Below are 67,500 nucleotides of genomic sequence, written 5' to 3' on the forward strand. Positions count from 1 at the left end.
ACATGAGATTATTTACAATAGGAAGAAGAGAGAACTAATGAAGGGGATTAGTGTATGCAAACACGCTAACCCTTATGCTAATCAAGGTTGCTAATCGTTGCATTCTCTACTAATCCTCGTGGTCACATCCTAATCACAAGCTCACCCAAGCTCATGGACTTATGATTAGAGAAATGCATGCACAAATCCTTAATCTACACACTAATCTAATCATGCACACACTACTAGAATCAAATGTTACCATATACATGTGGTAGTGATGTGTGTGAACATACTAGGACCGTCGGGGCATTTTTTTCCCTCTTTAGGGGGTTTTCCCCCCCATGCATTGTATATATGCCCATCACTCTAGGGCTATCTCTTTTTCCATTGCTCACTACTCTCATTTGTGTGCCTTGAGCTTTCTTCGTCTTCTCCAAGCTGTGTGCGTTTCTCTGCAACCCTAATTCCAATAATTGGTATCAGAGCAGGTTACGTCCTCCCAGGCTTAGTCGCCAGCAGCTCCAGCACATGCCTACTCATTTTCTCCAATTTTTGTGGGCTTTGGCGAGCGTTTGCAGGTTGACAAGAATTTTGGGAAAGCTCGTAGAGATCAGTATGCTCAGATTTCTGATTCGGGCTCATTTCGACCTCCGTTTCCACTACAGCCAGGTCTACGCATGCAATTTCGTCATTTTGTGTAGAATTTTTGTCAGTGCCCAATACTGCATAACAGGTCTCATATAGTCTACTGTGGGTTGTGCTATATAGCACGTGCTGGTCTCACTCAGTTTCTCCTCATTTCGGGCAATTTTTACATCTTGTACATGCATTTTCCATGGTTGACAACAACACATATGTGTTCAAGATGTTTGTTGCTGAGGACAGGTTGGATGGGGACAATTACCCTATGTGGGCTTATATGATGCAAGATGTTCTTGTGTCAAAGGGTCTGGAATATTGTGCAGGGCATTGATGTACGTTCTGGTTTTGAGGATGTAGGCGATGTTGAGGATGTTGCAGGTCTTGCTGCTATTAGAGTTGTTTTGCCTACGAGAGAACTAGCTCGTTAGGATGTAAAGGATGTGCAGGCTCATGCATTGATTGTGTTGTCTGTGAAACGCACCATTACTCCTCAGATTCGTTCAGCAAAATCTGCAAAACAAGCTTGGGATATTCTAGCATGCCTTTATGCAAGCAGCAATGAGGCTAAAATAGCTTTGCTACGTTAAGAGCCGGAATCGAAGATTATGCATGAGGAAGATGGTATGGACACTTTCCCTACTGGTGTCAAGGATATCAATGAGCAACTTATTTTTGCAGGTGAAGTCATTTTAGACAGTTCCCTTGTGCAGACTTTTCTTGATGCTTTACCAGATTCTTACCCGACTTTTGCTAGTACTTGGAGACTTATGACCCAAGGAAATCCTGAAGTTGTCAAATTTGATGCATTATGCACATTGCTGTTGCAAGAGTCACTTTCCAAAAAAAAACAGGACTAGGCAGCGTGCAGTTGAACAGGCTTTTATTGCTTCTCAAAGAAAGGGTGGTAACAACAATGTAGCCACTTCTTATGGTTCTGCTGCGAGTGGCAAAAATTATGTTCCTAATGGTTCTGCTGGTAGCAATTTGTCTGGAAACTCTGGTGATAAGGGCAAAAATAAGATGCGTTACCATTATTGTAAAGCTAATGATCACTTGATCAAGCAGTGTCCTAAGTTGAAGGCCAAATAGGCTAAGAAGAAAGAGGGTGGTTCCACTACAAATGCTGGTCCCACACAGATGCAGCCATTGTTGAGTCTTCTACGAAAGGAGACTATGATGCTGATGTTGATGCAGAATGGGCTTTTAGTGCAGAGTGCACTTACAATCCTGTGGTCCATGATGCATGCGTGTCAGTTGCTGCAGATTCACATGTGTGGTATTTCGACAATGGTGCTACAAAGCACATTACCTCACATCGTGAATTGTTCACCTCTCTCGAGTCTGCCCCTCATGGGAATTCAGTCACTTGTGCCAACAATGCCTCTTATCCGGTTTAGGGAGTTGGAAAGATTGTGCTTACTCTGCTGCAAATGGCAGTTCCTTCACACTTGTTGATGCACTTTATGTAACTTGGATCAAGAAGAATATTTTGTCTGTATCCGCACTTGCTAGACTTGGACTTGTAGTCAAATTTGTGGATGACAGACGTATAGTTCATGATCTCAATTTTGGTGATGAAATTATTGCATCTAGCCTTTTGTGCCGTGGGCTGTATATGCTCACTTTGTATGACAAGTGTGGACAAAATTTTGCAAATGCAGTTGCAGATTCAAGGGCTATTTCAGATGTAAAACTTTGGCATGCATGTTTTGGTCATCTGAATTTTGCCAGTTTGCTGTGTTTGCAAAAATCTGATATGGTTGCTTCTTTGCCGCCTCTTGAAGCACCTGTCAAACATGTTTGTGAAGGCTGTATTTTGGGTAAAATGCAGCGTTCTAAGTTTCCAAATGATGGTTCAATTAGGGCCACATGCAGGTTGCAGCTTGTGCATAGTGATGTTTCTGGGGCCATGCAAACTCCGTCCTTGGGAAATTATGTGTACTTCGTGACTTTCATTGATGATTACTCCAGGCATGCATGGGTATTTCCTCTTAAAGTGAAGTCTGACGTTTTTATGTGCTTCAAACAACTTCTGGCTATGGCTGAAAATGTCTCAAAATGTACTATGGGCACTCTCCATTCTGATCGAGGGGGGGAGTATATGTCTCTTGAATTTAATGCATTTATGGCTAGTCCTGGGATAAAACACCAACATACAGTGCCTTATACGCCTCAACAAAATGGTGTTGTTAAGAGGAAAAACAGGTCACTTACGGAAATGGCACAATGTATGGCCAAAAGTCAAGCTTTGCCGCATTCTTTTTGGCTTGAGGCCATCATGTGTGCCACTTATGTACTTAACAGGTGTCCTACAAAAGCTTTGCAGTCTATTACTCCATATGAAGCATGGCATGATAGAAAGACTTCTATTGAGCACATGCGTGTTTCTAGTTGTTTGGCATATGCTTTGGTGCCACAAACACAACGCAAAAAATTGGATGATAAGGTTGTCAAATGTATTTTTGTTGGTTATAGTGCTCAAAGCAAAGGTTACAGGTCGTATCATCCATAAACAAAGCATATTCTGGTTTCATGGGATGTAGTGTTTGTGGAAGATTTTGTTCAGCCCTTGCTGTCATGTACTAGAGACAGTAATGTAAGCTCACAGGACATTTATGACACTTTGTTGCCTCTTTTTAGTGGTGGAAGTTTGAATGTAGATTCCAATGAGGCAAATGTACAGCCTATGGGGGTTTCCAAAAATGTTACAGATCAGCCTATTACTAATGCAGATGTACATGATGTACTTGATGAGGAAAGGGCTGAAAATGAGCAGGCTAGAGGTATGCCAAAATGGCTGGTGCATACATTACGTGACAGTAAATTGGATACACCTTTGTCTAATCGTACTTGTTCATGCTCTTGCCATGCATCTTATGCATCAAATTGTTATGATTTGGCTGTGTCTAGCTTACATGATGTTGATGAACCTCTGTCTTTTGATGAAGCACAGAATTCAAAAAATTGGATGGCTGCCATGCAATTAAAATATGATGCACTTATAAAAAATGACACATAGACTTTATGTGATTTGCCTCCTGGTAAAAAGGCCATAGGTACAAAGTGGGTTTACAAGTTAAAATGCAAGCCAGATGGTGAGATCAATCGCCATAAGTCTCGACTTGTTGCAAAGGGTTATGCATAGCAAAAAGGCATAGATTATGAAGAGACTGTTGCTCCCACTTGTCGTATGACTATTGTGCCTTTTCTATGTGCATTGGCAGCTCATTTTGGTTGGGATGTACATCAATCCGACATTGTTACTGCTTTCTTGAATGGTGACATATTTGAGGGAGTTTATGTAACGCAGCCTCGCGATTTTATCAAGAAAGGACAAGAGGACAAAGTGTGCAGATGTAAGAAGGCTTTGTATTGGTTGAAGCAATCTCCTCGTGCCTGGTATGATAAAGCTAACACTCATTTGGTCAAAAGAGGCTTTCGTAACAGTCCAACATAAAGCACATCATATGTAAAGCGTGAGGGTGATGTACTTCTCATTGTGGTTCTTTATGTAGATGATTTTCTGATCATTAGACCAAATGAGAGACATATTGCTGAATTTAAGGGATTTGAATGCTACTTTCAAGATGAAAGATTTGGGGTTGCTGCATCATTACTTGGGCATACAGTTTAAGCAGTGTGATGGTGGTATTGCCTTGTGTCAAAAAAGTTACATAGAAACATTGCTATGTAAGTTTGGACTTGAGGATTGGAAACCTATTGCCACTTCCATGGAAACAGGTTTGAAGTTAAGCCTACATGATTCTGGTGATCCTGCTAATGTGACTCTTTACCAAACTGTTGTTGGCTGCCTCATTTATGTATGCAACACGAGGCCGGATATTCAGTTTGCAGTCTCACAGGTCAGCAGATTTATGCATAGCCCAGGGTCTAAGCATTGGCAGGTTGTCAAGAGGATTTTCCGCTACCTTAGTGGCACTTTATATCTTGGCTTGTTTTATCCCAAGGGGGGATCATTGCTGCCAAACTTACACGCTTTTTCGGACTTAGATTGGGCTGATTGTTTTGACACGCGAGTGTCCACAAGTGGTTTTTGTTTCATGCTTGGCAGTTCATGTATATCATGGTTGAGCAAGAAGCAACCTACCGTGGCCACTTCTAGTTGTGAGGCTAAGTATAGGGTAGTCTTCACAGATACGATTGAGTGTGTATGGCTCAGAAGCCTTATGGCTGATTTGGGTGTTAGATAGGACACTGCCAACACTATCTACACTGACAGTCATAGCGCATTGCCAGTCGCAAGGAACCCAAGTTTTCATGCTCGCACAAAGCACATTGAGGTGCATTACCACTATGTCAGGGAGAGGCTCTGTAGGAGAGATCAGCTTGGCTTATGTGCCAACAGAGGACAACCTTCAATATATTTTCACAAAGGAATTGTCTCGTGAGAAGCTCAAAGCTTTGGGCTTACTCCCCTTTGTGGAATGATCATGTCCTCAGGGCATGGCACTTCCCTTTACTCATGTGCCAGCCCTCATTCACCGCATCACTCCAGGGGGGCTTTGTTACCATATACATGTGGTAGTGATGTGTGTGAACACACTAGGACCGTCGGGGTATTTTTTTCCCTCTTTAGGAGGTTTTTTCCCCCGTGCATTGTATATATGCCCATCACTCTAGGGCTATATTATCTTTTCATTGCACACTAAGTAATGTACTCTGAGCTGTGTGACTTGAGCTTCCTTCGTCTTCTCCAAGCTGTGTGCATTTCTCTGCAACCCTAATTCCGAAATCAAACACACAATAGGCAGTCAAGAATTAGAGAGCAATTAGTTCTTAATCTACACCATCAAGACACTAATACACAACTTAATGAAAGCAAGAGAAAGGCAAAAGGACTCATCTTCATTGCGTGCATATAATCGGTCTATGAAGAGAGTACATGCGGCTCCATGCTTCCACCTCCATAGCCTCCTTCTTCTCCTTGTCTACTCTAGGTTTCTCTCAAAATGATATCTCCCCTTTCACATGAGCTACATTCACTTATATACCTAGGGTTTTAAAAGTTATGGCTGGCCACCCAAAGTGCATGAAGTGAATAAACAGATACAACTTGGAACTCAATGTGAGCCTATGAATATATACATAGCAAATGGGAAAATAATGTCCATGAGAAGGTGAAAACGGCTGCTGATGTTGGATGCATCCAACATCTCTTTGCCATAATCTATACTATAATATCTATACTCTAGTATAATGGCAAAGTGAGAATGTTGCCACATGTCGGAGTTCCCTCTCTCTGGCCCACCAAGGTTATCAACTCTTGGCAATGTTCTCTGAGGACCTCATCACTGTTATTAGCTTATCCTGATGTAGTCTCGACACACACGTGTGCACGCGCGCGCGTGCGCACACACACACACACACACACTGTTGGACTTAAGTTATAGGTTTTTTTTGGGTTTTTTTCACCGCCTCACCATGGGACTAAGCCCCTATCTATTATCTACACATAGGGTTTTTACCTAAAGGGGGTTTTACCCTATTGCCATCTACTTGCCGTGATGGCGCACTGGCTCTCTCTGTAAAATGTAGGCAGCCTCATCATCGCGTAATGCTGTCTGTTCACTCATGGAAATTGTACTCATAAACTAGGATCTGGCGGGCCGACTCCATCCTTCCTCTATATAAAGATGTGAGGGCACTTCTTAGGCCCTCACTTAGCTTTTCTTTGTTGTTACGTGCCTAGTGTAAACTCTATTGTGTCTTGACATTGAAGCATGGAACTCATCGCTTCTAATACACATGTTTTCTCTCTTGACCTTATTGACTTTCGTTGCAGGTTTTTTTTGTTAAAAAAAGGGGGTGGGGGGGGGGGGGGGAGCATTATTTTATGGTCACCACTATTGAGGAGGTTGTATTTGCTTTTTGAAAAAATTACTCTTGCTCTTTTACGAGTTTATGTTACTCCTTGCTGAGAACCATATAGGGCTAAAACATGCCATGCCATGATGACTATGGTCATTTACGGATCTGCTGAGTATACAATGGTCTACTAATAGCCTATTACCTGAGGCCATTCTGCTTTTTTCGTTGGGGGCTCCTTTCTGACGCTCTGCTGAACCAAGCATTACCGGTGCTTACTATTCATGAAAATGCTTGGAGGTTGGCTTGATACTGTTGTTTTTTAGTCATGCATAGCCTAGTAAGGCCTTGTGTGTTGAATAGATATGGGAACATGAAAAGGGGTGGTGTTTTCCCACACACTGCTCACTGTTATTGAATATTGTTAAGGATAGTTGGGCCCGGAGGCACACTCTTGCTATATCTGGTCATTTTTGCTGGGTTAAGGGCAATACATTGCAATATCTACTTACTCACTGGCAGCTATTTCTCCCTTTATCGCTTTTTAAAAGATTGGGTACACTGCCTACCATTGCTCAGGTTGGTTATGTAAATATAAAGGTGTTGAACTGGTTGCGTGTTATTTTTCTCATTGGTAAGAGAGGATGCCTTGACTGCATTCCATGGCATTACTGGTTTTCTTTCCCGACTTTGGATGTAATGCTGCAATTGAGTATTTTTTTGTATAAAGTGAAACAGGGCTTGGCCCAGCTGCATACGGTTGTTAGATGTTTTTTCCGGCTCGACTACTTACAGTTATTGGATATATTACTAAGTCGTCGCGTCAAAGTGCCACTAGGATCTTTTTTCATTAGGAATTGGTAACTTAGAAACATAATTCCTCTAAAAATTCATGGTTAGACTCGTGGTCTAGCTTGATACAGCAAGGGCTTCTTGCCACATGTTTGGCCAAAATGATGTGTAAGGTACAAACTGGTGGATTTGGATTCCATGGACCATGATGGAAGTAAACTATACCCAACTTTATATAATAAAAAAAACTAGCTTAAGGCTTGATTGGAACTATAAAAGGAATTTCTTCTTTCATAAGCTTCATATGATGGTGCTTTCATTAATCTAGGAAGGTAAACTGAGATAATTCAGACACGTGGATTATAAGGGGTAATGACCTTCTAGTCAGAATGATTAAATTTTTTCTGTTTAAAACTTTGGGTTTTTGTAAAAAAGAAAAAAAAACATTTTGTCTACATAAGTACTATGGGCTTAGCTTGTAAGGTTAAAAAAAAGTTTGTAAGATGGACATGGATAACAATTGGTATAGTCCATTGATACCTGTAAAACACATCCAAGGCTAACTGAATTGTTGTCTTGTTTGGATGGATGCAGGTAAGGACTCTATCTTATCTTGGAAGTTTTTTTTTTCACTTTGGCAAAGCTCACCTACACTAGACGGAATACTCACTTATGATTTGGGAAGTTCTTTTACTATCTGTATACTGGAAGGGGACCTCTTCCTTACAAAAATTGTACTTAAATAATAGTCCATTGATACCTGTAAAACACATCCAAGGCTAACTGAATTGTTGTCTTGTTTGGATGGATGCAAGTAAGGACTCTATCTTATCTTGGAAGTTTTTTTTTGACTTTGGCAATGCTGACCTACACTGGATGGAATACTCACTTATGATTTGGGAAGTTCTTTTACTATCTGTATACTGGAAGGGGACCTCTTCCTTACAAACATTGTACTTAAATAATTCTAATACTGAGTTGTTTATGTACTTATCTATTCTTTGTTCCATCGCCAACTGTCTTTTGAATGTAAAAGTTCAATTATGTCTATTTATCTAAGATTAAACATCTATACACACATTTTATACATAAGGTTTTTCTTTCTAGAGAAACCGGGATGCTGGCTTTGGAAATTTTCTTCGAAATAGAGTTCTAGGTTTGATCCATAGTTTGTAATTCCTTGACTGGTTGACTGGTGTTAGGTGGTCCCTCTTAGACTCTATTTTTGGTCCCCTGCTCACGGCTATTATAGTCTTTGACTTTGCCGGTTTAAGGTTTGTAGGCCCAAAAACTACAGTTACTGTTTCTACTTTTATTTATATTTTTATTGTTCCTTTATCAAGACTTCATACCCTATAGAAAGACAGCCCGGATGAGCACTAAACACAACCCTGAGAATCATGCAAAGATTCTTGAACATATTAAGCTATACCTAAGGACCATAAACCAAAGAATGCTTTGGCAGTTAGAACTAGACCCTTCCTTTCTAGGAAGCCAAAGATTGTATTACTTACTACGATAAGGGAAAGTAAACCTCACCACACTTTTTTGAAATATTGCAGACTCTTGCTCTCTCACAAGGATTGGAATTGACCTCGGAGCCCCTTTCAACGGCCATATCTCTTGTACTCAGATGTATTAACAGCTTGGATGCCTCTCGACTAATATATGACTCGGCTCTTATCTCTGACAAGAAATTTTCTGTCTTACATATGCTGCCTTTTAATGATTGGGTCAAGATTTTGGCTACTCTTGACAAAGACTCCATGGAAGGGGTGAATTTGATTTCCCAATACATAGCCCAGCCTCCCTTACTATCTTCACAATACCAACAAGAGCTCGCCCTATTTTCTTCCTCTGGTGTTGAGTTGTCTAACTTTCCAAGGAAATTGAGCGGTCTCAATCCATCCTTTGTCTGTACACCGGCTACTCCAACTATTCCACAAACTGGTGGTATTTTTTGTCAGGATAGTGCAGCCCTTGAAGTACTCAAGAAATTTTAGAGTAATCTTTGATCCCTCAATGACTCTAACCTCTTGGAGATGGTGCCTAAGATATCCAAAGTTTTTCCTGTCTTACCCGTTAGACAAATAGAAATTGAATCCCTTGGGGTTGACCATCAGCTTTGGGTCCTACCCACACAAAGCTTTCTTAGCACCCATTTTGAGTGAAACATGGGTTTACCTTGCCAACCTCCCTGCCTCTTCTGTGGAGGACTGCAGACTCAAGATTTAAAAGGAGGACAATTTTTGGACAAAGGGGAGCTTATCAAAGCACCCTTTAACCTCAATCTCATTGACCACTCCAAATGCCCCTCCAATACCGGCCTCTACATCTGTACCAAAGGAAATATGGAATTTGCCAAGAGTAACCCAGATTTCTACACTGAATCCATATGGAATGTCTTTCGACCTTCTGTAAAATGTGCCTGCAGATTTCTTGACCCTAAAGGCTCTTGTGAATCCAGCATCATGTGGTTCGATCATACCATTTGGTTTATTCTGGACCATCTGGACCTATTCTTCCCAGAAAAACCTGTGGATTTTCATCTCTCCCTCATTTGCTCTTGGTTAGGTGGCCAAGCTAAACAAATTGTAATTACACAGATTGCCTTTAACATCTTCCCTGGACTTATGCTAGATATACTGAAGGAGTTTAAATCTGATGAACCTGGGATCTACTTAACGACTAATGCTAACTTTATAGGTGTTAAGATCATCACTAGTTTACTTAAACCATGTATGGATGAAGATGACTCCCCTGCTCTTAAAAGAGCCAACTCTTCGACTAACCCTGACTCCTTCATTTCTTTTTCAACACCTAGCTCATCCTCTAACCGGGGAAAAGCTCGTAGCTACACTAGGGGTAGAGGGCAGGATTATCCCTATCAAAAATTTCCTTGAAATGTAATCCTTGGTGATATTGCAAGTTACTACAAGCCTTTGCGGAAGAAGAACTCTTGACAAAGTGGATCCAAACAAAGCATTTATCTACATACACTGTCTCTTTCTCAATGTACTTCTCGATTGGATTCAACCAAAAAATATTTTTTATGAGTGCTTTGATCTATTTTTTGGCAATCACAAATTACTTGATGATATACTCATAGGATGGAAGTATCAACATCCCGTAATGAATTTAGTCTAGAGTAATGACTTTCTTCGACCGGATTGTATTCCCAATTATACTTGCTTTCAATTTACCACCTTTTGCACGAACTTTGAGTCATATGGAAAACATGTTTGTACTTATGATCTTAGCATTATTAAAAATACTAAGGTACGTCTGGTGGTTTGTGCTTCAACCAATGCCTAGGCATCCCCATGGGATTCTCTTGTTCTCCACTTATGTGTAATATTTACCTTGCTTTCTTTGAATACAATTGGTTCCTCAAAGCCATGGAATCTTGCAATAATAATCTTTCACAGTTCAGACATACCTATAGATATATGGATGACTTACTAAGCGTCAACAATAGAGACTTCCTCAAAGAAATTTGTCTGATTTATCCTCACTGCCTTAAAATTGAACCCACATCTTTACATGAGATCATTACACCCAATGGGGCTTTTTGCACGTCAGTTTAATTCCTTAACCTTTCTATCTCTCTTCTGGTTCCATCTGTCGGTGGATACAATCTAAGATTTGTTTGGAAAAGAGGTCTCTTGAAACTACCACTAGTGGAATTCATAAAAAAGAATAGCAATAGGCCTCACAAGGCTACTATTAGCTCGTGTATCAGCCTGCTACATCTAATTTGCTATTCTTCCTTTGATCTTTTTCTTGTCTGGGAGGATGTTATGTTACTAATAAAAAATTATTGCATTAACGGGTTTAATAGGAACCAGGTATGCAACATTATTACACAATCTCTCACCCAACATAATTGGCCTGGGTTATACTTTAACTAGAATAAACTCATTTCTTTTATAAGGTAGTAGGCCCATACACAATGGGCCTACTACCAACCCATTGTGTATGGAGCCTGGGAAAGGGCGGGTACACACACACACACACACACACACACACACACACACACACACACACACACACACACACACATTGTTGGACTTAAGTTATAGTTTTTTTTTGGGTTTTTTTCACCCCCTCACCATGGGACTAAGCCCGTATCTATTATCTACACATAGGGTTTTTACCTAAAGGTTTCTTACCCTATTACCATCTACTTGCCGTGATGGCGCAGTGGCTCTCTCTGCAAAACGTAGGTGGCCTCATCATCGCGTAATGCTGTCTCTTCACTCATGGCAATTGTACTCATAAACCAGGATCTAGCGGGCCGACTCCATCCTTCCTCTATATAAAGAGGTGAGGGCACTTCTCAGGCCCTCACTCCCGGGGCGGTCACTTTTTAGAATGTGTATGATATCACATGAGTTAACCGGAGAGGATTATTAAAAGACCAAAATGTATACATACAGAGGGGGGTGGGGGTTTTTTAAATAGGCTCACAATGTAAGTATAGTATGTATATTGGGGTATTATTAATTACCTCTTGAACGCATGTGATATAGGGGTCTTTTGATAAGTGACTGCCCCGGGCCCTCACTTAGCTTTGCTTGGTTGTTACTCTGCCTAGTGTAAACTCTGTTGTGTCTTGACGTTGAAGCATGGAACTCACCGCTTCTAATACATAGTTTTCTCTCTTGACCTTCTTGGCTTTTGTTTTGCAGGTCTTTTTGTTAAAAAAAAGGGGGGGGGGGGGGAGCGTTATGTTATGGTCACTACTGTTGAGGAGGTTGTATTTGCTTTTTGAAAAAATTACTCTTGCTCTGTTTACGGGTTTATGTTACTCCTTGCTGAGAACCATATAGGGCTAAAACATGCCATGCCATGATGAATATGGTCATTTACAGATCTGCTGAGGATACAATGGTCTACTAATAGCCTATTACTAGAGGTTGTTCTGCTTTTTTTTGTTGGGGGTTCCTTTCTGATGCTTTACTGAACCAGGCATTAACGGTGCTTACTATTCATTAAAATGCTTGGAGGTTGGCTTGATACTGTTGTTTTTTAGTCATGCGTAGCGTGGTAAGGCCTTGTGTGTTGAATAGATATGGGAGCTTGAAAAGGGGTGGTGTTTTCCCACACACTGCTCACTGTTATTGAATACTGTTAAGGATAGTTGGGCCTGGAGGCACACTCTTGCTATATCTGGTCATTTTTGCTGGGTTAAGGGCAATACACTGCAATATATACTTAATCATTGGCAACTATTACTCCCTTTGTTGCTTGTTAAAAGATTGGGTACACTGCCTAGCACTGCTCATGTTGGTTATGTAAATATAAAGGCGTTGAATTGGTTGCACATTATTTTTCTCATTGGTAAGAGAGGATGCCTTGAATGCATTCCACGGCGTTATTGGTTTTGTTCCCCGACTTTGGATGTAATGCTGCAATTCGGTATTTTTTTGGTTTAAAGTGAAACAGGGCTTGGCCTAGCTGCATACGTTTGTTAGATGTTTTTTTCCGGCCTGACTACTTACAGTTATTGGATATATTACTAAGTCGTCACGTCAAAGTGCTACTAGGATCTTTTTTCATTAGGAATTGGTAACTTATAAACATAGTTCCTCTAAAAATTCATGGCTAGACTCATAGTCTAGCTTGATACAACAAGGGCTCCTTGCCACATGTTTGGCCAAAGTGATGTGTAAGGTAAGTAACATACAAACTGGTGGATTTGGATTCCATGGACCATGATGGAAGTAAACTATACCCGACTTTATAAAAAAACATTAACTAGCTTAAGGCTTGATTGGAACTATAAAAGGAATTTCTTCTTTCATAAGCTTCATATGATGGTGCTTTCATTACTCTAGGAAGATAAACTGAGATAATTCAGACACTTGGATTATAAGGGGTAATGGCCTTCCAGTCAGAATGATTGTTTAAAACTTTGGGTTCTTGTAAAAAAGAAATAAAAATTTGTCTACATAAATATTATGGGCTTAGCTTGTAAGGTTAAAAAAAAGTTTGTAAGATGGACTGGTAACAACTGGTATAGTCCATTGATACCTGTAAAACACATCCAAAGCTAACTTAATTGTTGTCTTGTTTGGATGGATGCAGGTAAGGACTCTATCTTATCTTGGAAGGTTTTTTTTTACTTTGGCAAAGCTGACCTACACTGGATGGAATACTCACTTATGTTTGGGAAGTTCTTTTACTATCTGTATATTGGAAGGGGACCTCTTTCTTACAAACATTGTACTTAAATAATTCTAATACTGAGTTGTTTATGTACTTATCTATTCTTTGTTCCATCGCTAGTTGTCTTTTGAATGTAAAAGTTCAATTATGTCTTATTATCTAAGATTAAACAGCTACAGACAAACACACACACACACAACCTACAATCGTACGAAATTTTTTCCATACGATTGTATGTTGTTCGTCTGTCTCTCTCTCTCTCTCTCTCTCTCTCTCTGACACACACACACACACACACACACACACACACACACACACACACACACACACACACACACACACACACACACACACACACACACACACACACACGGTACGATTGTAGGTTGTTTGTGTGTGTGTGTGCGTGCGTGTGAGTGAGTGTGTGTGTGTGTGTGTGTGTGTGTGTGTGAGAGAGAGAGAGAGAGAGAGAGAGAGAGAGAGTATGTACTTGTTTGCACCCCCCCCCCCCCCCACACACACACACACACATGCTGCAAGGCTGCACAGAGACGGACGTCTCTCTCTCTCTCTCACACACACACACACACACACACACACACACACACACACACACACACACACACACACACACACACACACACACACACACACTGTAGTACCTAAAACCCCTAGCTTATTGGGCACATACTTCCTAAGTTTCACTAGGTTGGGTCTCCACCATGGGACTTGACCCTTTTGAGGTACAAGCACGTTTTGATTAAAAAGAGGGGCGGTTTACTACCTTGGATAAATACTTGCCGTGATGGCGCTAGGTAATTCTCTGATATCGCTTCATAGGTGGCCTCACTGTTGTAGAAGGGGGTCTCTCCACTCATGGCGCTCTGCTCATTACACAGGACTAGAGGCCCTCCTCCTTCCTCTATTTAAAGAGGTGAGGGTGCAACTCTGCCCCTCACGTAGCTTTGGTTGTTGTTGTGCTTGCCGTAAGTAGAACCGTGTGTATTTTTTACACTGAAGAATGGAGCTCGCAACACAAGTTACTCATGTTTTCCACTCTGCCCATGCTTATTTCTTAGCGGACCTACTTGTTTAAGGGGCAATGAGAATGATGTTGTAGCTACTTTTGATTATGTCGTTCTTTTTATGAATTTCGCTCTGTATTAACAGAACCTGGTTGTGGCCCTTGTTGGTCGGTGGGTATATATGGTGTGGGTATTTTTTGGCATGGCTTTGACCCTTCCACTGGTTTTTCGGGTTGCTGTTAACACTGCGTAGTTATACTGATTCAAGGTGGTTTCGGGGTAAGTAATTGAACTTTTTACACTCAAAAGAACTGTTCTACATGCTGGTGGTTTAGCATGGCTTTGATCCTTCCAATGGGTGTTGGATGGCTATTAACACTGCGTAGTTACTGATTCGTGGTGGTTTTTGTAGCATAATATACCAGCTATTTCCGTTTAATATCTCTGTAAAAAACTGGTTGTTTTTTTGGGGCTGCTCTACGACAACTTTGGTTTTTTCTTTAGGGTTTTTCAATCGCTTTGCTTAGCATGATAATACTCTGACCGGACATAATATGGGGGCTTACTGAGCATAAAAAAGCCTTGTGATTTACTTGATACTGTCGCTTTTGCATATGTGTTTTCAACACTATCATAAGAAGCCGTGTACTCGCCCTGTATATTGGTTGGCTGGTGGTGGTGTTTTCTATCCGACTGCGCAATGATATAGAATGGTTTTTTAGGGGTGTTGGGCCCTGTTGCACACCGTTGCAATGCTTGGTCTTTACTTTATTCAGTTAGGATATACATTACATTCACTTGGGTGGATGTTGCTCCTTTTGTAGCCTTGAGTATTGAGGTGGTACTAGCACTTTAAAGCATGATATATTTTCCCTTAAACTTCATGGTTCAGCTCAAGGCCTGAATTTTATGAGGGCTCCTTGTTACTTGGTTTGCTAAAGAGAGATATATGGTTAGTGATAGTGGGATGATTTGGAGTCCATTTACCATACTGGACGTCTGACCTAAAAACTAACTTAAACAAAGCATGATACTTTATGAGAACTGTAAATGGATTTTAAAAAAAGAAAAAACTTCTTGTATAAACTTCATTTGGTGGAGCTTTTCATAATTGATAAAACTGATGAAAGTTTTAAAAAAGGGGGGTGGATTCAGACACCTGGATTAGAAGGGGTGACGGCCTTCTAATTAAAATGATATTCTTTTACTTGAAACTTTGGGATTTCTATAAGAAAGAGATAACATCTTTACATAAATACTATGGACTAAGCTTGTAAGTTAAAAAAAGTTTGTAAGGTGGACATGGATAACAACTGGTATAGTCCATTGATACATGTAAATCACATCCAAGGCTAACATATTTGTTGTCTTGTTTGGATGGATGCAGGTAAAGACTCTATCTTATCTTGAAAAAGTTTTTTTGGCTATATCAAGTTGTCCAACACTGGAATACACATTCACTTACTTCTTGGAAAGTTCTTCTGTTAATTGAATACTGGAATGAGGCTTCATTCCTACAATCATTGCACAAAGATAATTCTAAGACTGAGTTGTTTTTTGTACTTATCATTTTCCTTCTTCTAAAGCCATCTGTCTTTTGAATGTAAAAAAGTTCAATTATGTCGTATTATTTATGATAAAATAGCTACACACACATCCTAAACATAAGGTTTTTTCTTTTTTGAAAAGCCCGGGATGCTGGCTTTGGAAACTACAAACTTATCTCTAAGATGGACCCATAGTCTATAATCCCTTCAATGGTTGATTGGTGTTAGGTTCATAGACTATGTTTCTCGTCTCTTGCTCATGACTATTATAGTCTTTGACTTAGCCGGTTTAAGGTTTGCAGGCCCAATCTATAGTAACTGATCTTATTTATTTCCTTTCAGGACCACAAAACTTTTAGAATGACAGTCTGCATGAGTGTAAAACACAGCCCTGAGAATCATACAAAAGAGCATATTAAGTTGTACCTTAAAGACCGTAAACCAAAAAATGCTTTAACAGTTAGAACTAGACCCTTCCTTGCTAGAAAGGCCAAAGATTGTATTACTTACTACTGTAAGTAATCATAACCTCACTAAACGTTTTTGATATATTGCAGACCCTTGCTCTCTCACAAGGATTGGAATTGACCTCTGAGCCTCTTTCTGTGGCCATGTCTCTTCTCCTCAGATGTATTACAGCTTGGATGCATCTCAACTAATATATGACTCGGCTCTTACCTTAGACAAGAAAATGTCTATCTTGCACATGTTATCTTTCAATGATTGGTTTAAAGTGTTGGCTACCTTAGACAAGGACTCCAAGGAAGGAGTGAATTTAATTTCCCAGTACATAGCCCAACTTCCTATACTCTCTTTACAATACCAACAGGAGCTTGCCCTATTCTCTTCTTCTGGGGTTGAGCTGTCTAACTTGTTAAGAAAGCTATGCGGCCTCAATCCATCTTTTGTTAGTACCCCGGCTACCCCTACTATCCCTCAAACTGGTGGTATCTTTTGTAGGCATAGTGCAACTCTCGAAGATGTCAAAGAGTTTTAGAGTAATATTTGTTCCCTCAATGACTCTAACCTCTCTAAAGTTTTTCCTTTCTTACCTGTTAGATAGATTGAAATCGATTCTTTTGGGGTGGACCATCAACTTTGGGTCTTTCCCAACAAGGCTTTGTTAGCACCTATTTTAAGTGAAACCTGGGTTTATCTTGCCAACCTCCCTGCCTCTACTGTCGAAGACTGCTGACTCAAGATCTTAAAAGGTGGACAATTTCTTGACAAAGAAGAGCTCATCAAAGCACCCTTCAACCTCAATTTCATTGACCATTCTAAATGCCCCTCCAATACAGGCCTCTGTTGGAATTAGGGTTGCAGAGAAACGCACACAGCTTGGAGAAGACAAAGGAAGCTCAAGGCACACAATTGAGAGCGTGTTACTTAGTGTGTAATGGAAAGATAGATAGCCCCAGAGTGATGGGCGTATAAACAATGCATGGGGGAAAAAAACCTCCTAAAGAGGGGAAAAATGCCCCGGCGGTCCTAGTGTGTTCACATACATCACTACCACATGTATATGGTAGCAAATCCCCCTTGGAGTGATGCGGTGAACGAGAGCTGGCACATGAGTAAAGGGAAGTGCCATGCCCTAAAGACATGATCAATCCACAAAGGGGAGTAAGCCCAAAGCTTTGCGGAAAGCTTCAAGCTTCTCACGAGACAATGCCTTTGTGAAAAGATCTGCAAGATTGTCCTGTGTTGGCACATAAGCCAAGCTGATCTCTCCTGCTCAGAGCCTCTCCCTGACATAGTGCTAATGCACCTCAATGTGCTTTGTGCGAGCATGAAAAACTAGGTTCCTCACAACTGCCAATGCGCTCTGACTGTCAGTGTAGATAGTGTTGGCAGTGTCCTGTCCAACACCCAAATCAGCCATAAGGCGTCTTAGTCATACACACTCAACCATAGCTGTGAAGACTGCCCTGTACTCAGCCTCACAACTCGAAGTGGCCACAGTAGGTTGCTTCTTGCTCAACCATGATATACATGAACTGCCACGCATGAAACAAAAACCACTTGTGGACACTCGCATGTCAAAACAACCAGCCCAATCTGAGACCGAAAAAGCATATAAGTCTGGCGGCAATGATCCCCCGTTGGGATTGAGACCGAAAAATCATGTAAGTCTGGCGGCAATGATCCCCCCTTGGGATAAAACAAGCCAAGATGTAAAGTGCCACTAAGGTAGAGGAAAATCCTCTTGACAGCCTGCCAATGCTTAGACCCTAGGCTATGCATAAATCTACTGACCTGTGAGACTGCAAACTGAATATCTGGCCTCGTGTTGCATACATAAATGAGGCAGCCAACAGCAGTTTGGTAAAGAGTGACATCAGCAGGATCGCCAGCATCATGTAGACTCAACTTCAAACCTGTTTCCATTGGAGTGGCAATAGGTTTGCAATCCTCAAGTCCAAACTTACATAGCAATGTCTCTATGTAATTTTTCTGACACAAGGAAATACCACCATCACACTGCTTAAACTATATATCCAAGTAATGATGCAACAGCCCCAATCTTTCATCTTGAAAGTAGCATTTAAATCAGCCTTAAATTAAGCAATATGTCTCTCATTTGGTCCAGTGATCAGCAATCATCGACATAAAGAACCACAATGAGAAGTACATCACCCTCACGCTTTTCATACAATGTGCTTTCTATTGGACTGTTACAAAAGCCTCGTTTAACCAAATGAGTGTCAGATTTCTCATACCAAGCACGAGGAGATTGTTTCAACCCATACAAAGCCTTCTTACATCTGCACACTTTGTCCTCTTGTCCTTTTATGACAAAACCGCGAGGCTGCGTTACATAAACTTCCTCAAATATGTCACCATTCAAGAAAACAGTAACAATGTCTGATTGATGTACATCCCAACCAAAATGAGCTGCCAATGCACATAGAAAACGCACAGTAGTCATACGACAAGTGGGAGCAAAAGTCTCTTCATAATCTATGCCTTTTTGCTGTGCATAACCCTTTGCAACAAGTCGAGCCTTATGGCGATCAATCTCACCATCCAGTTTGCGTTTCAACTTGTAAACCCACTTTGTACCAATGGCCTTTTTGCCAGGAGGCAAATCACATAAAGTCCATGTGTCATTTTCTATAAGTGCATCATATTCTGATTGCATGGCAGCCATCCAATTTTTTGAATTCTGTGCTTCATCAAAAGACAGAGGCTCCTCAACATCATGTAAGCTAGACACAACCAAAGCATAACAATCTGATGCATAAGATGCATGGAAAGAGCCCGAACGAGTACGAGTAGACAAAGGTGCATCCAATTTACTGTCACGCAAAGTGTGCACCAGCCATTTTGGCATACCTCTAGCCTGCCCAGTTTCGGCATCATGTACATCTGCATCAGTAATAGGCTGATCTGTAACATTTTTAGAAACCCCCATAGGCTGTACATTTGCCTCATTGGAACTTACATTCGTATTTCCACCACTGAAAAGAGGCAACAAAGTGTCATAAATGTCCTGTGAGCTTACATTACTGTCTCTAGTACAGACAACAAGGTCTGAACAGAATCTTCCACAAACATCAATCAGAATCCTCTAGCCTGATCAGCACCTTGTTTATGGAAACGTGGAATTTCATGTGACCTTTGAGATTTTGTTGACAGATTTCGATCATTTTGATCACTTCGTCTTAATAGGAAGATCGGTGATTTCTTTAATCTAAAATCTTCTATGTGATTTTGTTGTTTGGCCGTGACACATTTTTGTGCTAGCATAACTATGGTATGTGTTCAGAGGCATATTTATGTTTGTACTTGTGCATTGTATGTGTGTGTGTGTGCGCGCGCGCGCATGCGTGTGTGTGTGTGTGTGTGTGTGTGTGTGAGAGAGAGAGAGAGAGAGAGAGAGAGAGAGAGAGAGAGAGAGAGAGAGAGAGAGAGAGAGAGAGAGAGAGAGAGAGAGAGAGAGAGAGAGAGAGAGAGAGAGAGAGAGAGAGAGAGAGAGAGAGAGAGACCTTGCACACGCGCGTCTCTGCCTCAGCACTTTGCCATCAGCCCCGCATGACACTTTCTGCCTGTTTTGCCTTATCCACCAACTCGGCACTCTTGCAACCAGCTAAAGCTGTCCACTGGGAAGTTGTGAAGTTCTACTAGAGGTCTAGCTATTACTACACTCTTGCCATTACCTTTTGCCACAGGTTTAGATACTGCTGCACCATTATCACTGCAGGTGAAAAGGGTTCACAGCATATAGAGTGTTACGTGGCTTCATTATCCATCGTCGTGCCCTTCGTCGTCATCTTCGCTCTCCTTGAGGTTATACAGCATGGCAGTTAATGTTCCGGTCTTGGGGACTTCTCAGACTGCCCCGTCACCTACTACCTGGACCTATGATCTCATTGCAAAGGATGACGCTCGGTATTATTCTGGACGTACTCATTGGTCGGATGGTTGGCCACTCTCCATCTTGCTCATTTGTTCACGAATGGATCCAGTGTGCTCTTGGGGGTTCCATGGCATCTTGGAGCTCACTATAATGGGTAAAGGCATTTTCTTACTGCAGCTGTTAGATGTGTCCAGTATGGACTCTCTTCTTGCTCGCTTCCCTATCCTCTTTGGGAGCATATTGCTGGTATTTGACTGTTGGACCCTGGGGTTTGACGTTGAGGAGTTTGATCGCAAGCAGCGGATTCCCAGATTTTCGGCTACCCTCTCGTTCCTGCATGTGGCCCTAATTGAACCATCCTTTGGAAACTTAGAACGCTGCATTTTATCTAGAATACAGCCTTCACAAACATGTTTGACAGGTGCTTCAAGAGGCGGCAAAGAAGCAACCATATCAGATTTTTGCAAACACAACAACATCAACATCAGATTTTTGCATCAACATCAGCATCACAGTCTCCTTTCACAGAAGACTCAACAATGGCTGCATTTGTAGTGGAACCAGCATTTGCAATGGAACCACCCTCTTTCTTCTTAGCCTCTTTAGCCTTCAACTTAGGACACGACTTGATCAAGTGATCATTAGCTTTACAATAATGGCAACGCATCTTCTTTTTGCCCTTATCACCAGAATTGCCAGACGAAGTGCTGCCATTAGAAGCACTAGGAACAGAAGTTTTGCCACTCGTAGCAAAACCATAAGAAGTGGCTGCATTACGGTTATCACCCTTTCTCTAAGAAGCAATAAAAGCCTGTTCAACTGCACGTTGTCTAGTCCTGTTTTTTCTGGAAAGTGACTCTTGCAACAGCAATGTGCATAATGCATCAAACTTGAAAACTTTTGGATTTCCTTGGGTCATAAGTCTCCAAGTACTAGCAAAAGTCTGGTAAGAATCTGGGAAGGCATCAAGAATAGTCTGCACAAGGGAATTGTCTAAAATGACTTCTCTTGCAGAAATAAGTTGCTCATTGATATCCTTGACACTAGCAAGGAAAGTGTCCATATCATCTTCCTCATGCATAATCTTCGACTCCAGTTCTTTACGCAACAAAGCAATTTTAGCCTCATTGCGACTTGCATAAAGACCAACCAAAATATCCCAAGCCTGTTTTGTAGATTTTACTGAACGGATGTGAGGAACAATGGCGCGCTTCAGAGACAACGCAATCAATGCATGAGACTAGGCATCCTTAACATCCCAACGAGCTTGTTGTGCCGTAGGCAAAACAACTCTAACAATAGCAATCCTTGAACCAAGACCTGCAACATCCTCAACATCGCTTGTATCCTCAGAACCAGGACGTACATCAATGCCCTGCACATTATTCCAGACGCCCTTTGACACAAGAACGTGTTGTATCATATAAGCCCACATAGGGTAATTATCCCCATCCAACCTGTCCTCATCAACAAACATCTTGAACACATCTATGTTGTTGTTGTCAGCCATGGTAAATGATGCACCTGATGTGAAAACTTCCCGAAAATAGGAGAAACAGAACGAGAACAACACGTGGTATATAGCACAAACCGTAGAAGACTATAAGGCACCTATTATGCAGAAAACGGCACTGACAGAATTTCTGCACAAAATGACGAAATTGCCTGTGCAGACCTACTTGTAGTGGAAACGCAGGCCGAAATGAGCCCGAATCAAAAATCTGAGCAGACCACACTCTACAAGCTTACCCGAATTATTTGTCGACCTGTGAACGCTCGCCAAAGCTCAGTGAAATCGGAGAAAGTGAGCAGGCGTGTACTGGAGCAGTTGGCGACTGAGCCCGGGAGGACGCAGCCTGCTCTGATACCAATTGTTGGAATTAGGGTTGCAGAGAAACGCACACAGCTTGGAGAAGATGAAGGAAGCTCAAGGCACACAATTGAGAGTGTGTTACTTAGTGTGTAATGGAAAGATAGATAGCCCTAGAGTGATGGGCGTATATACAATGCATGAGGGAAAAAGACCTCCTAAAGAGGGAAAAAATGCCCCGGCGGTCCTAGCGTGTTCACACACATCACTACCATATGTTTATGGTAACAGCCTCTACATTCGTATCAAAGGGAACATGGAATTTTCTAAAAGCAACCCGGACTTCTACACAGAATCCATTTGGAATGTTTTTTGGCCCTATGTTAAATGTGCCTGCAGATTTCTTGACCCTAAAGCCTCTTGCGAATCCAGCATCATGTGGTTTGATCATGCCATTTGGTTTATTCTCAACCATCTTGACCTACTCTTCCCTGAAAAACCAGTTGATTTTCACATCTCCCTTATTTACTCCTGGTTGGGGAGCCAAGCTAAGCAGATAGTAATTGCTCATAATGCCTTTAACATCTTTCGTGGATTAATGTTGGATATCTTGAGCGTGTTTGTACTTGTGATCTTAGCATCATTGAAAAGATCAAAATATGAAGAATCTTGGCCAATGGGCTCAATCACATACCTAACTGTCCCAAAAACCCTTACCTCGCTCTATTAGCTATACTTAGCTGCATAGCTGACCTTGTTAGTTCTCTCCAACTAGAGAAGAAAGTCCTACTGGTCTTAACAAAAGTTGTGGAAGAATGCTTCTTTCAGAGAATATCACAAATTCCTAGAAAATGGTTATCCACTGATAACTCCTGGATAACGCCGCAACTTGCTCTTGATTTTCAAAAAATATCTAATAATTGGTTCATAGTCGGGCTGGATAAAGTCTCTAATTGTCCCACTCTTATTTGCAAAAATCTTGCTTGGAATGCTGCCCGTGATCGGGTTTCCAGGAAGGAATTCATTATAATTAACTCTTTCTTACAAACAGTTATCTGTAACATCTCAAGACACTTAGGGAGTTTAGGCTATATTTTACAAGATACTAAACTACCAGTACTTTTTTCCACCTATAAGATACATAAACACAAATTCAGATGGATATCTGACGTTTCTAATGGTATCTTTACTGATATCACTAAGCAAATCACTCTATGCCTTGACCTAATTTTAGCTGAGTTTAAACTTATTTGTGCCTCTAATTAGAAAATCTGGAATGATTTTCTACAAATACAGTTTAACCCCTTCTAGATAACAAAAAACTCTAACAAGGTCTCTCTTAATCTCCCTAAACAAATCTTCCATATTTTTTCAGCAGATATCACACAATGCTATGAAAACATTCCCCTTGATGGGGATCTTGGCCTTAAGAAATTATTAAAATGGCTTTATCCAATGCAGGAAAAAGAAATTTTTTCCACAATCACTTTCCAAAAAACCAAGGTGGATAAAAAAAGACTTACTCCGTACACCCCGTACACTTCAATGAGCAGAAGCTTTGTCTTTACATCTCATGGTTGCTTGATAACTGTACTATCCTTTCTAGAGGACATTGTTTTAACCAATGCTTGGGCATCCCCATGGGATTCTCATGTTCTCCACTTATGTGTAATGTTTACTTGGCCTTCTTCAAATACAAATGGTTTCTCAAAACCATGGAATGTAGAAATAATAATCTTTCACTGTGCGGACATACTTACACATACATGGATGACATTTTGAGCATCAACAATAAAGCCTTCCTTGAGGAAATCTGCCTTATATATTCTCACTGCCTAAAGATTGAACCTACTTCTTTACACGAGTTCATGACACCCAATGGGCATTTTTGTACTTCGGTATAGTTCCTTAACCTTTCTATCTCCCTTCATATTCCTTGTGTTGGAGGGTACGACCTTAGATTTGTGTGGAAAAGAGATCTTCTTAAACTGCCACCTTTGGAGTTCATTAAAAGGAATAGTAATAGGCCTCACAAATCAGCACTTAGCACTTGTATCAGCCTACTTTATTTGATCATCTACTCTTCCTCCAACTATCTCCTTGCCTGGGAGGACATAAAATTACTAATAAGAAAATATTGCCATAACGGCTTCAATAGAAACCAAATAGTCAATAAAATTTTACAATCCCTTATAAACCATATCACTATCAAAAGAAGATTTATTGTGCCTTGGGTAGAAGATCTGTTTAACAACCTACAAGGATCTACCTACTTTAGTAGGATTGACCTTAAAAGTGGCTATCGATAGTGGATGAAGATAAATCACTGATTTACTTGACCGAGGCCTAATCCGCCCTAGTAGTTCACCATACGGAGCTCCAATACTTCTTGTCAAGAAGAAAAATGGAACCTTTCATATGTGTATTGACTACAGGGCTTTAAACAAGATCACCATTAAGAATAGGTTCCCTATTCCTAGAGTGGATGATCTACTAGACAAACTGAAAGGGGCACACACCTTTATCAAAATTGACCTTAAATCAGGGTATCACCAAGTCAAAATGTTTGAAGATGATATCTACAAAACTGCTTTCAGAACACAAACTGGACACTATGAATTTCTTGTCATGCCATTTGGTTTGACAAATGCACCAGCTACATTCACATGCATGATGAATCGAATTTTCATTGACCATCAAGATTTTGTGATTGTATTTTTTGATGACATTTTGGTATTCAATAAATCTGAAGAAGAGCATAAGCAACATTTAACACGTGTATTTGATTTGCTTGCACAAAATCACTTGTATTTGAATCCTGAAAACAGTTCATTTTTCCAATCTGAAATTGAATATTTGGGACACATTGTATCGGGTAAGGGAATACATGTCGATCCAAAGAAAATTCAAGCCATTCAATCATGTCCTATACCCAAAAACTTGCATGAGCTATGATCTTTTATTGGTCTTTGTAGCTATTACAAGAAATTTGTTCGTAACTTTGCTTACAAGTCACATTATTTGACTCTCTTGTTGAAGAAAAACACGCCTTATGCATGGACTGACTTACAAGAAATCTCATTTAATGCACTTAAACATGCTTTGACTAATGCACCTGTATTGCAACTACCTGATTTTAAAAGACCATTCTTTGTCGTAGTTACTGATGCTAGTGGAAAAGGTATCAGTGTAGTCCTCATGCAAGATAACCATCCACTTGCTTTTGAAAGTCGTAAATTCAAACCTTCTGAAACAAAGTTCAGTACTTATGATAAAGAATTGACTGCTGTGGTACATGCATTGAAAATCTGGAAACACTATGTAATGGGTACTGACTTGATCATTAAAACTGATCAACAAAGTATCAAATACTTGCTTTCTCAACCCTTAATAGATGATAGAAATTTTAAGTGGGCCGCTTTTATTCAAAGTTTTCAGCCCAACATTCAATACCAGCCTGGTAAAGAAAACGTTGTAGCTGATGCTTTGAGTAGAAGACCCTCACTTAATAATCTATCAACCATTACGAGAACTTCAATTGACACTATGCCTGACACTTATGCACATGATGATGAATTCAAAACGACATGGTTGCATATGCTTGATAATTCTGTACACACATTTCTCGAATACACTATTCAAGAAAACTTCCTTTATTTCAAACAAAAATTGTGTGTGACTAAACCTTTCCGTACATTAATTATTGAGGAATTGCACAAACCCCCTTACGCTGGACATAGAGGATTTTCTGCAACTTTTCAAAAGTGATTTCTATTGGCCTACTATGAGAATGGATGTTAAACAGTATGTGTCAACTTGTTTGATTTGTCAAAAAATCAAAGTAGCAGAAACTGGGACTTTTACACCCTCTCCCCATTCCTGAAAGACCTTGGGAACGTATTTCAATGGATTTTGTTACTGGTTTCCCACTCACAACGCACAAACATGACATGATATGGACTATTATTGATCGTTTCTCTAAACAAGCGTACTTTGTTCCGTGTAAGAAAAACACTCACATCACATCAAGCTGCACTTTTGTTCTTAAGACTGTTTTCCCACATCATGGTTTGCCTAAAGTGATTATTTCTGATCGAGATTCAAAATTTTGTAGTGATTTTTGGACTACTGTGTTTGAAAATCTTGGCACTACACTTGACTTCACTTTTGCATTTCATCCTGAATCTAGCGGTCAAACCGAAGTCACCAACCGCACTATTATTGACTTGTTAAAGGCTTATGTTTCTTCTCAACCTAAGAAATGGGATGATTACCTTCATATTTTGCAATTTGCCTACAACAATACCACTCACACTGCCACGGGTAAGTCTCCATTTAAAATTGTCTATGGTCACTCACTTCCTACTCCTGTTTCACGTCTTTCTAATGTTGTGCCTGCCGCTGATGATTTCACTACTCACTTTCATGAGATTTATGCAAGTGTGCATTCTGCCATTAAACACTCACAAGAACTTTACACCAAGCATGCTAACAAGCACCGCAAGGCACACCAATTCAAAGAAGGTGATCATGTTTTACTTCGCATCGAAAAACGCAGGATCAAAAGCGTTGATACTAATGTCTTTGTTAAGCTTGCTCCTCGTTTTTATGGACCTTTCAAAATTTCAGCTGTCATTAATGATGTTTCTTTTCATTTAGAACTACATGCACATTGGCACATTCACAATGCCTTTCACATTCGTCTTTTACGCCCATTCCGAGGACCCCTACCTACACACCACATTTATGAAGACCCACCTTCACTTGTAGACCAAGAAGAGAAACTCATCCCTGATAAAATAGTTGACCATGAGACCACCACTACACACACTGGAATGGTTTATAACCGTTACCTTTTGACTTTCAAGGGCCATCCTAGAGAGGATGCCAAATGGATGCCTGAAAAGTTTTTTCGCAACTTTCCCGACCTTCTCCACACTTTCCATCACTCACGGTCCATTTGATTTCTCTATTGAGCAACTGAGGACAATTGCTATCCCTGGTGGGAGTAATGTTACGAGACTGGGCACCCTCCTGTTGTAGTGGTTAGCTATGATTGGGATAGTTCGGCGTAATGGTTAATTATGTGCTGTCTATTTATTTTACTAATTAAGTTGATGATGATTTTGTAGAGTGAAATGCGGGGAGTTGATGAAGAGGCGACGGCAATTACTCTTGGCCATTTTATATTTGCACAGTATCTTAGAACATCATTTCAATAAGCCACTATGGCTCTGTAAATAGTTGTAGTGGGAACTCCCCTTATGGGTCATGCAAGAACTAATGAGCTTCACTCATTTGCAAAAGTAAAGTGGTTGTAAAAAGAGGGGCCTCAATTTTTGGCACCTTAAACTCAAAATAATATATTAAATACCAACTCCACAAGAGAGGTGCCGTGGAGTTTGGGGTTAGATTTAGGCCTTTCTCTTGCAGATTCTCTTCTCTACTCTCTTATGCTATGGTTATTTGCTGTGTACTCTCTAATCTAGTCTCCATCTCTTACACTCTCTTACAAGCTTGTCTATGTCAATTCTGTGTTTACTGTGTGTGTGTGTGTGTGTCATAGTCTAGGTGAGTGTGTGTGCTTGGAAATTGGGAAAAGAGGTTGACAGGTTGATGGCGATGTCTGTGAGCAAGGTAGAATGTTTTAAGCAACCGGTCTCCCCCTTTTCTCCCAACAAACATCCATCGTGTCAGATAGAGATCCTAGAATGATTAGTAATTTCTGGAAAGGTCTCTTTGAAAATCTAGGAACAAGATTGAATTTTTTTCGGCCTATCCGGATGGCCAAAGTGAGATAGCCAATCTTACAATACTCGATCTAATAAAGACTTATGTTTCCGAAGTAGATCAACGGCTCACAGAAAAGTACTTACCCCTTGTAGAGTATGCGTACAATAATACTGTACATACTTCTATGGGAAAAGCACCTTTTCAAATCATTGAGGGAAAATCTAAAAGTCCCTTATTACTCAAAGTACATGGGAAGAAGTTTGCTGCTGATGAGTATAGCCGTGACCTACAAGAATCTTTTCAAAAGATTAAGGAGGCTATATCCATCTGTGAACAAAGGAGAAAATCTGATGTTGACAAGCACGAAAGGGCCTTAACGTTCAAAGAAAATGATTGGGTCTTACTTAAGTTTCCTAAGGCTTGATTGAGACAAACAATGAGCGAAAATCCTATTGGCCATCAAAAGTATTATGCTAAATTAGAAAGAAGATACTATGGTCCTTTTCAAATCTTGAAGCCAATTAATGAGATGGCTTATCAACTCAAGTTGCACAACCATTGGTTCATACACAATGCTTTTCATGTTAGCCTACTAAATCCCTACAAAGGAGAGCCACCAAGTGAACCAATTATTGAAGACCCTCACGAAATTGAAAACCAAGAAGAGGTGCTACAACCGGAAGCTATTCTTTGGCATGAAGACAAGGTACTACGACATGGTAAGATTATCCGACGGTATCTTATTAAGTTCAAAAATTACCTTTTAAAGATGCTAGATGGATGTAAGAAATATATCTAAAGGATAGTATGAACCTTGTCAACGCTTACAATGCTACACTAGAGTAAGCAAATGTACAAATTTCTTTTAATGACCAATGTTTTTGTTTTAAGACTAGTTCTCTTTTCATTGTCCACAAATTTAAATAGTATGCATGCTTAAAATCATGTTTGTGATGACGACGTCTCTCAAACACCAAGTAGAATTTGTCACTCTACTTGGGAGAATGAAATGGACTAAAGAGCAGACATGCTTGCGGCAGCTATGTCTCCCAAGCACCAAATGGATTAGTCATCCATCTTGGAAAGATGTCATAGGGTAAAAAGGGATCCTCTACCTACTAAGAAAGGTTGACTAATGACTAAGACTTTATCTCTTCTATCTCATAGTCGAGGACAACTATGATTTCAAGAGAGAGGTAATGTCATAAAAACTAATATCTAACCAACCCAAATGGTTTTCTCATATTAAACTGGTCATTTAATGTGGGAGAATAAATGGGAACAACGGTTAGCATATAGGTATGTGCTTTAGATGCATTTGAGCACGAGACCAAAGGTAATGGGTCCAAAGGGGTGATGGTCTATCAAAGAGCAATGGTAATGGAGCTTAAAGACCCTATGGTTAGCTTCATTAAAGACCTCCAAAGGTTAGTGTTAAAAATTCCTTCGACCTTAGGTAAGCTAAGGCTGAGTTTGAGGTGGGAACCTGGCCCAAGCTTGAGGTGCTTGTCGTGCTTGATAACTAAGATGCTTGAGGTGATTGTTGTGCTTGCCGACTAGGGAGCTTGAGGTGCTTGTGGGAACACTACGCATGATTGAGGTGCTTTGTTATGCTTGTTGACAAAGGTGCTTGGAGGTAAGGTGTCCAGAAAGTCAAATCCCATCCCTACAAGAGAGGGGGCGAACCCTAAAGCTATGGGGATGAGAGAGAACACATACACCCTTACACAAGGCAAGCTTGGAACAAAGAAAGCAAAAGGGACACTTGTCAAGCTCCTCCTCATGTTGCCCTCATGGTGTGCCTAAAGCCTATTGGTTGGCCTTCCAAGGGGTCCAATGATAATTTAGTGTATTTAATTAATTTTTTTCACATTTATCAAGTCCTCTCTCTCAAAGGGGAAAGGGGAACACTTGTCCCAAGGCTATCCTTGGTGCTTGATATGCCCTTGCATGTGATTGGCTAGGTCTGGAGAGGTCCAATGATCTTCAATCATGAGCTACAAGGGGGGCGTCGACCAAAGCAAGCTAGGGGGTTGCTTGAGGGGTATACTTTCCCACACACCCTCACACACACTCTCATTGTGTGAAGTGCAAAGTGCAAGAGCTCTATCTCCTTCTCCAAGTTAGTAGAGAAGTTGAGAGCCTACACCAATACTCTTGGCTATGGAATGCAAATCCAACCAAGAGCCATGCTTCAATGCTTAAGCTTGCTATCTTCTCCATCTTCATTACTATCCTATTATGTATGCGAGCAAGAAGAGTGATGTAAGTGAGGAACTACTTCTTTCTCCTATGCAATGTTTCTTCGTCCTCTTCCCTACTCTCATTCCCGCTAGCTCTCTCCACCTTCGAAGGTGTTTGAGGCCTTGGGAGTGAGGCTTGGGATAGTTAATTCTTTCCAGAAGGTTTACGTTATGCCCATGATGCATGAAGCTTTCTATCTTCATTGCATCACCTAGGTCACAAGGAACACAAAGATTGTATTGTACCAAGTCTCTCTTGATGGGAGAAACTATAATACAATTGCCTATTGGAGTGGGGACCAGCTCCACATAAATTCGGTCATCAACTGTTGTCACGTTCTCTAAACTCTCTCTCTTGCAAAAGTATTCTTCATGCCAAGTTAACTAAATGTTGTGTTCATGTTGCTACCATCAATTAAGTTCACCCTCTATGCTCACAAAGTAATTTCACAAAAGTACTTTCTCTAATTTTTGCTACTCTCAAAGTTGATATGCCATTTCCATTACACGTGATTACATTGAAAAGTGCTAGGAATTGAGTTTATTGGGCTGCATAATTTTCACCAAAAAGGCTAACTTTTTGGCTAATTTTTGTAAAATTCTAGCATTTGTTTTCTAATTTATTGCCTAAAATTGCTAACTTTTATCCAAAAAAATGATAAAATAAAAATTTTAATGAAAAATGTTGATCCAGAATGGGTTTGCAACTCTGTGAATTACCCCTACTGTTTTTGGTATTTTTTGGACATTTTTAGTGTATTTTTTGCGCCTCAAGCAAAAAATAAAAATAAAAATTGCACTGTTTGGAATTTTGTTTTAAAACACACACTATTTTGTAAATTAAGAAAAACACACACACACACACACACACACACACACACCCAAAACACTCCACCACTTCCTCTCTCTTTTCCCAAATTTTTTTGCATCCACCCCCTACAACACTCCACCACTTCCTCTTTCTTTTCCCATTCTTTTGGCTTATTTTTGCCTATTTTTTTTCTTGGAAGTTTAATTTTAGCTTTTTCCTTTTTTTTTCTTTTTTTAATTCTATTTATATAAAAAAAAGATTAACCTCTCCCCTCAAAAGAATTTTCAAACCCAAATTTTTTTAAAAGTATAAAAAAATACAAAGCAAAAAAAAGAATAAACAAAAAATAAAAGAATAAAAGGGGTTTTAAAATAAAGAAACAAAACAAACAAAAAGACTCTCTCTCTCTCTCTCTCTCTCTCTCTCTCTTCTCTCTCTCTCTCTCTCTCTCTCTCTCTCTCTCTCTCTCTCTCTCTCTCTGTAGGGCAGTTAGCCCAAAAAGAGAGAGAGAAAGAGAAACACCAGGTAGATCTTGTTGCCTCCTACTTCCCACGTGATGGGGAAAGGGCAAAATATGCGTCGCAAGGTGAACTACAACTGGTTGCCTCCTTTGTGCCCGAGAACGGGGATGTGGAGATCATTGGCGTTATGCCTCGGGCATGGGAGGAGTTGAGGTTGTGGGCAGCCCGTCAAGTCAGGATGAGACGGTGAACCTAGAGCGTTGCATGGATGTCGTGATGCTAGGACGAGACCTGAACGTAAGGGATGCGGGCCAGGAAGGGCCAGTTGATACGCGTATAACCAATCGTATGTCGCTGAGGTGGGGGACGTGCTTGATGTCGAACCCATCCACTGATGGTAGTTATAGTACAGGTACGAGTAGTCTTGACCCGAGGATGGTCAGGGATGCAGGAATGCCAGCTATGAGCAAACTGGCTTGGGGCACGTGTGGTAAAGAGAGTTGTGGGGATGCTTGGAAATGGTGGTCAGATTCCCCGCATTCGGGTGGAATGAGCAGTGAGTTTCCAGAGGTGATGGGTGTGATTTTGATGCGAACGGACATTGATGTGCAAGAAACAGCAGGACAAGATTGGGGGCATGACCTAGCAGTAATGCACAGTGATCGGACCTCAGTTGGGGTTATGGAGATTCGACGGAGAATGTTTTCGAAGCGGTCTTGTGGGTTGTTTGCGGGACCTAAGCTATGTGGGGCGGATCCACAGAGGTTAGTTTCCATAAGGATACAACTCGGTTGGAAGAAGCAGGTCCTATCGGGGACGAACCTGTATGGAACTGAAGAGGACACGAATAGCCAGTTCTCGACTATGGTACCCTCGACGAGGGACCCGTTGGCTAGAGATGCGCGAAGCTTGGTTGAGTGCAAATGGAGTCTCCGAGCCTGGTCGGATGGGCCAGACATGATGCTTTTAGAGGGCTGGATGCCCACTCTCTCGAGTTGTCCTGCGAGACAGCGCGTGACATTATTACTGGCCCAAATAGCATTGACTACCATAGTCCGGGTTAGAGAGTCAAGCGAGATACAAGAACATAACAGAATTTGGGCCGATTTTTTTCTCAAAAATGTAAGGGCGTGGGGGTTTTGGAATATCGAACTTGGAACGATTACTATGCTCGTTTTCTTGTACTGGGTACTAATGCTCAGTGGTGGGTGTAGGGCAGCATTGAGGCTGGCATGGAAAGATGGGGGTCTCAGACCCGCCTGACTAGGGATGCAGACGGTCGGGAAACTGTTTGTTGCACCCTGAACGGAGGCACTGTGGTGCTGATTGAAATGGGCGCCGATCGAAGTCACGGAAGGTGGCCAGGGCAGCCTGATTGCTAGACTAATGAGTCCCCTAACTGGTTAGTCAATGGAGCCAAAAAGGGCCCGCTGATGGTGAAGACATGCAAAGCCGTTGGCGGGCATGAAGGGAAGGACAACAGAGGTCTCATCGTCATGATGACTGACCATCGAACTCAATTGATAGGGAAGGTGAATGCGCACAGTGACTTCATATGGGACCCCGTAGAAGGTGCCCAATCCTGGGATGCGTTCAATTATGGAACAGCATGCATGCGTGGAGGTGCAGAGATAATAGCACGAGGGAATGCACTTGGCCGGTGCAAGGCTAAGCCAAAAGGATTAGGGTCGTTTGCCCGTCTTGATAGATAGGAGGTAAAAAGACCAGTATTGCTCCTAATGGATCAAAAGGTAATGACTCGAATGCAGGCCACAGATGGCCGATGGATTCCCCTTAGGGAAAAACATGATGGACGAACAGGAGATGAGCAGGATAAACACGAATCGAGGGGCCTGGTAATCACATGGACTGGTATATATCAGCTGGCGGGCACAACCAGGCAGCAGGTTATGCTGAACCAGAATGAGACTAGACAGAGGACAGCGAGTAGACTGTCTGGGGCAGGAAGACGCATGAACAATCAGAGTAATCAACTTTGAAAGATGCGTAACAGGGCATGGGACCCCCAATTAGGTAGAGTGGGCACACTGATGATTGTAGCTTTCTTGATACTGTTGGTGCTCGAAGGGCTTGGTAGTCACTTACGCAGGTGATAAGCAGCGTAAGGAATGCGACACGGCCAAACGATAAAAACAGGGCTGATTCATACGCAGGTACAGGTCTCGGGGCAGCCTACAGTGGGGTTGTGTCCTTGTCGTCACAGGTTGCGAGTGCAGACATTGAGCAGTCCCACATTGGGGGCTGTGTGCAGGTGGCAGTCAGAGCCCTGAGCGGGCCAGTTGGAGCTGCAAGCCATCCCAGTTGGGGGCTGCACCCAGCCCTAGTTTGCTCTTGGGCTCTTGTGGAGCCCGTGTTCAGTGTATTGTGCCTCCTTATGCTATGTATGCACCTGGGGCTTACATAGCATAAGGAGGCACTTATGGTGACAGTTTTTGCATGCCATGCTTGGAAGCAACTACTCTGCTATTGGAGTGTGCAAATGGTGCAAAAAGTTGAGATCAGTCAAACTATTTTTGAAAGTGGTTTGGGTCAAATTAGAGGATGTCTTCTTTCCCAAACTGCTCATTGCCAGCTACTTTCTTATTTTGTCTCCAGTATCTTTTTGGAATGGTCATAGATTCATGTTCTGAAATCTCTCGGGAAGGGTGTCCCTTGCAACACACTAATCATGCGATATGCCCAATCCAGGCAGGAGCCAAGAAGCTCTTGATTGTTTTTTGCAGATGCAAAGTGACGGTCTCTCTCCATATAGTTTGCTAGGGATTGTTGGTCATAAATTCATGTTCTGAAATCTCTCGGGAAGGGTGTCCCTTGCAACACACTAATCATGCGATATGTCCAATCCACGCAGGAGCCAAGAAGCTCTTGATTGTTTTTGGCAGATGCAAAGTGACAATCTCTCTCCATATAGTTTGCTAGGGATTGTTGGAAAAAGAGACCGTGTTTGGGAATTCCTTGGTCTACACTGGTGTACTTCTCTCAGAATGCACAAAAAGTGCTTGAGGAGCTTTGTATCCAAGAGGTCATTCTTGCAATGCACTGATTGCAAGATTTTTCTGATAGGAGAAGGGCCAGCTAGCACTGGGCTGTTTTTAGTGAATATAAAGCGAAGGATCTCTCTAGATGCAATCACCTATGCTTGTAGTTTGCAAGGCACATGGCACTACACAAATGATGAAATGTAGTGTACTTCAGAAGGAACCACATGATTGCTTGAAGCACTTCGTGTCTGGGATGTCCTGTATTGGAATGCACACTGATTGTGCGATTTTCCCAACAGGGGCAGGGCCAACAAACTCTAAGCATTTTTAGTCCATTGCATTGATTGCGCTATTTTCCCAATAGGTACAACGCTAAGGTGCTGGGATGTTTTCATGGATGCAAAATGAGGGTGTCTCTCCAGATGTAATCATCTGAGTTACGCAAGATGCTCATACAGAAAAGTCTCGGATGTCCTATATTGGAATGCACACTGATTGTGGGATTTTCCCAACAGAGGCAGGGCCAGCAAACTGTAAGCATTTTTAGCAATTGCACTGATTGCGCTATTTGCTTGATAAGCGCAAGGCTAAGGTGCCGGGCTTTTTTGGTGGATGCGAAATGAGGGTGTCTCTCCAGATGTAATCTTCTGTGTTACGCAAGATTCTTTGGGATCGCAAAGCAAGGTCAACACTACAGATGCAATCACTTGCAATTGCATCTTGAAGGCATGTGGTACTAGGCAAAATGTTGATCTATAGGCCTTCACTCCAAATCTGTCAGCATAGCCAACAAACAAATGATTGCCTTCCCCCTAGGCTTCATGCATGAGTGTGAAAGCTCTCCATTGGTTCTGACGACTTAGGATGTCAGGCCAAGCTTTTGCATCAAATGGAGATTTTTGAGTATGTTCTCTTCTCACTGCCTCTCATAATCTGTTAAAGGAGCTTCTAGTAGCTCCTCAAGAGCAGATATCATGTGTCCAGAACCTCTTTTAAGCTGAACAAGCCTGACTTTGTTTCTGAGCGGAAGGTCATGAGAGAAAGAGACGTGTTACCTTCATCAAGGACATTACCATCAGCATGAGTATTTTGTTGTTTTGACGTTATGAGATCACATAATCCAAGCTTATATTCATTGTCAAGACGTTCTGTAACTATAGCTTTGCCAATGTCTTTGATAGCAACAGTGGCCATGCTTCTTAGGTTATGATTGTGATTGCTGGCATCTAGGTGAACATAATTGACGGATGTTGCTTCCAAAACTTCACCTACAATGTCGCACAATATACTAATCTTCTTATCTCCACCCAAATCCAAAGCTGAATTTCCTTCTGCTGCAAAGAAATCAACACTGAAACTTTGTAGAGCATAGAACCATTGCATTGGGAAATAGGTGGAATCATCATAACATCCAGCCGAGTTCGAGCAGGTAGAGGTTTTTGAGTGCTGAGGAAGAGCAGGTTGTTGGCAGACTGAGGGGTATCTATTTGCGTACCATCGCCTTGATTCATATCGCCCACAAGGGGATGTGTTGTGGATGCTGCCTGGTCTCAGCTGAACGAGCGCTGGCTTTTGTTTCTTGGATTCTGAATGTATGCAGCAGGCTTTTTGATCGGGGTTGACACTGCCCATGGTATGTATGTCGTTGAGGGGTCCACGAGCTAAAGGCTCCTGAATGCATCTCCGTCTGATTGTGGAATCATATACCCAGCAGGGTTTTTGGGTAAGGCCACCTGGTCTCAGCCAAGCCAGAGTGAGCTAGTGCTTCTCATTGCGTTTGTGGCTGGGTACTGGCTTGCAGGCTGGACTACGCCCCTATTCTCATCGTACTTGGTTTATGTGCGAGCCGAAGTGCTCCTATCTTATATCTTGCGGTTCTTATAGCCGTGTTGGCTCATCGAGTCGAGGAGGATATACCCTCGCTCGCTTATCAGTGTTTTTGGATTGGTTTCTAGTGTGCCAGCCACTATAGATCCGCACATAGATTCTCTCTCGGGCTTAGTCGAGCCTCGTGTTCATTGTCTTAATCTCCCATCGAGCAGTGTTGATGACTTTTGTAGATACAACACAATGTACTTCTGGAATCAAAAGTCTCAAGTGTTCGCCTGCTTCAAAGATTATTGTATCCTTGCCTTCCGTCAACTTGATCTTCCCGTCTAATTTCTCCGCTTTGGAAATGGAAGAGAGTACATCTCTAAGGAGTTTCAAGGTTTCTGCAAAACTGAGGGGATTCAACAGTATACAGTCCCCTACTCTCCTCAACAGAATATACTAATCTTCTTATCTCCGTGGCGGTACATTGCTGACCATCCAAATGTGTCCCTTGCTGCCTGGTATGCCTGGTCTTGTGTCGAGCACACCTAACCCATCTCGCATCCTCTTGTAATTCGCCTCATCGTGGGGGAATCCAACGGCCATCTGAGGCCTGCATTCGGATCAGCCCCTGCTGATCCATTAGGTGTAATCTATGTCTCCCTGCAATGCGTCTACTAAGACCAGAACACAGCTCTAATCCGGCTGGCTTCGCCTTGCATCGACCAAGCGAGTTCCACTGTGCTGTTATCTCTGCACTTCCGCACATGTGGGTCATTCCATATTCGAATGCATCCCAGCATTGGGTACCTTCTCCTGGGTCCCATATGAGGCCACCTTGCCCTTTGTCCTTCCCACATAACCGTCCTCGAGGAGTTACCGTTCCAACCCCGAGACTTCCTTTGTCAAACGTCAGTACATCCTCGCGTACATCGATTCTTAACAGGGCTGTCTCTGCCCCAATACTCACCCGTCCGCTATCTTGACTCTATTTGTGACCACTTGCATCGATGCCCTCAATACCGTGTTTGTCAATCCCACACATACTCTATCTGGTAGCGCTTTACCTCGAACTGAACTCCCAACGTTTCCCGAAACAAGCGTCACCTGACTCGATGGGTCCGCACCAAACGGCTCGCCTTCGCAATACATCACCCGAACTGCCTCTTCCGGCATGTGTAATCCCCTTTTAACGACCATCAGCTGTTTGATCTCGTAGCCCTCCATGTAGTACAAAAAAAATTCGCGGTTCCTCTGCTGTTCCTTCCTCAACTCTAGGGCTGAACAGGGCTCAGCCTCATGCTCATTCCGAGTACCATAATCGTCTGGCATCTTGCCTAGTGGTTCCAAATGCTCTTTCTTGCTTCGATTAGGATCAGGTAACTTGACCCAGATCCCCACTTGTAAGTTGCAGCGGAATGAATGTTGTTTTTCTTAAGATGAGTGATCCATATTTGCTCAAGGTTCCTTTCAGTTCTTATGGAAGGGAGATCCTTCTGTTCTTCATGGAGAATGTTGTGGTTACGAACAAAGTGAGTGGACACTGTGCGTGCAAGTGTATGAGACTGAGAGAAAGAGAGAAGAGAGATACGACACCCGAGAGGTTGTAAAACCCTCCTCCAAAGGCCCCCACTCTCGTCGGCGAGAGTGGTCTATTTACGATTGCACAAAGTAGTACAATGATGATGCAATGGTTTGATGCGATTTGGGACTATGTCAATGAGGACGATGGTGACGACGATGACGACTTTAGGGCTGAAATCTGCAGTCTTCTAACTGCTGAAATTCGGGGCTGTTTCGGTGGCTGAAAATGACTGTTTGGGCTGCGTTTTCGAGGGCTGAAATGGCTATCTTCTGCAACCAACTAGGGCTGAATCTGCTACTGTCTTGACTGCTGAAAACGCTGCTTCTTCTGCTGCTGCAGAATGGGCTGAAAACCAAAACGCTGGCAGATTTGGATGGTACTAGCAAAAACACTAGGCAACTGGAAGTGCTGGCGATGGTAGCAATGGCAAACGCCAGGCTAGGGGAGACTGTAGGCGATGCCAACACTAGAAACACCAGAGGCTGTGGGTGGTGGAGGGAACTGAAAACGCTAGGCTAAATGTTGATGGCGATCAAGTAAGGCTGAAAAAGCCAAGTGAGGGGAGGTACTGCGGGTTCTTGCTGAGAAGACGCCTGTTGAGCGAGAAGCTCCTGCTTCTTCTTCTGCCATTGAGTGCTAACTTGGGTTTGCTTATATATTAACTTACCCAATTTGCCCTACTCCATTCCCAACAAAAGTCACTTAATAAATAAGTGAAAATTGTCAAAAAATAGGGAAATTAGGCTAAAGTCACTTGAAAAATTCTCAAACTGACTCTGATGGAATCTGATGTAAATGCTTATGCTTATGCTGTGTGCAACCAGAGGATATGCATCTACACAAAGTGACTGGGCATGCACGGTCTACGAATAGACTCACAAAAGTGCCAGATCACTTCTAAATCTAGACTGACGGAACTGACTGAACCCTATTATGCTGTAGCTTGTCCACGGACACATAGAGTTGGATGTGTCACGTGACATCCCCTCCTTTTCAAAGTGAGGTACTGGTACCGAACTCTATGGCGTTGAGGGAGATCGCCAATAGCATCCGAAATCCTGGAAGGGACTCTTCGCCGGCCCACTCTGATGTGTGGATCGTGCGGTACTTGAACTTCATAAATGTCTGCAAAGTCTTCTTCTTTGGGCCGCGTCGAAAGCGACACAAAGTCTGTTGTGGCTCCTTCGATGCTTCATCTTCGTCAAGTTCTATGCTTCGTTCTTCTTCAAGAATCTCCATGGCTGAAAATTCCTGAAACCACTTCCAACACAAAAACGTGAACATACCCATTTCATGTAAAGTGAGTGGAAAAAATTGTATCTTCCTCAAAGACTGTGCATGCAATGTAGATGAACAAATAGACAGAGTGCCAAACCGTTCATCCCATACACGCAAACAATGAGATCCAACCTTTCTTTCCTGATCTAAATCAATCAAATGTGGCGATTCACAATGGAAATTCCTATGCTTGGTGCTCATACTTTCATGTGCTCTGTCGACAACTGTGTCGTGCCAAGGAAGAGACATGGAATGTGACTTCCTGACATGCATACTTTTCAACTTTTCATGAAAAATCCGCATACATTCGTGCTCATTCATGATGGAAACGTGCTCAACGTACAATATGTCGTGCCTAGGAAAAGGGATCACATAAAGACGTCGACTAAAATACAGGAAACGATCACGAATGAAACACTCGATCACTCCGTACGAATCAATCATGCGAACACATAATACTTCCTGTAAGTGGTCTTGAGACCTAGGCTCGAGAGTCGGTTCTTCCTGAGGAGGTTCTTTGGACCTAGGCTCAAGAGCCAAGATCGATCCTTCGGGATCTATCGAATCTTCTTGTGGGGATTCTGTGGACCTCGACTCGAAAGCCAAGATCGATTCGTCGTGATTGATCGAATCTACAACGAGGTTAGCTTCGCTAGAAAAAGCATCAACTAACTCATCATCCTTGTGAACAATCACTTCATTTTCATGCAACTCATCATGCTTGTGAGAAATCACATCTTGATCATGCAAATCATCATGCTTGTGAGAAATCACATCTTGATCATGCAAATCATCATGCTTGTCAGTGTCATCCAAATCATCATGCTTATCATTGTCATTCAAATCATCATGCAAATCATTATCAGTCAATTCATCATGCTTCTCATAATCATGCAAATCCTGTGTATCAAGCTTTGGAGAAGAAGAGACCGAGAGAGTCTCCGTTTCTTGAATCTCTTGCATCTGTGCCGGCACTTGAGACAAGAGTCGCAAGAACTCTTGCATGTGTCGGTCGCGCTGTTCTTGTCTTGCTTTTCTTTCGGCTTCTCTTTCTGCTTTGTCTTCTGCGTGTCTGCGTTTCATTTCTGCCATTCTTGCTGCATTTCTTGCTTTGCGTTGTAAATTCTATTCCATAAACAACAGCTCCAACTCCTTCATTGGAGTTAGTGCAATCTTTGTCGTAGATGGGGAAGGGTCAGAAAAACCTCCTGGTGGGGAAAATTCTTCTTCGCCTCTCTCATGCTCATCACCTCCAAGCGAAGTATCCATTCTGCTTCGAGTGATGACAATTCCGAAGTCATGGATTCTTGTGGTCTTGGGTTCTTAAGTTCACGAGGACCTTGGGTTCTTGAGGGTCTTGGGTTCTTGAGGTTCTTGAGTTCTTGAGGTTCTTGAGGTTTTCTTTCGCTTGCAAACCGTGTTTGAGAAGAATCTTCTTTTCACCCGAGTTCTACTCTTTTCCGCGGGTGCACCCCTTGGCAGCCTTGCGCTCACACCAAGGTTTCTTTTTCCCACCTCACGTCGATTGGCCGGCCGCTAAGTGCACGTCCGCTCTCAATGAGTGAAAAGAGACACAAGGGGAGGCTGGACAAGCCCTTCTTTTCTGGGATTCCTGTCACTCTTCAAAAACACGATTAGGAATCGACACGCCCAAGCGAACTTGGGTTCGTGCGACCGCAACAAGCAAAAAAAATTCTTGTGATTCTTGTGGTTCTTTCCTTGAGTGATACAGAACACTGCCAAAGCTCCAATACCAATGTAAGGTGCAGCGGAATGAATGTTGTTTTTCTCAAGATGAGTAATCCATATTTGCTCAAGGTTCCTTTTAGTTCTTATGGAAGGGAGAGCCTTCCGTTCTTAATGGAGAATGCTGTGGTCACGAACAAAGTGAGTGGACACTGTGCATGCAAGTGTATGAGACCGAGAGAAAGAGAGAAGAGAGATACGACACCCAAGAGGTTGTAAAACCCTCCTCCGAAGGCCCCACTCTCGTCGGTGAGAGTGGTGTACTTACGATTGCACAAAGTGGTACAATGACGATGCAATAGATTGATGCGATTTGGGACTATATCGATGACGACGATGTTGACGACGACGACGACTTTAGGGCTGAAATCTGTAGTCTTCTAACTGCTGAAATTCGGGGCTGTTTCGGTGGCTGAAAATGACTATTTTGGCTACGTTTTCGAGGGCTGAAAATGGCTATCTTCTGTAACCAACTAGGGCTGAATCTGCTACTGTCTTGACTGCTGAAAACGTTGCTTCTTCTGCTGCGGAATGGGCTGAAAACCAAAACGCTGGCAGATCTGGATGGTACTAGCAAAAACGCTAGGCAACTGGAAGTGCTGGCGATGGTAGCAATGGAAAATTCCAGGCTAGGGGAGACTGTAGGCGATGCCAACACTGGAAACGCCAGAGGCTGTGGGTGGTGGAGGGAACTGAAAACGCTAGGCTGAATGTTGATGGCGATCAAGCAAGGCTGAAAACGCCAAGTGAGGGGAGGTACTGCGGGTTCTTACTGAGAAGACGCCTATTGAGCGGGAAGCTCCTGCTGCTTCTTCTTCCATTGAGTGCTAACTTGGGTTTGCTTATATATTAACTTACCCAATTTGCCCTACTCCGTTCCCAACAAAAGTCACTTAATAAATAAGTGAAAATTGTCAAAAATAGGGAAATTAGGCTAAAGTCACTTGAAAAATTCTCAAACTGACTCTGATGGAATCTGATGTAAATGCTTATGATTATGTTGTGTGCAACCAGAGGATATGCATCTACACTAAGTGACTGGGCATGCACGGTCTACGAATAGACTCACAAAAGTGCCAGACCACTTCTAAATCTAGACTGATGGAACTGACTGAACCCTGTTATGTTGTAGCTTGTCCACGGACACATAGGGTTGGATGTGTCACGTGACACCACTTCTTCTCTTGCATCTGGTCTCACACCTGGTTTGGACCTGGTTAACAAGGTTTCAAGTCTTTCAGCCGACTCGGGGAGCATCCCCTCTTCCAAGGAGAACGACCCTGTCTCATGGCCTAGAAGCGCATCCACCATCTCTGGTCTTACATCCCGCTCAGTCATATCTTCCCACAGTTCCAGCACACCCGTTGTTTCCGCACCAGGCACGAGCCAGTCCTTCGTTTTCGATTCATACATATCCGCATACGCTTGCGTTCCCCAATCATGTGAGGGGTGGGAGTCGTCAGGGCCCACCTGATGCTCCTCTAAGACTTCTTCATTCAATTCCACTACACGATGCATGTCAGCCTTTTCCGAATTCAACATCCCCATGCATTCTTGCACATCCCAAGCACAATGGTAAAGAGGGGGAACAGGGCCAGTCGGGCACTCATCAATATGGCTCTCATTCGAGCAATCTTCATCCAACACATTCGGCTTGAAAGCCATCAATTCCTCATCCCGAAAAGCATAAGAGTTACCACAAGTATCCACATCTGTATTACCACCGTCATCAAGAATAATCCCTTCGCTCGGGAACATCGCATTCAATTTCTCGGCCAAATACTTTTCCTCCATTTCAACCTCAACAAGCTGATCCTCATCTCCTCTCATTTCATCCCCACACGATGCATTCGTACTCCTCTTTTCTTCCGCTTCAATAGATCCCTTCGGTTCTGCGGAAGGGCCTCCGGTTTGTCATCCAAAAAAACATTGCACTTATTGGGCACATGGAGTGTTCGCCACCGGTGAGGAGGTCGTGCCGCTATGCATGGTGTCCTCCTGGAGTATGTGGGCAATTAACATCTCAACAGTGAGGCCAATTACATATCTAAAAATGAGAATAGCTTCATTCTTCTCAATATTCACTCTATACAATCCATGCTTATTGATGATGTACCAATTACGTCAAGCTTTGATAATAGCAAATTCAACAAATTTAGCAATGCTACAATTAGATATAGATAAATTCAAACTTAAAAATCCACATGCATCTGATCTAGATACCATACGTTATATCATAAAACACAATATCTCTTATTCAATTCCAGGCTCTCCGTCATGGTATTGTAAGAATTTAAAAGATTTATTATGCATGGTAGAGTCATTTGGTTTACCTAACTTCTTCTTAACCCTAACTTGTGATGAAGTATCCTCTAGTAGATGGGTAGAAATAGAAGATTTAGAAAAAATTATCCAAAAGATAGACTTAAAACTCAATTGGATAGATTGTCCAGCCGAGTGCATGATGATTTTCCACAAACGATTATATACATTTTTAAACAAATACATATTTATGCCTAATGGATTATTAGGTACCATCAACCAATATCTAATACAATATGAGATACAAAATAGAGGTTCACCACATGCACATATAATGCTATGGGTAGATTCAAACGATATTGATCAAATATCTTTAGAGATAGATAGCCATATACCTTATTTACATACAATAAAATAAATTTGATCCAACATCAATTGAATATAAATTGCATAGCTTAGTTATCAAAAAACAAATACATAATTGTAGAGAATCTTGTAAAATAGAATTACAAAATAAAAAAATTAAATGTAAATATGGATTTCCATACGATATTCAAAGTAATCCTAAGCCAATTATTCATGAACAAACTCAACGATGGCTTTATTATAGACCAACATTAGAACACAAAAATGTGGTTTTTTATCATGCAGGAGTATTATTGTTATGACAAGCCCATATGAATATTTAAAAAATAACCAATATAGGATTATCATATTACTTACTAAAATATGCATTGAAATCAGAACCTATAGGAAAAATAGATATCGATTTAGAAACAGTGAAAACATTAGGACTAAATAATATTGATGATACAAAACTCAAACTAATATCTTCTCTTATGTATTAACAAAACCAATATCAGCAATTGAAGCAGCCATGATGTGTTTAGAGATACCAATCATTAAAAAATCACAAAAGGTAACTAATATAGATTGTTCACCTCCTAAAAAAAGACAAAAATATATACAATTTTTTTAAACCTCTATACTACATCCAATTGATCTATATACAGCAAGACCATTAGAATTGGAGAGCTTAACATTTTATTCATACTTTCGTCACTATAGAATTAACAAAATACTCAAGCATACAACAAAGAAGATATGTAAAATGCATGATTTATTTGGAAATGAAATAGAAGAGTATAAACAATTAGTAAGATTTATCGATTTTCACCCTGTCCATCAACAGGAAGTTTTTTTTTTTTACTATTCTATTAAAACATATACATTTTTGCAATGAAAAAGAATTAATCTCAATTAACAACATAGAAAAATCTTACTTTTTAGAATGTCAAATACGACAAATAATAAAGAATGAAGAAGATATAGAGAATCTAGTTGGAAATTATTCTCAATTACATCTATTCTCAATTACATCTATTAATCGATGAATCTAGACAACAAATTACAAATCAAACACTCCAAATGCATCCAATACATAAGCTAGAAGAACATTTAACATCAAATGATTTTATAGAAAAACAGACCAATATTAAAACTGTAGGAGAGAATCAATATGATCCAATAATACATCTACAAGAGCTTAAACACATATAAAATACAACTTTGACTAAAGAGCAAGAACCAATATACAATAAAATTTTGTGAAAAATCGGGTGGGTTACATATAATAAATGGAACACCTGGATCTGGGAAAACGTTTCTGATTCAATATATCACATTTAAATGTATAACCAAAAACATAGGAGTCCTCCTTACAGCAACCACAGGAGTAGCAGCTACAAGACTTAGTCGATTAGCACGTACTTCACATTTTTTTGTTTGTTTACCTAATAAAAATCAATTATTTTGTTCTAATTTAGAACCAAATGATATCCATTCAATTAAAATAAGGTCTTCCGATGTAATTATAATTGATGAATTCTCAATGATGACATCACAAATATTACATACGATTATACTCCAAATTTCAGAAGCTTGTATTTATCTATGCTAGAAATATTTAATACTAAAAAACTACTTCTATTTGTAGATATAGCGCAATTGCCTGCAATATGTAATTGTAAAAAGAAAGGCTTGATATGCCAAAAATGTGTAATAACAAATTCTACATTTTGAAAATTAGCTATACACCACACATTATATACCTCAATACGTCATTGTTCAGATTCGGACTTCATTGAATTCTTAAATATAATCAGACAAAGTAAACCATCTAATCACAATTAGATAAATACTTAAAACATACATTTATATAGGAGAAAGATTTAGAACAATATATAGATAAAGACACAACTATATTATGTACACATAATAAAGATGTCATATACTATAATGACCTCATCTTATACCAGAACTACAACATTGGATAAATGATACAGAATTTCATACCCTATCCAAAGTAGCAATAGGGGCATTAGTAATGTTTACACAAAACATAGATCTATCAATAGGTGTAGCTAATGGAACTTTTGGGACACTCGTAGATATTAAATATAACAATATAACATCTATTATAACAAAACTTATAATACGTGTAAATCATACACAACAAAATGTAACTATTAGAAGATCTAAATATAAAAATAGACATACAATGGAACATGGTATCATAAAACATCTTTTCCACTAACACTAGCATATGCAATGACTGGACATAAATCCCAAGGATGTACTATCTTTGGTAAGTCATTGTTAATAGTTCGAAAATGTTTTTCTCCTGGACTATTATATGTCATGTTGTCTCGATCGACTAACCGAAATAACATAAAAATATTGAATTCAATTACAATCGAGGATTTCTAAATACAAGTAATAAATCATTATATATATGAAGATTATTGACTTATAAAACTTTACTCCAAAGATTAAAACAAAGGTATCGTATGCTAAATTATTTTATATCAAGCTTAAGGTGCTATAATTTATTACTATATTGATATAAAAGAAACTATTAATAAATTCATTTTTATATTTTTCAGATTGAAAGCTAAACAATATGGAGGTAAGCTTATATCTTTAATCACATACTTCAATATTTATAACCTTAAATGTATAAATTTTGTTAAAATATATTAGGTCTTCAATTCTATCAAAGCTAAAGCAGAAGCCCTAATAGACCTACAAGAAAAAGAACAAGAAGAGTAACAAAAATAAAAAAGGCAACACAGAGAAAACTTTTTCTTAAGAATCGAACAATTTAAATATAAAAATATCTTAGGACGTGATCCAATAAATTACATTTATGGTTGGCCATATTATGATGAGCTAAAACAATATATGGACGCAGCCGACAATATGTTTCAAACATAGAAAAAAACACATACTACTAAAGAACTCCCTACAGATGGTAAATAATTCAGCTTATGTTTAAAAAAATTTACTTATATTATTCATAATTTCAAATATAATTAATTCAAATACAATTACTTTGCAGGTCTAACAATACGAATTCTTAAGATATTTAAAGAAGATTTACCAAATGAAGATATAATGCTTGAGCGATACGAAGCTCAAGCTTTACTAGATAAACACACGAATGGAATTTCAGCATATGCTATCAACTTATTGCATTTTGGCTACAACATGCCATTAGACTCTTTGAAAACTCTTGATAATAGACTAGCTTCAATCATTCTAAAAGAGTATGAGCAACTATACAACGTAAAAAACAAACAAGATCCAATCACCTTGGAGAGCATTACATCATCACTAGATATGGAATTTGCACGAAGGCAATATGGCACTACTTGCAAATTTTTCATTACTATGAATCAAAGCTACGGTATAAAATCATAATTTCTTCTCTATTTATAAATGATTATATTCTTCAAACTAAAAAAAATTTACATAACATTGTTTATAGATATGGATATAGCTAATAAAGGAGAATCATCTTTGCAATCAACTTCAATACCTATAGATATTCCATCCACCAGTCAAGGTACAATTATTACTCCAAAAATTCACATTTTATTCAAATACCAACAAGTTCAATAATATTTTAAAGCAATTATTAACATAGTCAAATAATGCATTCTCACATCTCTCTCTCTCTCTCTCTCTCTCTCTCTCTCTCTCTCCACCCAAATGTGAATCCATTGTTTACTTTAAAATAACAATCTATATTCTAAAATATTTAAATATATTTTAAATACCTTATATATTTATACTAAAACTCATAAAAGTTCATACGAAATAATTTTAAAAGAGTTTTTTTTTTAACAGAAGCAAAGTCTCCTCGAAAATCAAGAGCTCCAGAAAATAAAAGTAAGATTTTTATTTATAAATTATTTTATTCTACAATGTAGAATAAATTAAAAAATATATATTGAACAAACAAATAATCTAAAAAGAAGGATTTTACAACATAAAAAAAAACCTACTAAATTGATGATAACTGACATTATCAAATACAAGCCGTTCAACAAAAAGTTCACGATCGAAATTATAGATTCAACAACAATAAAGGACAAAGAAAATCACTTAGAAACACTTTATAGTAAGAAATTTAGATCGATTACTCCAAATGGATATGTTTTTTTTTGGAAATCCTTCTTCTTTTAACAAATACTATTACCTAAAAAAAAGAGATCTTATTTAATTTAAAGGGTTGTTATCTTTTTCCAACTCTCTCTCTCTCTCTCTCTCTCTCTCTCTCTCTCTCTCAAGTACTCTAAGAGATGCCCTAAATATACACAACCAAAATACTTCTAATAAACATAAAGTGTTTTGATTTTAGAAATATTTATTCAAAAAAATATATTATAGACGTAATCTATTGCAAAAATGTATACATTTCACATTAAATCTAACCCTACACAACAACTTCACACTCAACCATTAGCTAAGTGCCCCATACTAGTTGTCTATGTGTGTGTGTGTGTGTGAAGAACTCTGTCTCGACTTGCCGCTTGCCCAGCTCGCCTCCCTCGTTGCACGCATCAGCCAGACCTAGTGTCCTATTCTCTCTCTCTCTCTCTCTTTGTGTGTGTGTGTGTGTGTGTGTGTGTGTGTAGATGTTAAATCTTAGATAATAAGACATAATTAAATTTTTACATTACAATGGAACAAGGAATAGATATGTACAAAAACAACTCAGTATTAGAATCATTTAAGTACAATGCTTGTAGGAAAGAGATCCCCTTTCAGTATGCAGAAAGTAAAAGAACTTTCCAAGTCATCAATGAGTGTTCTATCTAGAGTAGGGTAGCTTGCCAAAGTAAAAAAAACCTTCCAAGATAAGATAGAGTCCTTACTTGCATCCATCCAAACAAGACAACAATTCATTTAGCCTTGGATGTGTTTTACAGGTATCAATGGACCATACCAGTTGTTATCCATGTCCATCTTACAAAATTTTTTTAAAACCTTAACAAGCTTCGTGAAACATGTGTACAAAATGTTCTTCTTTTCCTTCTTACTTTTTAACAACCCAGTTTACTAAAAAAAATTTAAAAATATTCTGATTAGAAGGCCACCACCCCTTCTAATCCAAGTGTCATAGTCCATTATCAAAATATCCTTCAAAATTAACGAAATTTTACCATGTCAAAAAATTCCTCTCTTAAAGTTCAAAAACGTAACAAGCTAGTTTATGTTTGTTTTAGGTTTAAATAAAGTTTAAGCACATCATAGTATATGGAGTTCAAAACATCTTTTAGATTGTATCTCTTTATTAGATAAAACTCTAGCCAAAACAGAGCAAGTATCTATTTTTACATAAGAAGATACTCGGCACCATAACCTCCCTATGTCAATCCAAGAAGCACATACCATATAGCCAAAAGCAAAGAACTATCCCATAGTGTATATTTACCTTAAAAGGTAAGGGTTCTTTAGTAATAGCAGGTGCAACAGATTCACGGATTTATTTATAGAATTTACCCCCGCCAAGCAAAAGTGGCAGAAGACACGATTTAACTAGTTAGTGAATTGGTACAGCAAACTTATGCAGCCGGGCCAAAAACCCCCCACACACATAGTGTGCAAGAGGTCAAATCGGCACACCTTGTATTCACATAGCCTAGCCGATGGGTTACAGACACTGAACATTAGTCCATGTTTATCAAATCCACTATAACTACTCATGTAATTCCCTCATTTTAAAGCCAGTAATGTAATTAACCAGTATGGTAATGGTTAATATCTGGGAAAAACCACCCTATCACAATTTGTAGACAGTAAGCGACTTTATGGTTTAAAACAGCCAAGCAACGTCAGTTTCCATTTAATTGTGGATGCTTTTTTTTTAAAAGTCACAAAAGTTTCTTAAAAATAAAAAAATTGAGGAAAATTCCAAAACAAAGTTCAGAAAAAACTCAAAAATAGAAAAAACTTACATTTGGTTTTTTTAATTTTGTCTTTTGAGCATTTTTCCTTTTCATTTTTGTACTTCTTGTTTTATTAATTTCTTTTCTATTTTTGTGTTTATTTTTTGTTTTATAATGAGAAACCAAAAATTGAAAAAACAAAAAAAAGCATTTCTTTCTGTTGACCTTTCTCCTTGCTTCACATGCACATCACACACCCGTTCACACATATTTACATATGATTAAGCACACTTTAAAGAGTTAGACTTTGCCAGATTTTGCCCGATTTACGCTTGATTTGAGCCGGATCACACACATAGACCCTGTTCTTACACAGATTCCAATTTGGGTCTACATGTGGCCAGTTCATGAGCTTTAGAGCGTGTTCACACGCATTATTTGCCCAACATGGCCACTTAAAATGAAGATCTTTATTTGAAAAGTGTTGTGGGGGGCCTTGTTGACTAGGGTGAAGGTCCTAGCTAGAGATATTGGGCCAGATAGATGCCCACAATGCAGATCTGCAAGTGAGAACCTCCCCCACTTATTCAAGGACTATCCGGGTGTGTGTGGCCTTGCAGGGAAGATTTGTAAGTGGATCCAAAAGACATGGAAGATTGGGTTCTTCAAGAACGATATTTTTCTCGGGGGGGAAGGCGATCATGAGCCATCCACTTCTCATCAGTACACAAATTGTCAGGTATTGTTACTTTAAACACGTATGGAAGGCTAGGAACGATTGACTCTTTGAGAACTGCATGGAAACAACAAGGTTTATGGAAATTATTCAAGAAAGCAAGGTAGTGATTGTTGCTATTGGGAAAAGGAGGAAATGTGAAGAGTGGGACAAGGTGGTGACTACAACATTGTCGAAACTGCATGGGTAAGAATCTTTTTATGAACCAGACAATTCTTTCACCATTGTCGTGGGGTGGCTCCCCTTTTAGCCGATGTATTATTGTGTGCTGGAAGACGTCATGGCTCGTCATGAGCATGACTAGTATATGTAATTCTTTTCGCGTTTGTGAGTTTTGCCAAAAAAATAAAAATAAAAATAAAAGAAACTTTTGGTTCTCTAACCTACCACTCTATTTATTTCATTTTGTCTTAAGAACAGTAGGCATATTATGTTATACCCGCTCATCACATTAGGGTCTCCCAAGCACTCAATAGAATGATCATCAATTATAGAGTGTGTTTAGTGGGATAAAAGGGATCCTCTGCCCAAAGCTTTTGTTAAAGAGACCAACTCCTACTCCCCAAGGTCATAGTTCAGGACAATGCCACAAAGGAGGAAAAGTCACTAAAGGATTCATGGTTGGGCTTATCTCAATAGAGCATATATTCAAGGATAACTATAATTAAAAGTGCAAGGTAATGTCACAAAAAAATTACTTTTTGGCTAATCAAGAAGGCCTCTCACATAGCATGTATTGGACATTTAGAAAAAAGAGGAGGAGTTGCTCGATTAAATGAGCTAAAAATAGAGTTTAGAATAAAGCTATTTTTTAAGGGGAAAATATCTACTGTTCCAAAAGGATGAGATAAGCTACAAAAGTTCTAGAGAACTTTCCAAAGGCTCCAAATAAACCAAAGCACATGTAAAAGAAGGTTTTATATTCTTTCAAAAGTCTACAAAACTCATGCTAGAAAATATGAAGGAAACTAGTAAGTGATCTTCCAGGTAGAGGACAAATTTTTGAGTAGAGATTGAGTTAGAGAATGTTTGTGTGCACTTTGGTGCATGTGCTCATGTATTTGTGCAAAAAAGGTTCAAGAATTCTTTTGGGTAAGTAGCATGTGAAAGGTGAGGGCACAAGGGGATTTGGCCTATGGTTTCACCACCCAACCTCTCTTATATAGCCACATATGGCTAAATAAGGCCCCTTTCCTAGGCCATCAAGCTCGTAGCCCTTGTGTCAAGCCCTTACCTATCTCTTGCCCTCACACCACTCCCCCCTCGGAGAATAGTTTTTGTCCTTAAAAACAGAAGTGGAAAATCGTCTTATACTCACACTAATGTTTTTCTAAGTAGAACTCTCCTCAGGATGTATCTCCCCTTTACCAAAACTTGATGGTGTTCATGATGCAATCTTACAGAAAACATGAGGATCTTGTGAATACATTCTAGTTCATGAGACAAACTAGGTGGTTTGATAAAGTTGACCAAAATACATGTGCCTACGACATTATCATTTGTGCCTAGCCATTTCCTCAAACAACTAACATGGAACACTAGATGTACACTTCAAGAGTATGGTAAAGGAAACTTCACCAATGTGTTTGATGACCTTAAACGCACCACAGTGACAAATATATAATTTTGGAACTAGACCCATATTGAGAGTTTTGGAATTGGTCCCATATTGAGAGTTTTGGAATGTTTCCATGTAGAAAAACTTCATCGCCTTCTTCAAATGTAACCAATCATTGTTCTTCCTTAGCATAGTTCTTATGTCTGTCATGTGCTTGTTTAACATTTAAATGAGCAGCACCTAACATAGACATGTAATCCTGTAACTTAACTTGTTCGATCTTTTCATTGGCTAAACCCATCGAAATTGGTGAACAAGGTTGATAGCTGTACTTTAGCGTAAAGGGACCAAACTTTGTAGAAACATGCTTGGCAATATTTCAAGAAACTCCAATATTGGAAGGTCCCAATACCATTGTTTCTTACGTGTGACATTTGCACATAGCATATCTTCTATGACTTGATTTACTTGTTTGGTTTGGCCATCAGTTTTTGAATGATCATCCGTACTTACACTTAATTTAGTACACAACTTTTGGAATATTACTTGCCAAAATTGACTATTAAACTTATGATTGTGATCACTTATTATACTGGTGGGTATACAGATACATTCCCACTTGTCATATGGGATATCTAATGGACGAAGCATTCCTCTTGCTTTTAATCTATGTATCTACCTTATTAACCTGGCACTTTTGGAAGTGAATCACATAATCTTGTATGTCTTTATGCAAAAGAATTACTGACAAACGAGTGCATATGTCTTTTTTATAATCTTGTACGAGTGAATCACATAATCTTGTACGTCTTTATGCAGATGCAGCCAGAAGAATTACTGACATACGAGTGCATAGGTCTTTCTTATCCAAGGATAACTAGCACTAGGACTATCATGACATCAGGAGGAAGTAACCCTTCTCAAAGTGAAACTTTGTGTAGAGTTGTCTTTGATAATAGCTTCAGTGTTTGCAAGATTCCATTGCATAGTATGACTCCGTACCTTGGAGTAAGACTGATCTTGTTTGCACTTGACCTCAAGAGATTGCAAAAATTTACTTTTTATTTTTTAAATGCTAGCACAATGATCTCACGCATGCCACTAAAAACAACATCTACAACATTGTACTCACTTTGATGGTACCTTATTCAAATTGAGCACCATACAAATGATGTTGCCATTGCTTCAAAGCATGAACAATGGCATAAAGCTCTTTCTCATAAGCGGAGTAATTCTTCCAAGTAGAATGAAACTTCTTACTTTCAAAAGAAATAGGCCACCCTTCTTGCAAGAGCTTTGTGCCTATGGATTTTTTGCTAGCACCCATCTCAAGTACAAATGGTTTGAGAAGATCAACAATAGCTAGAATGGGTGTCGTAGTTAAAGATACTTTAAGCTTATCAAAGTTAAATCGTTTCTCATCACATTAGCTAAGGACCTTATTGTGATTCTTTAATTGGTGCATCATAGAATCTGAATTCTTAGCATATTCTTTGATAAATTCATGAAAATAACCTGCCATACTTAGAAAAACTTGAAGTTCTTTTATGTTTGTTGGACGAGCCATCACAAAATCACTTTGATCTTGGATGGATCCATGAAGACCATCATTAGCCTAATACTCTGGATCAAGCTCATTGATAAAACTCTACACCTTATGAAACTCATAATTTTATACCTTCCAAGATTAGGATGATCTCTTTGTAATTGGCAATGCAATGTTTTGGGTAAGCGTGAGATTTTCCATCACTTACTCATCCCAAGCATCCCAATTCTAAATATTGTTCATTATGTGGAAGGAATTCCACACAATGAAGAAGATATTGTTCAATATGTGTAAGGAATTCCTTACAAAATGTAGTTTCAAAGGATGCCCACATTTTTTGCTTATGAGGTGGCTTTAGACTCATCCACCACTTGTAGGCCTTGCCCTTCCATGATAGACTCGTCTTTAGCCCTCCTCTTCAGGTATTTGCCGAAGCTTGTGAATATCCCCCTATTTATGGAGAAAGGTATCCACAAAATCCTTGTTCCACTCATGTTATTTCCCCTTGTATATTTGCAATGTTATGTTCTAAGTTTATTGCTAGCCTCTAGTTGAGAACATGGAAGCACACCATCAAATAGCTCACTTGTAGGTGCAGGTGATATTCCTTGAGATTTAGGTCATTGATTAGAACCCCTGAACCCCTTTCCCCTTGTGTACCTTGTGAAACTATATGAGCCATAAACTAATTTAATAAAGTAGACAATGCAATAATATTGACATAATAGAATGCAAAATTATTTTCTAATGTAGCTTAGCAAACCAACGAGCGATTGTAAACATGTCGATCAACCAGTCCATGATCATCGGCCAGCTCCTCTTTGGCAAGCCCCATGGACACGTTGGGAGGATCATGTGTCGACTGCAATCTAGTGATTGATGCTCCAAGTCATGCGCTATTGGATAATATCTCGTCGAACCATATCCAACATATGTAATTTTCTAGAAAATGGGATGTACATTTAATGCAGCCCGTTAACCTCGACAGAGTTTGTACGTAAGTACAAAAGCATCATTAAAGCCTTCATGCATGGATTTGGCATCTAGGATAGTTGCATGTGTTGCATGAACCATGGAAAATTAACGTGCTTTGGTAGAATTTGATTCAAAGATATGCGGAATCCAATTAGCCACATGTCAAATGCAGCAATTCTATTTCCATTGATATGTGGGTGAGATTTTGATAAGGTGGTGCACTATCTAAGCTAGTTAAATAGGTCCTAAAAAAGGTTGGGCATACAATGAATTTTTTGTAAAATATGTTGAAATTTTGAGGATGCTAACTTTTTAGATTCTAGTTATCAAGGTCTTTCAAATGGTATATACCATGATAGTGTATACTGTGTGATCAACTCTAAACTAGAAGCTAGTAAGGAGCTAAGCTAGCTATGTTCGGGATTAGATGTTGGTACCACCTTATCATGCTATCACACGTATAGGAATTTGTCAATTTCTCGCACCATACATGCTGATCAGTCAATCGCCATTTGATGCGAAAGATGATCAATCGATCAAATTATTAAACTCCTTTTGATGTCAAAATTTTGGTTTGGATGCATGACCATCAATTTCTACAATTTTTTTCTTTTGGTTATATAAGGACCATTTCCCAAGCTGTTGGCCTGGTACCGCCTGTGTTAGGCCCTTGCTTGTCCTTTGCCCTCGTACTTATGATTGACTTATGAGGTAGCCATGTGTTCATAGGCATCTAGAGAGAGCATGAAATGTGGTAGATTTTCTCTAAGGATAAAGTCTAATACACTATCTTAAGCAAAAGAACCCATGTAGGGAGTCTATGGGAGGTGTGTGTGGGGTTATGGCAAGTAGGGGCTCAAGGTCCATACTTTTCAATATATGGTGCATTCAAACTTCTTTATACCTTTACTAATCACTACTTTGTGAGAGTGAAGGAAAAGTAAGCTTGCATGCAAAACACTCAAGGTATGCATGTGTATGTGGGCAGGCAGGTGGCACGTCACAACACTCACGTTCCTACTATTTTTGGACTAAAGCATGCTTAGAGTAGTGAGAGAGGGAGGGTGTGGTGTGAGAGCACCCAAGAGAGCTTAAATAATCCCTCTTGGAACCCTAGTAAGCTCTCAAAGTGATGGCATGTAATTAAGCATGTAAGTGTGCATTGATCCAGTGGATTAAGTGTGAAATGCGTACTCCACTATGTAATTGGCATGCATGCTTAAAAAGGGGGAAGAGGAGGCTATAATCTCATGCTTGAAAGGATAACGTAGCCAAATCCCTCAAGTTCTCTCACTTAATTAGTGGCTAGAGGCAAATCTGCCATTTGCGCTACTGCTTTCGCAATCTCTCTATACTATGAGTTATGCGAGCTATGGTACAAAGCAATATCAAGATGAATATTTCTTTTTTTATAGAAAAACTTCTCATTTTCTCTCTATCTTCCTCAAACCTTATAGATCTATTGGGTTGCAAGAGTGGTACAAGCTGTGGGTTAAAGTAATTGGTCCTTCCAAAGTAAGTTATTTGGAGAGCTAACTATCTCCCTATAATAGAGAAGGATAGTTGTATGTGCAAAAAAAACTTTGTATTATTGCAAGCTTTTCTTTTGCAAAAAGATAAAGCAAAATTCCTTTGGAGGGAGACTAGCTCCGTATGATTCCGATCCTCTATTTTATGTAGGTTTTTTTCTCTCACTCTCTATGGCATGTTATGGCATGTGTGTGATGAAATCTCAAAACTAGTGCTATCCAAACTAATTTCACTTGCACTCTAATACTTCATCCAAGTTTTGAGTTATATTCCATTGTAAATAAATCCCAAAAACATAACAGAAGAGCATACAAAAGTAGCACAAACAAGCATTGTAGAAGATGCAATAGATATGGCTCTTCATTATAGGATAGAGCACGGAATGATCATGTCACAAATGTTAGTTTATTTTTTTTTGTACCCTGCCCATGAGCAACATATGGCAAGTTCAAAGAAGAATAATATCATTTACTCTTGCATCCAAATTAGCACTAATTGTTGCATGAAGATGTCTTTACTCCCTAACATGTAGCAAAATTGTCTTTGTTAAGTAAGAGATTACAAAATGAATGATGGTCCCTTGCTGATCATGTTATATAAAGATGGTGTATGGTACAAAAGAGGTTTTCAACTATAAACTACACAATAGGTAAGAAAGGTAGGTGTTAGGATAGGTGAGTATCTATATACTATATCAAAAAGATAGAAGTAGCATCCAAGTGGCTGCTAATGCTTGAAGCAACGGATGCTCTTCCTCCTTCCATCTTCCAGCGTGGGCTATTGCTTTGTCTACCTTGGCAACCATCATGGCCTCCCAACATTTTCTAGTGCATCACGCATAGCCTTTGAGTCATCAAATAGGCTTCCGGTGCTTGCTAGTGCAACATGCACAACCTTTGAGTCAGCACGTGTATTGTCCATATAGTACAACACGTACAACAAGGATCTCAACATGGGTGCATCTAGTGCGAGTGCAACACGCACTACATGTATGTCAACGTCCACTCCTACCATGATGGAGAACCTAGCCACAATGGAGATTGTACAGCGAGCATTGGCCTTGACGAATGGGCGGGGGTGGTGGCACCGACCTTGAAGACCATGTAGTTGGGGACACTAACCTTGAACAACGGGCACATCACCTTTATTTATGACCGCCCATTCCACCACCTCAAGTTTATGTGCTCATGTGCTTAGTAGTTCTTCTCCATAATAGAGACCCATCTTTCAATTTTACTTCCCCTTTGTAGGCACACTATAAACTCCAGCTCTAGGTATATCACATTTTTGCAAAGAGAGAGAGAAAGAGAGAGAGAGAGAGAGAGAGAGAGAGAGAGAGAGAGAGAGAGAGAGAGAGAGAGAGAGAGAGAGAGAGAGAGAGAGAGAGAGAGAGAGTTTCTAGAATAGTACAAGTATGTCTTGACTTATTCTTACACGCCAAATATGATCTGCATTTTTTGATCACCCATCCTGCATGTGCATCAAAAACAGTCATGTGTTCCTTGAAAGGGCCTTGATGTCGAGCAGCTCCTCTGTGTACACATTCCACATGTGCAATGCTAGCCCACACACGCCTTAATGCAAGATCACCCCCTGGAGCTGCTACCAATGAAGTATCCCCCCATCATTTATATAGTTGATCGTTTGCACTCGTTTGCAAGCTTCTATGGCGATATTGTGCAAAGACATAGCCATCCTACATGGATGCCAATATGACTGTCCCAATTGAGTTTTACCATGCCACACTCTTTGACTAGCTTATTCTGGTTTCCAACTATCTAAGCATCCGGAGTCTACTAGATTTGGCATGCCATTGTGCTACAGACATGCTGAGAGAGAGAGAGAGAGAGAGAGAGAGAGAGAGAGAGAGAGAGAGAGAGAGAGAGAGAGAGAGAGAGAGAGAGAGAGAGAGAGAGAGATTATTTTGGTTATGTGCAGGGCATTTTTACACATAAAGAGAGTCGAAGAGGAGCACCCTTTGATCCAAAACCTGTGTTGGTGGCTACCCGCAGCTCGATTAGAGAAGGATCACCCCCCTTCCTCTCTACTTTCTCATGCTTGTAGAAAGATTGACTATCTCAAATATAACCTCACCAACGACAATATGTTTTGTCTCCTTCAAGTCCTCCTCCTACCTCTAGCAAGAACACATAACATATCGCTGCTCTAGTGCTCATAACACACAACATCCCAGAACTCATGTGGCTTACACTTTAAGTTGCATCTTGCGGGAAGCCACTTTGTATGCCTCTTGGACTAGATTTGCTTGCATGGACAGTTAGGCTTTCACTTACTTATCACTCACAATTGGGGCATGTGCCTCTCTCTCATCCTTGACTCAATACAGAGGACTTAGTGCATGTTGATGCTATTCAAAATAGTCCATGCTCTTGGTCGGAGCTCTCATCCTCCCCCATTAACTTCAAAACAACCCATGCTTTGATCAACCAGATCCACTCTACTCCTCTCCCGACCATACATGGATGCCAATATGACTGTCCCAATTGAGTTTTACCATGCCACACTCTTTGACTAGCTTATTCTGGTTTCCAACTATCTGAGCATCCGGAGTCTACTAGATTTGGCATGCCATTGTGCTGCAGACATGCTGAGAGAGAGAGAGAGAGAGAGAGAGAGAGAGAGAGAGAGAGAGAGAGAGAGAGAGAGAGAGAGAGAGAGAGAGAGAGAGAGAGAGAGAGAGAGAGAGAGAGAGAGAGAGAGAGAGAGAGAGAGAGAGAGAGAGAGAGAGAGAGATTATTTTGGTTATGTGCAGGGCATTTTTACACATAAAGAGAGTCGAAGAGGAGCACCCTTTGATCCAAAACCTCTGTTGGTGGCTACCCGCAGCTCGAATAGAGAAGGATCACCCCCCTTCCTCTCTACTTTCTCATGCTTGTAGAAAGATTGACTATCTCAAATATAACCTCACCAACGACAATATGTTTTGTCTCCTTCAAGTCCTCCTCCTACCTCTAGCAAGAACACATAACATATCACTGCTCTAGTGCTCATAACACACAACATCCCAGAACTCATGTGGCTTACACTTTAAGTTGCATCTTGCGGGAAGCCACTTTGTATGCCTCTTGGACTAGATTTGCTTGCATGGACAGTTAGGCTTTCACTTACTTATCACTCACAATTGGGGCATGTGCCTCTCTCTCATCCTTGACTCAATACAGAGGGCTTAGTGCATGTTGATGCTATTCAAAATAGTCCATGCTCTTGGTCGGAGCTCTCATCCTCCCCCATTAACTTCAAAACAACCCATGCTTTGATCAACCAGATCCACTCTACTCCTCTCCCGACCATCTCTCTCTCTCTAACACCCTCCCCCCCCCCGGCCCCCTTCTCTCTCTTTATATCATTCAACCTACCAATTGGTTTCTAGTCCAATGGTGCTCTCTTGCCTTCACAATTTAGTGGAGCTTTGATCTATCTCTCTGCCCCATGGAAGGCTATCATTTCTTAAAATTTCCTTAACTACTTTATTTGATTTTTTAGAAGCAAGGAGTTATCGAATTAATCCCAAGAGACCTCAATGATCTACTTGAGTAATTTTGAACTCAAGACTTGTTAGTACTCAAGAGAACACTTGGATAACCAATCAACTATGGCTTGAGAGAGAGAGAGAGATAGCATTATTTTTATAAAAAATGAAGGAGAATTTCTAACATCATAAGAACAATCCCAACAATTAAAAATGAGCACACCAAAATCCTTCCACATACATCATTGGCACCTAACTGGCAGCTTCATTATTATATTCATTTCTTCACCAATTCCTAGGAATCTCACTGATGACCTCGTCCCTCAATGGCACTGAGTCGTAACCACTTGAGCCCCAACAACGCGTTGCACATCGACGCAGGTTGTTGAATTTAAATACCTTGCATGGCTCCCTTGCCTTCTGCAGTCTGCACACTACCTGCTCCCATCCTCTGCCTTCTGCTTGCAATCCTCATCCTGCTTGCGCCCTACGAGTCCTAGCTATATTCCGACAAAATACAGATGTAGGCTTAGAGTGCGGCCACGGCAATCGTGCCTGAACGTAGAGCAATTTTGGGCCTTCATGCGTGTGTTTTCCTGGCTACACCCGCCGCCCCTCGTCTATATGTAACACGGGGTCCAACTCAAGGGATCAAAGGTGGGAGTAAAAACTTGGATCAAGATTCAATGAGGACCGAGGATTTTTTTTGCGCCGTGCAATTGTAATCTCTGCACAGTCATAACTTTCGGCGGCGTGGCACGGCGCCTTTTATTTGTGCATTGAAGTCCAGCTTTAAGTAGATTCTTTCATTTATGACTCTTGCAAGTATGCTCAGCATTCACTCTTCCTACTTTGAAGAGTCTAACTTTCGACCCACATCAAAGCAATGCAGAGACCCACACTGTATGTAATCTCGGCACACTGTGTGTAATCTCGACACATGCAAAAAAAACTACTCTCTCTCTGTCCCTCTCTCTTGCACACGCACAAACAGTAGCATTCACACTCACGGATGGAAAGAAGTGTGCTTTCTCATCCAATCACCCTCAATCACAGATGAAAAGAGAGAGAGAGAGAGAGAGAGAGAGAGAGAGAGAGAGAGAGAGAGAGAGAGAGAGAGAGAGAGAGAGAGAGAGAGAGAGAGAGAGAGAGAATACATGCACATGTAAAAAGTGGTTGTCTCTCCACGAACACCTTTCTCCAAAAATCTTCACTGCTCTGATACCACTGAGAAGATACGGGACCAAGCATGATATTCTTCACCCCTTGTATCTTCTTATAATCATCCTAACCTATCTTTAGGAACTCCTAAGCCGTCCTTAGCCAGTCGTGCCCCCCTTGGTCCTACCCTTGTTATGACACCTTGCTACTTATAAAGCCTTGAGCATCATCTTAGTAAGATTAAGAGGACACATCTTTGTCAAGTGGTCTACCACTAATTAACTTGAATTTTGATTGCAATTTGAAGCAAGTAGACCAACCATAAAAATCCATAGAATTGCTCTCCCATATTAGGGATCTCTAAGCAATGCAAGAGTCCAACCCACCTTATGACACTTTGCCTTTGTTGCTCGACACTTTCAAAAACACATATGCTAATGCAAAACTTGCATGTAGAATTGCCTTCTAATGGTGCATGTCTTCTAATACCAAATGACCTACACTTGGACTATTGTGACTCAAAAATAATCCAGCACTTAGTCTATGTATGACAGTCCACATACTCTCCCCTTGTGAATCAAGTACCCATCTTTGATAGAAAAAAACTCATAGCTGCAATTCATCACTCAATAAAGTGGAACTACCTGTGGAGTCCTCTATAACACTCTCTCTAGTGTAAGAGAGATCTTACATTCTTACACGACTATGCACATTATCATATGACTAATCATGCTCACAAGTATCGCAAAGATATGCCAAAATTGACCCATAATCTTTGTAAAAAAGAGCATTGATTTCTAGCATGCAACTTAATGCATCAGCTACAACCTTGTATCATCCCTTTCACTACCATTGTGCATAGTGATATTCTTGCAGGTTTGATGTCAATTTGGCCTTGCAACCCTTGAAATCAATCTGAGTAGTGAACTACTTAGTACTCTCAAGGTGAAACACTATCTCAACTTTGCAACACACAAATAGTGCTAGCTATGGCATAATTCTCGTTCATAAGTAAATTAGTTTTGAAATGTCAAAACCGATCTTTGCTTCATGTTCGATTGTTTTTTAGAGGTATAGGACTTTGATTGTTGTGGCTTTCTTCTAGCTTGACTAGACTATCTTCTTTCTTGATTTGTGCTTTCATGATGCGATGTCTATCCTTGGCATCTCTACATAGCATGTAGGGTTGTGTCTTGTCACCTTTGTCCTTCATGGTAGGGTTGTGTCTTGTCACCTTTGTCCTTCATGGTAGCTTTGCTCCTACAAGTGTTGAGAACCAATCCATCCCACGTGCTTGTTTGTTCATCTACCTTGGATCTTCAAGCCAACTACGTCATTGAGTCCAATATAATTGCTTGGGACAAACGCTTTCTTGGTCTATACAGACGAGGATGCACAGATGGATAGAATGAGTCAAGCATGAAGTAATCAAGCATAGGTTCACTCACATCATGCACTGACTAAACCATGCAAATCCTTGTATATTAATATTCAAGCAGTTTTTACCCTAAGCCCTTGAAAGTGTCATAAGATTTGATGGTACCTTAAATAGGTTGCTATTGCCAACTTAGTATTATTGTGCTCCCCTAGTGTTGATGAGAGGGCTTATTTCATGAGAATATCATGACAAAGTTACAAGGATATTTTCCTCAGGATGTCACTTATTATCATGAGCATGACACAATGCCTTTATCAATGCACATACCCCTTTGTTGAATGCACCATCCTTTATCTTCATACTCTCAAAGAGAAATCAACTAAAGCAATTGCAAATGTCATTAGTCCTATGTAGGTATTGCACAAGTCTAGCAACTCTGTTAAATATTCACGTAATGAGTTATTATTTGGCCTACCTTTGAGAGAATTTAGATAAGTAATTGCCATGGAATAACAATTTTATACTTTGTTTCTTTTGTTGCTATTCAGTTGTACTTATGTTGTCGATTGAACATGTTTCCTTTGAAGGGTTTTTGTTCTAGGCATTGTAATAATATGAAAAAAATATCTTACCAAAGTCCCTTAAAGGCATACAAGTTACTTTTTGCTAGCAAGGCTAATGTTATTCTACCTTTCTTGTTAGATGTCCTTTTAAGGAGGCCATTGCTTCTTATCTAGTCGCAATGTGGTCCATCACATTGCTCCAAGGTTTACTTCACCATACTTAGCTAATAAATTGATAGATACTAAAGTGGAAAGGTCAAAATCTATTTGATTGTGGGGAGATTGTTAGTTCAATAATTGCCATAAGTTAAAGAGATTTTCAAGATAGGAGTCTTGATCATGTGCATGATAATGTGTATATTCCTAGAAAGAAACCATACAAACACCACATTAGGGAATTTCGGAGGTCATTTGGAGGGCCTTCTAAGAAAATGTATTTTTTGCACTCTCTCTCTAGAAAAAATGGCAAATAATAGAGCTGGGTCTTTCATAGTAAAAGTTCAAAAAGTGTACTTTAAGTAGATTCCTTACTCTTCTGAACATTCGTTCGTAGTGATTGAGGGATAATCCTCTTTTCAGTTGCATTGAATGAACCTCGTCAATATGGAGGGAATGAGGCTAACATGGAGGGACGAAGGCGCAACCGCTATTCACTTTCCATTAAACCTGCACATTTGGCTAATGGCGCACTCCTCAAATGGCACAAATGTTACCCAGAAACGAGCCAAATATCACCTTCACATTGATTTGGACAATGAGTACCAACCATTGATTAAGCGCAGTAAAACAAACACACATATACCTCCCGCTTCCATAGACATGCTCAGAGCTCAGGGAGCTAAACACATAGATATCTGGACGAGAGGCTCTCTCTACCCTAAGAATCCAATGACTAATGCGTCTCCACCATTTGTCAATCCTACAAGCTTATTGACCTTTGCTGGTGATGGAGAAAAGGGCCTTCTGGGTTATTGTAAATCTCTTACAAGAGAAGCTGAAACTTACAAGGGCATTCTCCAAGCTCAACAATGTGAGATTGTTCGCCTTTCACATTTACATTCTACAGATCAGGTTACCATTTTGCAACATAAAACAGAGGTACAAGAACTGAAAGGAAGGGTGCGAAGTTGTCAAATGAAGGACACCATCTTGGGTGGTCGTATCCGAAAGAAGAAATTGCGCAATCTTGAAACATTGCAGGTTACATCAGAAGGTCTCAAGAAAAGAATTCGAGCATTAAGGTGATGCTTCTTGGTTGGCTACATTGTCTTAGTTAAGTAATCTTTTTGTTTTTTCTTGTTATGCATTGTTTTCATGTGCCTAAATAGTGTTAGTGAAGCAAATTTTCTGTTATTTACTTATGCATCGTCTTCATGTAGAGATTCAATCTATCCTGACAAGGAAAACATTGACCCCAAAGCCAATATAGGAAAGAGATTGAAGCCACTTATAAGTAGAAGCCTGGCAGCAGATATAGTACATGACAAGAAGTTTAAGGTCCTAGTAGTGGACCGCTTTATTTCAGAGAACTCAGTGCTTGCAAAAGAGATACAAGGCACACTTGATTCACTTGGTGTAAGCAAAAGAGGATATTCGGCTATCCAAAAGTCTGTCTCATCCATCTTTGTTAAGAAGGGTATAAAATCCAAACTTCTACCATCAGCCTCAAGTGTTTGGAAAGAGAGGCTTCAGCTTAACAAGGCACAGGGAGACTATCTTGGACAGCCCTTTCATATTAAAGCAACTTACAATGGCCATGGAGCAAACATGGCATATGATGAGTTCAATAATATTTTTATGGACCTGCGGATATTACAAAAGAGAATGGTGGAGTTTTACAACATCACATTTGAAGAGTCACGAGGGGTATTACATTTTGTGTTAAAATTGGATGAGTGTGAGCTTGTTAAAGAGAAAAAGCTAGAGCATGTTACTATTACTTTAATGAATAGAGCCCTCTCAAAGTGTCCCAGTGATGATCCTTTATATTTTAGTGTTCAATCAGAATCTAACATATGGTGGCTTGGTGCATTTGAGGTAAGCGAGATTCTCACGTAAGCTCAAATGTTCACATCTACTTAAGTCTCATTTATTTTGTGTTGCAAGTAAAGAAAGAAGATCATGAGATTCTATATTGGGTGTTCCATCGAACTAATATTCCAGAGGTGATTGATCGACAGACTAACCAGGGAGAGGTACTACGTCTAGATGGAAGGGGAGACTTTCAAGTTCAGTGGCATCTTGCAGGTGACCTCAAAACATTAAAGTGCATGTATAATTGTGGAATGGGTGCAATGGCAAAGTCGCCGTGTTTGTTCTGCATGGAGCCTGCAAAGGTCATGGACCCAAAGTGGTGGAGAAAAGCTCCAACACGTCACATTGAGGATCCTGCTTTTCAACCGGTTTTGAAAATACCACTTGTGAATGTCCACATTTGTACAATGCATGCCCTTTGTAGAATTGTGGAGGAATTGGTCTACTTATATATCGGGTTTGCTTGGAAGATTAAGAACTTGGCAGAACGACAAGTAGCCCTGCAGTGCTTAGAAATGGTACTGTCGGATATGGGGCTTCATGGTGGCAATGTGAAAATCCAGCGGGATGAAAAGAGATCAACTGCTGAGAAGGATGTCCCATGCAAACCATCCATCGGTGGGGTGAAGGCACGGAGGTTTTTATCTAAACCCCAAGGTACAAGAGATCCGAAGCTAATAAAACATGGAAAAATATATAACACATCTTATGTTAGCAAGGTAGAGTATCAGAGCTGGAAAAAGCTACATATTGCAGTCAAAGACCAAGAACCAACTACTCGTAATGCGAAGGCTGAGGTTTGGCGATCAATAGACATCCTATTTTTGATGTGCGACAAAGATGACTGGTCACAAGGTGATATGAACAAGTTCAAGGAGAATCTCAACCTTCTGAAAAAATCATTCAAGACAGCATGGACAGACACCCAGATTACTCACTACATGGTATTATCGTGTATTTCATTCTCTCTTATGTGCAAATATGTGAGTGTAAAACATTCTAACTAATCTGTTTTCATATCCAGCACATCATCTTCAATCATTTACCATATTTTATACAAAAGTATGGGAACCCGGCAATATGGAATACCCAAGGGATGGAAAAGTCTCATTACATGGCGAGAAATGCTTATTTCAGGCACACACGACATGGTGGCTCTCGAATCAAGGCTAACAGTTTGAGAGAACTATTTGAATGGTTCTATCGTAGAATCATTCATCGAATGCAGGCAAAAGAAGTCTTGGCAAATTCAGCAACAACACAAGCCATCAAACATTTACAACAACAAAAAGTTAAATGATCAATGGCATACAACAATTCCGGAGCTCGTGAAAGTCAACGAAGGTGGAGAGAGACAATGGTGTATGTGAATCACAAGTGGAGAAAGATACTCTGAGTGGATGACATTGTACAAAATTTATGTAATACATGATCTTATACAATTGCTACTTGAAGTGTATCAAGATTTTGAAGGTTCAATTTTGTTTTTTGGCACGTCACCCTTGTAACGAATCATGAGATGTTTGCCATACTCTAAAAGTTCATCTGGGTTTTGTCTACCAAGAGCTAGTGCCATTGCTGTGTAGGTGTAGTAATACGTTGCCTGACCACTTGTATAGCCCGGGCAGTAACCAAAACAATCTCTAGCAAACACTTTGTCCACAAGAATGACTTTATCTACACTTTTGGCAGCACGGGTCCACCCAAGAAGCGTGATAGTGTCTTGAATGTGTAAGTTGCTATTGAACCCTCTTGTGACATGGAATTGTGAAAAACTACTATCGGCGACTCGCAAAGATTTGAAAGGTACTGCGCTAGGGCCGCATCCCTTCCACGATACTCTCGAGTCCGCCGTCGAAGGAAGTCATCCTTGTCAGTAATCCAAGACTGCACATATCATGTCAGAAGTGACACAAAGAGAGAGAGAGAGAGAGAGAGAGAGAGAGAGAGAGAGAGAGAGAGAGAGAGAGAGAGAGAGAGAGAGAGAGAGAGAGAGAGAGAGAGTTACCATGAAGCTCTCATCCTGCAGAAAGAGGTTTTCTTGCCACAGGTCTACAGATGTAGTTGACCCCTGACCTGAATGGTTAAACCAATCCTCCACTTCTTTGTTACTTGTTGATGGTCTTAGGCTTTGTCTTATTGCTTGGAAGGTGGCTTCATCAGGTAGTGTCTCGTTGTATTTTTCAGCTTTCTCAAAGCATCTTCGGAGGCATTCCATTGGATTGCTGGATGTTTCCATTGCCTCATCATCACTACTATCCTCTGAAACAAATCCACTCCTCTCCTCTTGGACTCTGGAAATAATAGCCAGGGAGAAATCCTCCCTTAAATAAAAGATGCTTTGCACATCATGTAAGAAGATATAGGTCCTGTCTCCAATCCTGAAGTCAGGCATAGCAGGCAACATCATCTGAGCATGCTTCTCAGTGAAGTTACTGACATCCAATGGAAGTTTGATTTCTGTGGTTTTCACAGAGAGCATCTTACTTCTTTGAACTTCAATTGCCTCAACCTCAAGGTCGATTGTATCTTCAACCTCCTCGACTTCTTGTATATGAGTTGTCTCCTCGCATTCTTCATCTGGTGCTGCATCCTGCTCCTCTAACACCTCATCAGGATTCTGCATGAGGAATCCAAACAGGCTGTTCAGGTAAATCATAAAGCCAAAGGCTTCCTGAATGAGTTTGCATTCTTTTTGGTGCAAAGGGCAGGCTGAATGTCGGCAAGAAGGTGGTAATTCCCTATACTTCTTCAGTCCCTGTCCCTTTCCACCACAGTCATTTAAATGCACAAGAGTCATAGTGGGCAGAACAACACTCCCTACCTGCACCATCACTTCAAACTTATCTCTGTAGGACTGCAAGAAATTACTGTGCTGAGCTAACAGGTCTTCAATGTCAAACTTTGGATTAAACATAGAATGAACTAGATCAAACTTGTCCCCAACACCACAAGATGCTGCAAAATCAAACAGCCTCTCATCAGTTGCAACTGGGTCTTCCAGAGAAGACACATCCTCTTTGGCTTTACATTTAGTTGCACAGGGACTACTTTCTGGCACATCTGCATCATCTGAGAAGTCTATATTCCTCTTTCTTGTATTTTTCTTGACAAGTACTGTACAGGGTGAGGGAGCCTTGTAGGGTGAGGGATCCTCTTGGCCTGGTGACCTCTCTGATTGATCTTCACCAATTGACTTTTCTTC

General features: G+C 40.3%; 1 protein-coding gene and 1 pseudogene across 1 annotated transcript; one reads left to right on the plus strand and one right to left on the minus strand.

Moving 5' to 3' along the window:
* Positions 1-31,778: 31,778 nt before the first annotated feature.
* Positions 31,779-33,835, plus strand: LOC147428711 (uncharacterized; annotated as a pseudogene).
* A 2,850-nt stretch (positions 33,836-36,685) lies between these two features.
* On the minus strand, positions 36,686-42,695 carry LOC147428712 (uncharacterized). Its single transcript, XM_086496886.1, has 4 exons — positions 41,993-42,695; positions 37,514-37,617; positions 36,875-37,205; positions 36,686-36,744 (listed from the first exon to the last, which is right to left on the minus strand). The coding sequence occupies exons 1-4, from the start codon at positions 42,654-42,656 to the stop codon at positions 36,686-36,688; spliced, it is 1,158 nt and encodes a 385-aa protein (XP_086353012.1). The 5' UTR covers positions 42,657-42,695.
* Between the last annotated feature and the right edge of the window lie 24,805 nt (positions 42,696-67,500).

Source organism: Adiantum capillus-veneris, chromosome 23 (assembly GCF_014529385.1).
Source record: "Adiantum capillus-veneris isolate H3 chromosome 23, ASM1452938v2, whole genome shotgun sequence".
Lineage (NCBI taxonomy): Eukaryota > Viridiplantae > Streptophyta > Polypodiopsida > Polypodiales > Pteridaceae > Adiantum > Adiantum capillus-veneris.

Coding starts and splice junctions, on each gene's coding strand:
- LOC147428712 (XM_086496886.1), bottom strand. CDS start 42,656: ATGAGAGGAGATGAGGATCAGCTTGTTGAGGTTGAAATGGAGGAAAAG. Junction 37,206..37,513: donor GTACTCGGAATGAGCATGAG/GCTGAGCCCTGT, acceptor GGTCACAAATAG/AGTCAAGATAGCGGACGGGT. Junction 36,745..36,874: donor TAGACGCATTGCAGGGAGAC/ATAGATTACACC, acceptor ACACAAGACCAG/GCATACCAGGCAGCAAGGGA.